Raw genomic sequence first — 71,212 nt, forward strand, 5'->3', positions numbered from 1 at the left:
CGAAATAAAATAAAATAAATAAGAGAGTACTTCGGTTCATGTGGCCCCCAAATCATCGAGCCACTCTCGAGTCTACTTCGCACCAAGGAGTTGTAAAGAGTTCTCAGTACGTGGGGATGTTCGAAAACCCTGGCAGTACGCAGAACAAATCCTAACATCTTCAATGCATTAGCACTGTTAGTAGTTACTGTTGGTTTAACTGATAGTATTATTTTTCAAATGTTATAAATTACTTATGACTTAACTTTACTAACAGTGCGTGTATTTTTTTATGTTTTTTTAACCTCATATATAAAATACACCAAGTGCCGTTTATTTGAATAAAAAAACAATAAATTTATTTTTAAGTAGATGTAGTTATCTTAAGAATGGAATGTCAATATTAGGATTGAACAACTTATAATATCAAACGTAATATTCTACATTTCAGAACAGGCTGAGCCATGTAAGATGTAGACGAACCTAGCCAGAAGACCCCTTTTATTCATGTTTAAATGCTGTAGTTTTTTTTTTATTTTTTATATTTATTTTATTTTATTTCATTGGAAAGCCAACAGATATTTATAAATTTAAAAGAATCAGTTATACCAAAAATACATATCATAAAGTCCAATTAGAGCCTTCCACATAATATTGTTATTGTAAATGTTGTCACATAAAAATTATACATGACATAAAATAACTAATCATACAAAACTTATAATATTACTAGAAATGTAAATGAATATTGGTCACACAGTTGCACAATACAATAAATAATACAACTATAGTTGACCATACAGTGTTCATTTATTATGTGCCTACATACAGAACTGCACATAACCTGGATAATATAGGCTGCGGATTCAAGGCGCAACATCATACTTGAATTATTTTTGGAAATTTCACTTTTAAAAGAAATTAAAGATTCCTTAATAATAAATATGTTTCTATATACAGGTGTTCTTTAAACCCTGTAACACCCGAAACCACGATGATCAGTATGGGCAAGAAGACATATTAGCATGTTTAAAAAAATATTTGTAACAAATATTATTTTTTTTACCAAAATATTTAAAAAAGCAAATGGTCGCTTACTTCTGCAGGGGAGAAGCGAGGGGAGCGTGGCCGGGCGGTCGGCAGTGTGTCGGACTCCTCCCTCCCCCTCCTCGTTTCTCCCCGGCAGAAGTCAGCAACCATTTGTTTTTTTTAATATTTTATTTTTGTAAATTTTATTCGTTCTAAAAATTTATTTTAACGTGACAATATGTCTTCTTGCTCATGCTGATCATCATGGTTTCGGATGTGACAGGATTTAAAGATCTTTCTGTATATGCAATAAATGTGCGAATTAATAAATCAAAATAATAAATAAATGTAAAAACTTGTAAAAAAGATTTTTTCTTGTGTTACTTAATATATTTATCATCATCATCGTTCTCTTTCCTCACCTAATGGTGCAAAGGGCACTGCATTGGTAACCAATCGCAGCATATCTTGATCATTTTTGCTGCATGAAGGTAAGATGATCAGTCTTACACTTCAGGTACCAGTCCAGGAACTATAAAATATTCTAGTGTGAAACACTCTTTTAAATAATAATTTCATATAAACAATATCGGGGATCGAACCTGAGACCTCTCGCATGGTAGGCAAACGCGCTTACTATTACACCACGAAGCCGACAAACTTAGTATTGTCTATATTAGTATTGTCAATTCTTCTTTGGTAAGTAAATCAAATAAAAGACTTGATTCAAACATATTTTGTTTTATTTAAATCATAAATATTTATTACATAATAATGTAACATGTTTAATAATTGTGCCAATTCCATCAGATTAACAATTTAATTCCACTCTTTGAATCAAAATGTCTGCCTTCACATGATTTCGATAAAAATAAATAAAATTCCTCCGTCAAGTTTGACTTTTTAAAATTATTTTGACCAACGAGCGCTTTCGCCCAAGTAAACATCTTCAGGACTGGGATTTTATTGATATTTATCAAAATTGTTACCTATGGAGTTTTATCAAGAAATATCTATATTATCTGTCTTTCTGTTCGTGAGAATTCAACTCTGCGATCTATTCCACTCTCCTGTGGAATCCAATCTTCATTTTTCACCATTTTTTCCATTTATGGTGTAAAATATTTAATTTAAACAACGAAGACATCTTTGTAAGGTCTGTGATCAAAAAGACTTGTAATCAAATGGAAAAGTGTAGATACTATTGCAAAAAATTTTGCACATGTTCCTGGATTTTTCCTTGCACTAGTCTTGCTGTGTCTTCTAGGCATTACATATATATTTTCCATTGTAAACAAGGATTCTAAATACCTAGAAATAAAAAAAAATATATATCGTTAGTTCCCAATAATAAATGTCAACATATAAAAAAACTTTTGTCGTGTCTAAAGTCGATTCTTGTAATGGTATCAACGCAGATCTACCAATGAATAAAATAATTATCCTACAGTCTGTTTTCAACGCCAGAACGAGACATTTTTTGAATATCTTAAGTTGAAGAATGATACTGGTTGTACCACAGAGAGTGGAATACAAACTCTTTATATACAAACTCCTTATTTATACAGAATATATAAGTCACTGAAATACTCTGTTCCGGAATATTTCAAACAATTGCATTTCAGATCAACTAGCTGACAGACATTTTACGCTCAAATCAGCTTTATGAGGACGATAGGAAAATTCATATACTGGTACGCAACCAGCAGGGCACTAAATTTGCTGAACGCGCATTTATGATTGCAGGCCCTATTGCATGGAATGCTCTCCCAGCAGAAGAGCGAAACTGTGACAGTGGAGATTTTTTAGGAAAAAACTTAAAACACTATTTCACACACAGAAATGTATTCCTAAGCCGTCTGGACACGAAAAACATTATCATACGAATATATTGGTAACAATTTCAGTCATTAATATGTTATTATTATTAATATAGCGCCGTTTTCGTGAAATCATCTCAAGGGCGACAAGATTCTTCTTGGAGTAGAAAATACTTTCGAATATGACGTAGTCTTCTGGTAGTGTATCTGGCATCAGGATCAGATATCTTAGGGTAAATCAACCACAAATAACTTGATTCTAGATTACTTTTGATAAAACAGTGATCGTATTTTATTTCGTGTCCATATTCAATTAAATAATTTTAATGATTAAAATTTTAAAATTATTTAATTGATCATGGAAAAAAATATCTTGCAAATGCATAATGTCAGTTTTGTCTGCGTCCATGCGAGGAATACAGTTATATATGTGAAATAGAACCAGAATCCTGGAAGAGTGTTTTCCACTCAACGGCTACTCTTAGTTGAAAATCCTGAAAATGAAAGCAAGAGGAGATCGGCTGGTCTTGCTTAGCTTGTAGTGATTGGCACATACGTCTTCCATGCTTGAGGTTCCAGGCTCGATTCCTGATAGGGTCAACGAGAAATATTTATTTTAATGGTGGTTAAACATTGCAATATTTCAGTTTCGTAATCGAATTTTATTAAATAAATACAGTTTTTGCCACCAATTGTGTTTGCAATATGATCATCAGGAAGAGTGATAATATCCGATGAAGGCGCTCCATGTAATTTGCTAAATTCGCAGTATAAGGGGCAGTGAAAGTAGGAGAGTTAAATTAAATTAAATTAAAATCGTAATTTATGAGATTTAAAAATTTAAAAGAGTAACTCGTATACTGACAAAAAAAAATTGCTTTTTTTATAAGCATGACCGGTGGCCTCTTTCAACGGTGTTTCGGGTATGTGGTGAAGTACTTTCACCGCAATATTTCACTGACCCTGGACAAAGACCCGAAGCGTAAGAATGATAACCTTACCTCCATGTTACATATGATATGTAAAATAAATCACAAAACATAATTAATAACTAATAAAATAAAAAAATAACATTGCAAGAAAATAATTATTCATTTATTTTTCAACTATGCGGTTCATTTAGTTATTTTTTTTATTTAATGCACCAAATACATTTTTTAAAAATTCAGATATTATTTAAAAAGACAAAACAAATAAATATGTAAAAGCTACGACCTCGAGACAAGATCAGGTCTATTTTAGTGATTGTTTAAATCTAGAAAGATTTAGTTACACAAAAAAAGACCAGATTCTCTCTCGAGTTTACAATGCGATACAATTGAGATTATTATTTTCCAATACATATTGTTCCAGTAACAATGATGAATCAACCCATTTCATAAACCAAACATGAATATGGAATATGGATTCAAAATAACCTATTTTCATTTTACACATAATTCTAAAAATATTAGACATTTTTTTAACAGATATGAATCAATTGGGAATCTGGAAGACTTGGCATTTACACAGTTAATGTTATCGGCTGGGTTCAATGATCACTTTACACGTTGCGTAAAATTCCAAATTCTGCCTATAGGCAGTTGACTTCCATATTGATGTATGCCATTTTTCGATTTTGTATATATGTGCGTCTAGATTGACTATAGAGAATGAAAACATGGTGGAAACTAGCGACATCTATTGTTAAAAAAGAGTAGTATGTACTTAAATCATTATTATTGTTTAGTTAAAACAAATCGATATGGGGGTAGGATATATTAGACAGGAGTTATAGTGTTAAAAATAATAAAATGTTTTATTATGAATTATGTTTTTTTATTAATAAGTCATTAATTATTTAATATATGTATTATATATATATGTATAAACATGTTAATTCATGAAAAAATAGTTCATTACTGATAATTGAGTTTTTCTACGGACATTTCTTGGTGGAACTGCATTTAAATTATAATAATAAAAATACTTTATAGTTTTATTCCACTTTTATTTACAATTATTTTATAATTTTTTTACCAGTAACCGGGTTTCGTCGTGACCGACATCGTCAGACTGGTTTATATATATATATTTATAAAATAAGTATAAATAAAAGTGGAATAAAACTTTAAAGTATTTTTATTATTATTAAATTTTACACATGTATAATTTATTTAATTTTTAACATATTACAACAGAGATGGAGAACATTTAAAATAAGTAAATATGGAAGTCTAGGCATTTACAGGGCTTATAATTTGTCATTGGTTGGTTAAAGTCACCACTTTACGCACTGTGTAATATTCACCACTTTACCTATGTCTAAACATCCATATTTCTTCAATTCTTCCATCTGTTGATTTTTTTTTAATTAAAAGAGCTGAAACTGAAATTTATGTGGGTGGGATTTGTCTGACTGATTTATTTCACCAACTAGGCAACGCCTGAAAACATGTTTCAATTTAAATACTCCGCTTTGGACCAGTTAGATTACCATTAAAACAAAGAAAAAAATATTGATGTTTTTTGTTGATATTTCTTGATAAAACTCCATAGTTAATGATTATGATGAAATTATAAATAAACTTATCAATGAAACTTCTTGGTTTAGTGTTACTTTTTATTATTTTGACCAACCAGCGCTTTCGCCTAAGAAGGCATCTTCAAGACTGATGTAAAACGAAATCAAGAAGTTTCATTGATAAGTTTATTTATAATTTTATCATAATCATTAAAGAAAAAAAAAAAAAAAATTCCTAAATGTGTACATCCTATGCGCCATTTATTGTTTTTTCAGGAGAAGCCAAAAACGAAATCAATGACCGAATTTAATTATTAATTTCTTTTGTTTGTAATCTCAAAAAATTAAAGAAATATATTCATATACCTTAAAATGATAATTAATGGATTATTTAGACTGAGAAGTAACTAAATTTGTAATGTAAATAATTGTTATGCCTCCAATAACTGTAATTATAAAAATCAGGTCTTAAACGGTTTCATCACTTTTATGAAACCTAGCACAAATTGTTGCAACCTAGTACACCAGATAGAGAAAAGAAATCTAATTTATGATCTAGCAAAAAGCGATTTGTCGAAAATGGCGCTTAGGATCCTATACCTCTGACGAGCATTACGTTAAGTTATTTAATAAATAAATCCTTGGATAAACGTATACGAAATATTTAATCTGTAATGGAAGAGTTTTTTGTGAATTCAAAGTTGATTATTAAAATTTATTTTTATCATTAAGAGGGTGTCGTTTTCATTTACATATCAAATTTGATTTTTTGTTTTTCAATGAAATCAATCATTTTTATGATTTACCCGAATATTTCAATTCTTGAGGCTATTTTTTACATCTTGTAAATAACTCACTATTAGAACATGGAAATCGAGTTGTGGTCTACCACAGTGGAGCGGGTTTCAAACCTCGGGCCTTCAATCCACGAGTCTGCGAAACTATCCACAGGACTACAACCCGGTTCAATCTTATTATCTATCAAATATCTTAATAAGTCAACATAAGACTTTATTAATTAATTTAGTTTATGTATGTATCAAACAATGAAGCAATAATTAAAATTATGTAACTAAGTAGACTTAAATATTTACAACAATTATGAGAAAGGATTTGGTTTTATTTAGTATTAATTAACTGTTAAATTCAATAAAGTTGTACCTTAAAAAAATCCAAATCGTCACTAAATATTGTATCGTTGTAATAACGCCTCGACTTTAAACTGCCAAATGGCCCGAAATTATCAATAAAAACACATTTTATAGACATCTGATATTGTTTGTATAAATAAAGACGTCATCGTTAACTTTTAAAGACGATCAAGTTTGAAATACGTTTATGTTTTATATTTATATATTTATTTACGCCCTTAGAACTTATGAAACATTCTTATTTATTTAGTTTTCCTCTCCCCGATGGCTTGAAATCATCGCAGCAATTCTAAATTTATTGGTAGCTGCCCTGAACAAGGACGAAGTGCTGAAATGCAACCAGTTACGCAGGTTCTGTAGCCAAGAGATGCGCCTTCTACCTGCACCGCGTCTTCCATCAATTCTTCCCGGTACAATGACTTGCATCGTGGTTTACGCAAATAATATATTCAAGGTTGATTATAATGCTTCAGCTCTAATCTGCTTCGAGTTGACCAGTCCACCTGATGTTAAGTCACAACAGGCTACTGCAAAATACTGCAAGGTGCTGTTTCATCAGGACAATCTTCCAGCATCACAAGGCGTTAGTGTCAATGGCTGCTATTCGCGGATTTGGGTTTGAATCGGTGGAACACCTTCCATATTCACCTAATCTCGCCCACAAAGACTACTGTCAATTCCGTGAAGTAGTAAATTACAAATCTAAATAGTAGACAAACTCAAGAGAACCACGCGCCGACCATGCTCTAGGACCCGTTTCGTCTGCTCTAAGGTCTGAGAGATTGTTGGGACGATTAGGTTCTTTGCATAGGATTGTTTCTACTGCTGGTATTAGGATAATAGTTTTTGCGAGGAATTCGGTACTATGACGAAAAGTAATTTTTCCTGAGTTCGATAGGGATCATGTTAGGATCTGTGTTAGGATTTTGCCAGTCGTGTCTTGATAATTTTTGTTCCTCTGTTATTTGGTATAGAGACGTATTGTTTTTCTTCTGTTGCTTGAGTGCATGTTGTATAAGGCAAATTATTCTAATGTTTCCTATTTGTATTTGGGTTTTGTGTCGTTGTTTGATTTGTTTGTATTACTACGTTCTTCTTCCTTTCCGAAGCGGGATCTGGAGCGTGCGGCCGCGGTCTCAATTTGGAACTAACACTGTATTCCTTCACTGTCATACTGGGAAATTAGAAAAAGGTGATTATGCTGACCATGTGTATTTGATTGATCACAAATTGACAATACTGCAGTGAGTGGTACAATAAAAGCTTTTAAAGTGTATGTTTTGTTATTTTTGCGGTTTGACTGTAAAGAAATATTAAATTGTTGCTTAGTTAGTTTTTGAAAATTGATAGTGAAATGCGAAACTGAAGAAAGACACAAGTCTTTATGAACAGTTTCGGGAAAGAGGTGGATGCTTTCATTGTACTGTCCATTCCTCGAGAAAGAATTGCGTGAAAAGAAATTTTTAGGTCATTTTAGTGAAAACAATGAGGTCATCCCGTAGAAGATTCTGGAAAGACTGCATAAACAGAATGAGGAGCAAAAGACTGGTATCCATAGCAGCCGAAGAATTGCTTTCCAGATAGCGCTCACCCGGAAAACCCCCTAAACGATGGAAGGATAGTTGGGCTCATCTCGGGAGACTGAGTAGCCTTAGTAGAACAGATCGTCAGATCTACAAGAAGTCTAAGAAATATAAGAAGAATGAGGTCATCTGCTGTGTATATGTGTGGTTGGCAGAATTTCGGAGCATATCAGTAACCAGTATGTCAATTATTATAAACAAGGTGACACATTCGTCCTACTACTCATTTAATTTATTCGGTATATTTTGAATTGGGAATCGGGTTGTGGTACCATGACTTTGTAGCGTTGCAGATTTACGGATTAGAAATTCAAGGTTCAAACCCTACTCTACCCTAACTCATTGAAAATTGAAATATTTGGGTAAATTATACGAAAAAAAAATTATGAACGCAAATATTTACTTTATTATTTTTTTAAATGTTAATATTAAAACAGATTTTTTTGTTTTTTTAGTAATAAGAATGTATGCAAGAAAATCATAGTCCCTTGGACTGGTACCGGGAAGCGTAAGACTGATCACCTCACCTTCATGTAAAAAAAGATCAATATAAGCTGCGATTGGTGTACCAATGCAGTGCCCTATGCACCATTAGGTGCGGAAAGGGAATGATGATGATGCAAGAAAAGCGATTTGCTATTTGTTGATAAATCGAAAGTAATGGTTTTTTAAAGGGATAAAAGTATAATTGAATATGATATTATTGTGAACGGAGATATTCTGAATCAGGTAGAAGAATTTGTGTATCTGGAAAGTATGTCTACGAGGGATGCAAAGACTGAGAACGATATTGAAAAGAGGGTGAGTGCCGAAAATACAGTGAACGGTGCATTGAAAAATTGGCAAACAAATTCAGTTACTTGCCAACATATCAAATCCAAAAACAAGATTTAAAGTGACCTGATTACAGTTTTTCTTGAGATTAAATTGTTTTTGCGTGTTCATACTACATGATTATATTCAAGTGTTTGCACGAGATGTAATATTTATACCATATCACTCAACCTTTTCCTGGTTTCCTGCTTTGTATCCCGGAGCCGTGTAAACACGCGATTACATAACCACGCGTTGTGTCCCGGCCCGTGTTTTCACGTGATTTACCAGCGGTCTATAAAGGTGCATTTTATTGACATCTAGTGGCTTTTATTGGTACTTTTTTGCTGCTGGTAAACCGCGTGAAAACGCGGGACCGGGACCCAATGCGTGGTTATTATAATCGCGTGTTTACGCGGCTCCGGGATACAAAGCACAAAAAAGGAGTGAGACCATGTATATGTGCGAACATTGCAATGTGGCTCTCCATAAAGGCCAATGTTGGCAATCTATCATACAAAAATGACGCAGTTAATTGTTTCAAATAAGAATGAGAAGTTTCAATCGAGCATTTTCATAATTACGACACTTTAAGAAACCCTTCACAAAGCTTGAAACTTCACAAAATGGGCCGGGCACAGGGTAAATTCTATATATATTTGGCCGGTGCTTAAAGTGTTTTAACTCTTAAAAGACTGTGGTAAATAATCATTTTGCGCGCGGTGATGTAACATCGTGTTACCACTAGTAAAAGACGGAATATTCTGAAGTTCAGACATTTGAAAAAAATTAAAAACATGGAAACATACTGTTTAATAATTCGTTTTCCATAACGTATGCGAATAAACATATAATTTAGCCCCGTTATAGCAAATAAATTAAAAATCACAAAAATGCCGCTCATGTTACGCGCGTGCGCCCCCTATCATTGTCATTAACCAACTGAAGGCTAAATCTGTTTTAGACGACACCCGCCGCAGAACAGCGTCTCTGTCTTTCCTGTTATGACTTATATCTTCGTGCTCTCTCTTGTATAAGGTATATGTATAGATGTGTTGCTAAATTAGCGGACATTCATTCTTCGCGTAGCAAGGATAAATATTTTTTGAATAAACATTTAGCATAGTTATACAAATTTTACTTTCCAAGTCGGGTGTGAAAATGTCCATTTGAAGATTACAAAAAATACGAATTCATCACTCAAAAAAAAAGGAGAGATATATCAAGTCTTGTGTCCTATGTCGACTTGTGTGACATCACAGCCACACAAGAGTTAATGTTGGTACGAGTACTTTGGTTGCAGTCAGATTTATATATTGGTTCGCCTGAGTTCGATAGGGATCATGTTAGGATCTGTGTTAGGATTTAGCCGGTAGTGTCTTGATGATTTGATGTTCCACTGTGATTTGTTATAGATACGTATTGTTTTTCTTCTGTTGATTGAGTGCATGTTGTATAGGGAAAATTATTCTAATGTTTCCCATATGTATTTGGGTTTCGTGTCGTTTGATTGATTTGTTTGTATTACTACGTTCTTCTTCCTTTCCGATGCGGGATCTGGAGCGTGCGGCCGCGGTCTCAATTTAGAACTAATACTGTATTCCTCCACTGTAATACTGGGAAATTAGAAAAGGGTGATTTTGCTGACCATGTGTATTTGATTGATCACAAACTGACAAAACTGCAGTGAGGGATACAATTAAAGTTTTTAAAGTTTATTTGTTTTGTTATTTTCGCGGTTTGATTGTAAAGAAATATTAAATTTTCGCTTAATTAGTTTTAAACAAAAAAAAATTGATATTGATATGCGAAACTGAAGAATGACTCAAGTCTTTATGAACAGTTTCGGGAAAGGGGTGGATGCTTTCATTGTATGTATTGGTAAAACCTAACTCATTTGAAGCTATTGGTACTATCCTACCATGTTTCCATTTAAAATATATAATCTAAAGATCGATATTTTAAATGTTTATCTAAATATTATAATACTGTTATAAAACATCTTAGTGTTTTGTCTATTTGTTCGATAGGGTTTTGCGAGTTCCCATGATATATTTTATCCATCTTCTCCTCTTTGATTTCCATGAAACACCTCACTCCGCAACGAGGAAGTTTACAGTTTTTTTTTTTGTTTTTTTATTTGTTAATAAACTATTAAACTAAGCCAAAAGTTTTTTTTTTAAATTTTGATATATCATATTATAATCGCTACGATTTTTTTAAGTTTTGTATTTCTGAAATAACTCCTTGTGTTACATCAGAGGTTCTTTCCCGCTTATTATCATTCAGTTCTTCCCATTGGTCCATTCATGGAAAGCAAACCGGAAGTCTTCCATAGCCCTCATATCATAGTTTGATTCATATGAACCAGTGACGTCATTCAAAGTGGTCCGTTTGTATTTAGATGTTTTTTATAATTTTTTTCGTACATTTTCAGGAAACTTAGCCGTACAATTGAATGCTCCAATTTTTACCGCGCGCAAGAAAACATCTATTGTATCCAATTTTCCTTTGTTTGAAAGATTTTTTTGCATGTCCGTAAGATTATTTGGTACTTTTAAATTTTCTATAAAGGAACGCTTAATTCATAAGTAAAAAGCGTGGTTGTTTTTATTATCAAATATAACATTAAATGTTAATTGATGGCATAAAAAAGTGTCACTATGGGAAAAGTTCAAATTACACGCATTACTACTATTCCATGTCCGCTTCCTAGTTGGAGCATATGGTGTCTACAAAGATCCTCAAAGCATCTCTGTCGGCTGCTGTCTAGTGTGCATCCTCCCAAGTCAGGTTCTCGTCCCGTAGTTCTGACACGAACTGCCGACGAACAGTCAACAGTGGACATCCAGAACGTCGAGAACCTGATGCCTTGTCAAGTAGGCAAGCGTGGTTAACGCACGGGAGGCATCCGCAGCACATGACCAAGCCAACCATATCGCCTCCGCTTGATGGCAGAGTTTGCTGCGTCCGTTCTCTTATTACTTCATTCCTCACAAAGTCAAACTACCGCTCACCCAAGATTCTTCTGAGACACCTATTTTCGAAACTCAGCATTTTGCTGCTTTGTGGCCTAGTGAGGTGCCACGATTCGCATCCGTAGAGGAGAATAGGTGATTGAAAATAATTATACGCGTAAGCTGAACATATTTTAGTAGAAAATTATATTAATTAAATTTAGATCAATCTTGAACCCTCTTTATTATTTCTTCATCAAAACAATGAGACTATAATTTATGAGTTGATCTGTTTGATTTTGTTTTCTTTGAGACGCAATTTATGTAATTCTTTTTTTGTATTTGATCAGGTAAAGTGCAAACTTGGTGATCATGTATGAACAGTTCACAGTAAACATTCACTAAACACCTGTTACCTCGTGTTTGCATCGACAATCGATCACAAACAAGATAAATAAATCCAACTTGCAATTATTTAATAGGGCCTCAATTAAAAATCAATTAATATACGATCCCCAGCAAAACGTATTTTTTAATTCACTCCTTAAACCTCTATTTTTATATGTAAGTCAGGCAGATTAATAATACAGATCTGTGTGAAAAAGAACCTTAACCCTGGACGACAAATTTTGACTTGATGGATACGTGGAGAGAATTATATATCGATAAATAGGGATTTGAAAATCATTTTTTTGCCACTATCTTGCAAATGCCTCCCCGATATTATGTGCAAAAGACAACTCGGTAGTCAGATGGCAGAACAGACCATCTGTGATTTTCAAAAATGTTCAGGAGAGCCGAAATAAAACTCAATTTCAGGACTTCAATCCATAAACTCAAATATTTTATTATTACTTTTTAATAATCAATTACAATTTTAAAGGATGCCGTTTTTTTCTATGTGTATTGACTAAAACTGTTGAAAACTAAAAAACTGAAAAAATTACATGTGGTCCCTTCTGCCATCTGACTACCAAACCACACTTTGGACTGATAATGCCTATCTAAAATCGACGTTTCGTTGTCCCGTTTTCCGGGCCCTAAAACTGATCCGATATGGTTGTTTTTTTAAGGAATTTAGAAGCTAATTTATAAATTTACATCGAAGGTGTTACTAAGATGTTTGCGAAAAACTTTGAAAAAATAATTTTTAGATTTCTAATAATTATGCTTCACTAACTCAATCGAGAATGCTTGGTTTGCGTTATCAAGTAATATAATTAAAATCTGGTGTTGCAAGACTTAGAGTATAGTTTATTATGGCAGCAATAAGTAATTTTCCATTTTTGGTGGAGACTTCTTCTAATACTCTCGATTATCAAAACTTTCTGTATCAGTACCTTTTACGCTTTTAAAAATATTTATTATATTTGTATACCGTTCATCCGAAGACGGCAGATAAACTTGGCGCTTTCAAGGGTTTTTGGGTGGTCTTAGCTTCGCTCATGGGAAATGATTTATAATAAAACCAAAACAAAAGGGACACGCCAATCGCGGAAAGAAAAGTCACCCTTGTTGTGAAGTAGTTAACGCGTTAATGTTCGGGTCATAAGTTCAATTTCCTGGGCCATGATTACATGGGAAGTTAACAGAGTTATCTTCGACTGTCTATAAAGAAAAAACAATATTTTTGTACGAAAATGAGTGCATTTGCATGAACATTTAAAGTATCTTCATCAGTAACCTTTAATTAAACATGTTTAGAAGAAAAAAATTATGTGCATATTCTGCTTTTCATCAAAAAACTTAATTTTACTTTGCAGATAAAATTGAAGATAATTGTTAACTTCCCATTGTAGTTGGACCTGTAGCTCAATCACAAATAACAATCGATGTGATAATAGGCGACGTGATAACAACTTCTCACCGTGGTTGTTTATCGTATTCGCCTAATACTTAATGTAAAAATATTTACGTTTTGCGACGTATAATCCTGCTGCGCTTTCACGTATTTAAATTTCTCCAGTGTAAATATGGAAAATATTCCAAAACTGCTATTTTTATTTATTTATTTACTATTTATCAAGCTATTTATTGCATTTACCGGCGGTTGGCAAGCCAAATGTCAAGAAAAGCAGTCGTCATAGTAATTGTAATTTAATATTCACTTTTTGTATTAGTTTCTTAATTTTATTATTTGATATAATAAAAAAGTTACAACATGTTAATAAAAAGAAATACATAAATAAAGAAAAAGTACAGAAACAAAAAAACGAAACGAAATACCACATTAAAAAAAAGCAACCTCTTGTGCTTGCTGTGGGATTTCAATATTAATAATTTAAGTACAAAATATACATATATTTCAAAAAAATAAATGAAGGTATATTAAACAAATGCGCATGCGTGCTCTTTACTATTTCGCAAATGCAATATTTTTCAAATATTTTGTATTATTTTTCAAAAAATCGGCGTTTACTAAAACACCGATTTTTTGCTAATGAACTGTATTTATTTACGAGGAAAACAAAAAACAAACCGACACGAGCGTTGACTAAAAGATTACACACGCGTTGACTTATGACTGCGATAACTTAAGCATGTTCATTATTGTTCATTGTGATCGCTCAAATGCCTAGCATGTTTATAAGCATGTCGATAGTTATTTGTGATTGAGCTACTGGTAAAAAAGACGTGAAGTATTGGTTTCAAAGGTTGTTAAAACTTCAATATTTCATTGTTTCTGAACTTTTTATGAAATACATGTTTGGGACTCTTGTGGTTAGCAGCTTCACATGTACAAAGCTATGATACTCTGAAGTTATGGCAGTTTATTCTCGAAGATAGTTCATTGATTTGGTTTATTACTTTGATGCGTCCAACCACCATTGTTGCAAAATCTAAGAACAATGTCGCGTGATAACTACTTTTGATGACACTGTAAACATCTTTTCATAGTATAGTGTAGATTTATGGTTGATTTTTGCACAAATTTGTACAAAATTATAAGATTTTGTATTAATATATGAACCTATGAAAACGCCTGAAAAGCTCTAATAACGAAATTCTCCAAGCCACTGCAGGGTGGATCCATTCACCGTTGTTCGAGCGACGGCGCGATATGCTAAGACCACCATAAGTGCTGCAAATGTTATTTTATGTTTATATTTATCTTTATTGTTATATTTATGTTTATATTTATAATTATTTTCATGTTTATATGGTAGAATGGGGTCTGCACTATATAGCCATTGTACTGGAAGAAAATAAAATATAAAATAAAAATAGATCTAGAATATGTTCATTTATTTCTTTAGCCGAACGGTTTGGATAAGTCAAAATAAATTAATAAGAATAATAATAATAAGAATCAGGGTTTATTAACAAAAATCACAATTACTTTTTCTACTACATACATACTAGGTACAACCTGTTTTAAGGCAGACATTTTAATGCAAAAAATAATTAATTACATTACTACCTACTTGGTAGTTTACTATACAGTTATACAATATTAATTTATTATTTAGGAATGTATTTTGAGTAAATTTTCCGATTTTTCTCGACCTAAACCCAGTAACCATTTTTTTACAGATTTATTAAATTGAATCCGGGTCATGGTTTGGGTAATCTTTGGGTAAAATATTGAATATTTTGGGGCCCAGAAACCTGAAATTTCCTAAAGGCAATATTTATTTTTACTTATTTAAACAATCAATATACATAAACCTACAGTTTACATACATATCATCAGTGTGGCCATATATAAAACAAAGCGTAGTCACAAGTAAAAAATGAAAATCCTCAAATCAACCACTCTCTAGGGGGAAGAGAAAATTCAGAATAGCACCCCTGGTTTAATTCCTGACAGGATTGACTGAAATATTTAACCCTAGAAAGAAAACCACATAATGAATCGGGTTGTGGTCCCTTGACTAGTGTCTTGGACTCACGGCTCAAAGGGCCGAGGTTCGAATCCCACTCTATCCTAACTTGATTTTCATTTTCTAATAGTGAGTTATTTTACAACTCGTTGAAAATGGCCCTCAAAATGAAATATTTGGGTAAATCATAAAAACGCAAATATTTATTTTAAAAAAAAAGTATATTAAAGACAACCGTACGTCGATTCGACGTGTATATGCTTGAGTACTTACATTTCGGATTGTGTATAATATGCTTGTGTTAGTGGTAATCTATCACTATAAATATCACTGTTTTATTAGTAAATGAAAAACGCTAAGGTTTATTTGCACTTTTAATATGAAATATTTCTTTTATTAATTTGTTGCAACAGAAAAGGAAACATTTTAAGAAGGAAATATGGAATTCTAGGCATTTATAGGGCTTATGACATGTCACCGGCTAGTTTTCCATATCCCTTTCTCATAATTTCTCCCCTCTCTGTTGCAAGAAATTCAGAACTTAATAACTCCCTAAAGAGGAAATCCAGCCTGTCTACAAGCATTTGGACACATTCAAAACATTAATATATTTCATTTCATTTATTCATATTTTTCTTCTTCTAGTGCCTCGCTGGGTCCCTTCGATGTTGGCGATCACTACAGCGAAAGCATATGTATCTGTCCTGAGTTTATTTTACATTTCGCAGCCAGGACGACTGCTTATTGATGCACTCGCCGTAGTGATTCCTGAGAAAATATGACCAAAGTGGTTTCCTGTTGCCTTCTCTGGTGGATTTTCTGTCGGGGTTACCTTCCCTTAGCTGGTTGGTTTTGGTTTTGAAGCGCCAAAAACTCGCCTTTCATCATCTCGTTATCTGCTGCGATCACACCGTTATGAGTGTGATCCCATTGCCCGGGGTTCGCGACGTGGACGCTAACGAGTTGGACTAGTTAGTAGTGTTGCCGGTGGAATGCAACTGGGCGTTCGCAGCATTTTAAAGAATCACATTCTCCAGCAAGATGTGACTCACTGCGACCCTACTGACAGTTTGAACCCCAATTCATATAAAGACACATATTAAAAAAAAAAAAAACGTATCCTAACTCTATGAGGCCAAGAGCCCTGTGTTGTTATGTTTTTCTTTACGGTATATTTTTTTTACTACCTCTAGGTAATACCTAGAACATAATTTATCATGCAACTATGCTTGAGACCTCCATTTGCTATCATCGTCATCATCATGTCACATGTTTTAAAAAAAAAATTGTTCACTCCGCTTTATTTAGAAACCGTTTTACGAAACAGTTTCATTTGTGAGACGGCAACTGTTACTGTTATTCTAAAACCTACAATATAATCGCAAATATTACATACATAATCATTTATTTATGCTTTATTAAGTTAGTTCATAACAACAATGTCTCGAGTATGTCCAAGTGTATGCAGACTGGCTGGATTTCCTCCCTAGGGAGTTATTTAGATCTATATTTGTTGCAACTGAGAGGGAAGATATTTTGAGAAGGCAATATGGAAGTCTAGGGTTGAGGAAATGTGGATGTTTAAACATAGGCATAAAGGTGAATGTTACACGGTGTGTAAAGTGGCCAATTAAAACAGCCTGGGCTATTTGCGTAAATTTAGATTTAAACAATTATTTTCTAGGTTGTACATAAACAAAATCTGTTAGTTAAGGGCTCAATGAGGGAGGGGGGGTGCTGATTTGAAGCCGTATTGGTGGTAATAATCTTTATCAAATTAAAAATAATTAGTTAAATAATAAGATAATACAAATAAAATACTGAATAAGCACATACTACTACAACTACTACCATCACGCCATTTCCCCGTTAGGGTAGGCAGAGAGAATGGACCGCCACACACGTCTATCTTGGAATATATTCCTATCTTCTTCCACATTCATACATCTTGTCATACATGCCCTTCGGTTCGATATGCTTTTGACGTGACCAGACTTAAGATTTTGGTTAATCTGATCATGCCACGTCGTCCTTGGTCGTCCTTGTCTCTCGTTACCGTTTATTTTCGCCAAGTATACTTGTTTTACCATTCTTTTGTCGTCCATTCGTTCTACATGACTAAACCATCTTAGAGACCCTTTCTTATCTTATCAGTTATACTTGACTCAGATTTACGATCTTGCCTAGTTTTGGGACTAAAACTCCGTTGTGCACTATCAGTTTAGCTTCGATTGGCATATTTTTATTAGCGATTACTGTGCTTAATACGTCGTTCATTTTGCTGCCCGCATTCACTCTCCTTTCAACATCTTTTTCTGCTCTTATGCACATATATTATAAAATAACATATATTTATATGTATTTTATAGTTTTTATGCTTTAAAAAGTAAAATAGTACTTAAAAATTGCAACTAAAAAAGTATAATCAATAATATTTGGAATTTGTCTAAATGTTTCATTGCAAAAAACCAAAATTTGTTAAAATTACGACATGTATAAAAACAGATATGGAGATCGGAGAACATTTTAAATAAGAATTAGTAACTATATTTTTAAAAAAGGAATAACCCGCTAAGCCTCTATTTTAGAGGCTTTACATCAGGTGGGAATGTTTCATTTTAACTCTTATATATTATTATAAAATTGATATTGAGAAATGATAATGAAGGTGAGGTGCACACGGATTGATGAGCGGATCAAGCCAAGTAAAAAAGTCGTACCTCAAGTGTAAAACCGTTTTATGAACAAATAGTGCAGTTTAGAGATGTGGGGGTTTGAAGATTTTAATTTGCTTGAAATGTTTTTTTTATGTTTTTTTATGCGTCAATGTTTTAATTTAGACTTAGTTCTATAATTGTTTTGCATTCGAGCCTAAACAATGAGAAATTAGCACTTACTTTCGTTTTACACTTACAAGTGTTTTTATTTGTAAGTGTTATATGATTTTTGTTTAATATATATTTAAGGCAAGTTTCAAAGCGATGTAAAATGTTTCCGTCGAAATGTACAAAAATTGTGAAATACCAATCAAATAATTTGAAATGATTTTTTTTTTTGTGAAAATCACAATATTATATTGTTAGATCAGCGTCAGCACCTTGTACGAGAATAAACTGTTATCTAGATGAATGCCAGCGAAATTCACGGGTATTTATGTCATTGAAACTGCCATTAAATGGCTTTTAAAATCATAGATTACGCTGATTCTGAGCACCAATCTGTAGCCCGGCTCTTCTGACTATCAGTTTATAATACTGCTTTGTTATATCAGAGTTATAATGCTGTAATCGAACCAAAATTGTAGGCTTTGAAGTACAAGGTAACGATCGCTTAATCCTAAAACGCAGGAGCTAACATCAATTTACTCAGAATTATCTCGTTCAATCGTGACGCAATGAAAATCTAAACTAAAATACGTTGGTATTTTTATAAAAGAAAAGAAAAAAAATAAATCTTTTTCCCATCAAAATCTTCACTCCATTTCCTATGAGTTATCATTTAACAAACATATGGTAAACTTATTATTATTCTTAGTGGTGTGGGTCAGTGCTATGCAAGCTCCTGACGTCACTGCAACCTATGAAGATCTATTGTGACGGGTCCCCGTGAATAGTTCTTGCCCTTCAAGCCCAGGTCCATAAAGAGCCTGGCTACTGTGTGGAAGGCACCAGTTTATATTTTGCTTAATCTCCCCCTCCAAGCCCAGATCCGTAAAGTATCGGGCTATTTTGTAGGGTGCGAGCTCTTTAACATCCTCAGGTTAACCAGTGATCCCCGAGGATGAGGCTTCTTTTATAATGTAAAGCATCACATTCACATATAATGTGTGTAAGTGTTTCCTTATCTGCACTGCAGAACCTACATCTGGAAGTTTCGGAAAGGTTCATTCTAGCGAGGTGTTTGTTTAACCTGCAGTGCCCTGGGCGGGCTCTGGTGATAACCCTTTTGATTTTGGCTGAGCCTCGAGAGCCTGATTAAAGGGTACTCAAAAGCAAAACTTTGCGAGTAGCCTTTTATCAGTTCCTTCGCATGGTGCTGACCTGGTACTCTTTGCCAGAGCATGACGCTCTGCTTCCTGGCCCATGACCTAAGCTCATTACGAGGAGCACATTTAAGCAACCCACAGTAGAGTTCAGGGTCTATTGGGTTTGACTCAGATCACATTTTGAAACACTGAAAATATTTTTGATATATTTACGTATACCTTTTTCCACATAAGCATACCTTTTTTTCTAGCAAAAGCTACCTTCGACATCAATTTTCTAATATTACTAGCTTTTATTTTACATTAATATAAGTTAACTTTTGATTGTTAACATATTTTAATTTGTTTATTTAAAAAAAGCTAACTTTTTTACCGATCTAAATATAATTCACTTTATTTTATTTTGCTTAACTTGATTATTAATTATGTTAAATTATATATTTTGCGCTTTAAGTGCTAATATTATGAAACATTGCCAAAAAAAAACATTTTAAATATATTTGAAATGACAAATTTGTTGAAAATCATAACCGAAATTTTATTCAATCTTAACAAAAATACATTTCTTATTGAAGTTTCAAGAATTTTTTTAAAAACCATTACATACGTACATACTTTTAATTTTTTTTTTGAGAAATCTTTAAAAATAAATTGTTTACGTTATTAAAAAACAATTCCCTTTATATGATTGGAAGATTCTAAAAGATTTTCGAATGAATTGCTGTCGAAAGACGATCTCTCGAGCGAATGTGTGAGGAAACTATGTACGATAGGTGCACAAATGTCGAGATCAGCATTATGTAAGGCGAATATAAACACTATCGACAAAATCCACGTTGGTTTGGAAATGTAGATCGAATGGACAACAAAAAAGATTCACAATGCGAATGCTGATGGATGCAGAAAACGAGGAAGACCGTGAAAGACGTGGTATAACCAGCTCCAGCAAACACTAAAAGACATACATGTCAAAAGTCTGAATAATGCGCGTGTGGCCACGAGAAGATGCATGAATGTACAGGAAACGAGGTATGTATTGAAATACAGAGAGATATGGCATTCTATTGTCTCTGTTTATCCCTACGAGAAAAAGACATGACAGTTTGTTTTTTTTTTCTAATCGATTTGTAAATAGAACTAACGGTAGTTTTGTCTTAGTGAATTAAGACAAAGAAGACTAATAAATAAAAAAATATTTAAAATTTCATTGTTTTACACAACAATTAGGTAATTTAAATATTCTTTCAAACGCTCCTCATTTTTCAAAATTAAAATATTTAGAAAATATAAATCTGTATTTATATTGTAAAAGTTTGTGCAAACTAATGAATTGTTTAAAAACGTCTTTTGGTTTTAGCTTAACCTATCCATCTTTTCTAAAAAAAATAATAAGAAATGACATATTTTTAATTTATAATAGTAGGTACCATATAGACAATACGATTCCAAATAGTCAAACTGATTATTTACGCTATAAAATAAAAATATTTTCTTTATTTATATATTCGAAAATTAAATTGAATTTTTGACAAAACCATAAAATAAAGATATAATTAAATTGTGTTTAAAATTTTTCGTCGATGACTGCGCTGAAATTTTTTCAAAATGTCGTTTAGCATATCCATAACCCAATTTTGCATTTAAGTGATTTTTCAACAATGCCACGCCAGCTGTCTATTTATATTTGATTTGCAAATATGATTTAATTAATTAATTAAAATTAATTAATTCAGAAAATGATTAATTGCTTGTTTGTGACAGCCCTGATTCCGCCCGTCAGCAGGTGATAAAAGTGGGAGCGTCAGTGGCGCGCCCCATAAGCCGACACTATCAGCGCTATCATCAGACATGGCGCTCTCTCTACTGATTGTAGCGCTTCTTGCTATCCAGGTCAGTCACCAATGTGTTTAAACTTACCGCCAAGTGTTCGATTCATCAAACTTTGTGACAGTCGCTTAAGAAAGCATATTTTTTGTGACAGTCTATTAAAAAAGCATTATTCTATGTGCCAGCCGTTTATAAAAGTACATTTTTGTGACAGTCGCTTAGAAAAGTATATTTTTTTGTGACAGTCTATTAGAAAAACATCATTTTATGTGACGATCGCTTAGAAACGTACATTTTTGTGTTAGTCGCTTATAAAAGTATTATTTATTGTGACAGTCTATTGAAAAGGCATAATTTTATGTGACGGATGCTTAGAAACGTATATTTTTATATCGGTTGCTTATAAAAGTATTTTTGTATCGGTTGCTTATAAAAGTATTTTTTTTGTGATACACTTAAAGAATTATCATCTTTTGTGACAATCATTCCATGTGATGGTTGCTTAAGAACATTTATTGTTATGTGAAGTCGCTTAGGATTGCATATTTTTGTGAGAGTATCTTAAAAAAGTATTGTTTTTGTGGCAATAGCTTAATATAGTCAAAATTGACGGAGTTTCAAAAGAAAGCATTAATTTGAGTGAGTCAGCCAAAATCTGGTTTAAAAAGGCATCATTTTTAAAGCCGTCCACTTACAAAGAGTCTTTTTGTGAAAATCACTTTTTTTGTAGAAAAATAGAAATATTGGCATTTTTATGATTTACCCTAATATCGATTATGTTTCGGGCCATACTTAACAAGTTGTAAATAACTCACTATTAGAAAAATATCATTCAAGTTTGGGTAGAGTGGGGTTCAAACCTTGAACCTCTGATCCTTGAGTCCTCAACACTAGCCACTGAACCACAAACCGATTTAAAGAACCGCTTCGAAAAGTGTCAACTTTGTGGTAATTTTCAATTTTAGTCGTTGCGTTTTTAATCATTACTTGAGGATATCATTTAAAATTAATTCAATACATACATTCAATTATTTGGTAATACAGTCACTTAAAAATGCATATCAATAATGTTTTTTTTATCAAATTTCAACTAACGGGAACTGTTTCAAAAGATTTCTCTACAATTAAAATTCATATTTCAATGTTTTATACTGTCACAGCTCTCATAAATAACTTAAATCATCCTTCATTTCAAAATCACATTTTTAAGCAGCTTATCAATATTTCATCAATTACTGTGTTATTTTATTATGTGAATATTAGTCTTTAGTATTTAATACTAACCACATTTAAGAAAAAAAAATATGCCATATCTAAACTTTTATATTTTCCTTTGATTTGCATAACTGCGCATTTAATACAAATTAAGAATCAGACCAAAAAACATTTTCTCTTGTAATTTCATCAATAACATTTGTGATAATTGCTTTTGTGAATTATATGCTTTAAAAATGTTATATTGTATTCAAATAAGACGAAATCTAACTTCGTAACCATTCTTTTCAATATCAGTGCTTTTTTTTTTCTTTTGTTTAATATTACTAAATTTAAAACTCAAAATAATAAATTGATTTTCAAACCTATTTAAACCCGAAATTTCAATTCGTATCAATATCGGATACTCATTAATGACATTTTCTAAGTATATTGTCTAATTTTGCTAAAGCCTAGCTTAATTATTAGAAATAATTATAAAAATAACATTTTTATAAAGAAATAATAGTAAAAGTAATTGTAATCCTGATAAACCGTGACAATATCATCTCACAACTATTTTATTATTTATTTTTATCGACAATAACCGATTGTTCAACCCTTAAAAGTCCGTTAATAAATGGACAATACAATGTCGTTTTGTCCCAGGACTCGACCAATGCCCAATAGCCATTTTTAGGACAACATATTGTTCCGAGACATTGCCATTGAGACAGACGGGCAGGCGGATTTACGCGGATCAATTATTATCCCCACAACCGCGTGTGGCCACATTGTCCTTGTGTGAAAACTCCGAGACTGGACTTTATGACAATAGCGATTAGTTAAACGCGTGTACTTCACTGCCGCATATTTCTAAATAATCCTTTTAATTTTTAAGTTCATTCTTTAACAATTCCAATGCACTTTGGTATAAAATAAACAGTATTTTTCGTGAACTCGCTCATAATAAATGCCGCCGCGTTTACATTTTTGCCGTGCTCTCATGTGAACTGCGGTCGATTTTTTTTATTGTCCCAGCGCTCTGTCCTACGCGGTCAGGCTGTTCACTGTTCACGGAGCTGGGACAAGACAATATTGTCATATCTATCGTATTGTCCACATGTAAACGATACTTAACTCTTGCGTGGCTATAATGTCACATAGTCCACATAAATGTAATACAAGACTAAATATATATTTTTATTAAAGTAATTCGACGTTACGCCACCGTTGAAAAATGTTTTTTTAGCAAGGTCTTTAAAAAGTTAAAATAAGAGTTCTAGGTTATTTTTACTAACCCGACTTGACAAAAGTGCTTTTTAAATATTTATTTTAATCATTTAATTTAAATATTGTTTTAAACTTTTAATGGGCACTGGATTGGCTCGGCTTTATCAGGGATGTCACAATTCCTATACATTTTGAAAACGTTTTTAATTTTAACAGTACAAAGGCACAAGGATGAATATGATTCAATTTTAACTATATTTACGAGTATATACTTGATATCAAATTCACCATTAATGTGCTATTTTTAACTTATTCAATGCGGTGAGTCCGAGGTTCTAATTTCAAACCCCGATCTACCACAACTTGTTTCCCATTTTCTTGCAAAGTTATTTATGTCTAAAAGAAATTAAAATATTTTGATAAATAATAAGAACGCAAGTATTTTCTTTTATTGTTTTTTTTTATAAATGTGTATAGAATACATTCTGAGAGCGAAATTAATTTTGATAAAATAATCTTCCTGTGTGTTATCTCATATTAAAATTCAATTATTCACTTATATTATTAACATATTTTTATTGGGTTGAGTGCATTTGGTAAAAAGTTAAATTTTGTCTCCTTTTGACATGACCAGGGATACAATAGCGGGGTAGAAAAGAAATAAATTTGGGGATTTATATTTTTTGCATGCGAGTAAACTTTGCCACATATTATATATGCTCACACTGATGATTTAAAGTCAAATAAATATGAACCCGTGAAATAAAGCGACCTTAAATATTTCTTAAAACTTTAACTAGGTTAAATTGACCAAACCGTTTTCGTTTTTTTCCGTTTTTAAAGAGTTTTTTTATATCATTTGACGCTTAATCATCGGTGTGGCCATATGTGAAGCAAAAATTAGTCGCACGCAAAAAATAAATATACCCAAATTAACACCTCTCTCGGGGGTAGAGAAAATTTATAATACTACCCCAGGTATGATATTTTGATTTCATCATTCGTAACCCTGTCATACATGTGAACGTAATTATGCCATGGAAAAGTGAAACTGAAATAATAGCACTTTTGTGAAAAGAGTAAATTATCAAATCTACACATTAGTTGGAATGTTTTTTACTTTGAAAAATGATAAAAAGAGCATGAATCGTTTTTTTCATAATTAAAAAAAATATTAAATGGCGTATTTGACCAATTTTAATGATTTTTGAAGCCTGGCTGACTACACAAAATAAGATGTGCTTATGCAGAAAACAGCCAGCCCAAATAAAACTCTGTTATATTTTGTGTCATTGTGTATTGATGATTTTATTTCATATATACTTAATTGTAAATAATCACTTCATTCATTTGTGTTAAAGGCGTTTTGGTGATTTTTTAAAGTCTGGCTGACCATACAACCTAAAATATGCATTTTGCTGGAGACAGCCAGATCTAATATGCTTTATTACAACATATTTTTTTGTTAAGGGTATTTTTTAATTAATAATTTAAAAAATTGATACACTTCATTTTTTTAAGCAAACTAGATTTCTGGAGGCATTAATATTCCCATTGGCGTCCATGCCGTAAGATTTTTTCTAGTGCTCTGAGTGTTTTATGTAAATTGAGAAATGCCGTTTTTATGATCAACACTGTTTTCAAAACATGATTATTACAGTTTTTAGTATGAAAGCGGTCTGTCTGTTTGACAATATATTAAAAAGGCATAATTTCATGTGACAGACGCTTAGAAACGTACATTTTTGTATCGGACGCTTATAAATGTATCATTTTTTGTGATAGCCGCTTATTTCTTAAAATTGTCATTTTTTGTGACAGTCTTTTCATTTGATGGAAGTTCAAGAACATTTATTGTTTTGTGAATTTGCTTAGGATTGCATATTTTTGAGACAGTCTCTTGAGAAAGTATTGGTTTTGAGACAATTGTTTGAGAATTTTGAAGCAAGAGTTTCATAAGAAAGCACTTTTTTTAGTGAGTTAGCCAAAAACCTGGTTTAAGAAAGCATTCATGCCATCCACTTAAAAAAGAGTCGTCTCTGAGAAAATCATTTTCCGTGAAAGCGGTCTGGCTGTTTTTAGCAGAACATAAAATTGACCTTACATCACCTATTAACACCAATATTTTTTCTCTTAAATTGTGGACTGGCTGGACGAATTGTGTCTGCATAACTTTTTTGATTTGAACAGAGTTCACTCGGCTTTCATTTTTCCTCTGCAGTTCCATCTTTCACTTTCAAACATAAGTGATGGGGATATCATACGTCATCGCAAGACCGTGTGTTGATTTTATCGTCTGATGACTTATTTTCATAGCTTTGAATTGATTTTAATAAAACAAAAGCTTTTCTCGTTCGGCAAAGAGCAATTTTTCCACTTATGTGGGCCCCGCCAAGGAGACTCGTGTCCTCGTATGCGGTATGCGGCATGTGGTGGGCAAGCTGTTTGAAAAGAATGAATAATATTTTTGCTTGTGTACTTAATTTACACGCTTAAAAATTGCACAGCACCAAATTGCACACCACATCGCCATTTTAACAGCCCGTCGATTTTAACTATCCACTTGTTTAAATATAAATAGATTAATGACTGTTTAATCAACATATTACAAATAACGAAATCAAACTACGAACGTCAATGGTCGTTTGATTTATTGGAGAAAGAAACACCTGTGTCTATAATATTGTTCCACATATTATTGAACGTTCCCATACAAAGACTGCATTTAATCAAACAATGACAGATACTTTTTTATAAAAAATAACGTCAAACCATGTTTATTCGATACAAAACATTTGTGTAAATAAATGTTTTGTGTCAAGTATTTATTTATCTTAATACTCCAACAAAAATAATTCAAGTATATTATATAAAATTACAACATTCACATTTTTGCATGCATTTTCGAAATATTTTATATTATGAATTTTTTATGCATGTGGGCACTCCACTGGACCCATAGGCGCGTTTCGGAGTTTTAAGTCTTAGTGCACTTGAACCAACCAATGACAGGCCAACAAGCCTTGTTAATGCCTTGATCTTTATATTCCCTTATCAAATATGTTCTCTATTTTTGTTGTTATAAGTAGATTTTAAAAAACAAAAAACTAATTTTTAAAATGTATTTTTTAAAGTACCTAATTAGATTTTTTAATCAAATATCAGCAGATTACAACAGATATAGAGAACATATTAGACAAGGAATATGGAAGTCTAGGCATTTACAAGGTTTTTAATGCTCTGCCAAACAATAGGGAAATATTACTTTTATTTTTCATTTTTAAAATTATATTTTTTTGCTGCATAAAAAATATTTTAATATGTGAATTTTGAATTCCTGCAAAAACGGTCGTTGCATTAGCCGCACCCCTAATACGTCATGATCCATGTTAATTTTGAACTATGTTCCTGACCGTTAAAATTTTTATAGAACATCGTTACGAATCTTGACGTCACAATTATCAATGCCAAATATGTCGCGTTTTTGTAGTGACATGTTTTTTATAATTTCTTTTTTTAATTTATGGATGAAAACATTTGTCGACAATATCCATATTGATTTTGAAAATTAATTATTCTAAATTCATTTTGTTTATTTTTATTGACTTTTCACCCTTGCGAATCATCTATGGTCCAGGCAGTTAAATCGCAACTGAAATCCCGCATCTTTTGTTTATCATACCCTCCATTCTTAAATCAAAAAAAATAATATGTAAAGTTACCTTAGTTAGTTAAAGCAAAAAATTGTTTGGCGCTTTTATTGCGGATTGACGTTCTAAAATTTTTGATAATTTTTTTTTTATCAGAAATATAAGCAGAACGAAATAACAATTTGAACATTGCCTTGCTTGTCTATAAGCAATCAAATATGGGAGAAAGCATCATAATGTTCAAACAAACAAAACAAATCATATTTTTTTTGCAAATCGCAAAGGGCACTGAATCGGTACACCAATCGCAGCGTATCCTGATCATTTTTGTGTTACAAGTAAAATGATCAGTCGGGCCCGAGTCCACAAAATCTGACATGAGGCCCACAACATGGTTTATTTATTTATTTATTATGGATAACTTATATAGCGCCATTTTCGTAATAAAATACCTCAAGGGCGCTTTACATGGTGATTCTATTGTTAAGTTAATTTAATTGAAGCTTTTAAATTTGTAATTTAATTAAAATAATTTATTTTGTTGTCACGTGCTACGGATTTATTCAAATGATTTAGAGAACAAGTGGGTTTTAAGTTTTTTCCGAAACATCACTTATTACCAGTGAAATTCCTATTTTAGTAAACAATTTACATAAAAAGGAAAGTCAAAAGACACCCCTTAAAAGTGAAAGAACAGTCGGAAAATATGGTTTATCAAACATTAACTTGAAATTTTTTCAACCTTGTAATGATTAGAAATTAAATTAACATCATCATCAAACCTTTATCCGCATCTGACGGTGCTTATCAACATAAAGGTATTTTTTACTACCATTAAAATCGCATCAAGAAAAATTAAAACATAATTATTCTAATTATAGGTATTAATAATATTACTTTTTATTTTACTCAATTTTCATTTATTTTTTTCACCAGTGCATAAATACAATTGGAATCACACAGAATTTTTATTATCATAACAAAAATGCGCTTTTACCGAGAAACGGCATAGAAAAACTCAAATCTGTTTTTGTCTACCCTATAAATTTAGCAGTACTAAATTAGAGAATTATCAATTCAAAGTATTAAGTCAAATTTCGCTGCTTTACAGTAAAACTTTGATGATGTAAAACAACTTTTGATATAATTTGAATAAATTTGTTCTGATAAGCTACTTGTCTATGACATTTTGTACACAAAGGCAATTTCATTGGACAATTCACAATCACTTTTTTAAAAAATATCTGTGGTGTTATTTGTGTCTGTATAATGAATACCCACCCCGTTATCAACATTTATGTTCCTGTTATCTTTGTTTTAACAAAGATCTTTGATTTAAGAGCTTTTACTTTGCAACAATGAGCCTTCAAATTAAAAAATGTAATAGCCATGAAATGAAACAATTCTTTATAAAAGAAAATTAAGACGTTGTATCTTATTAGGTTAATTATGTCTTATTTGCTTATTTCAAATATTTTTTTTGTTTCTGATTTCAGGGCGCCAACATTGTTGCATCATGTGGCGTGTCACCGTAAGTATTAAAAATATTTTTAAAAAACTATGTCATTGTTATTATTTTCTTACCTGCATACGGTTATACTTTCAATGAATATAACCATATTTCATTTTTCTCATTATTAGTCAAAACGTCATTTTATTTTCTGAAAAAAATTAACAATGCACTTGTTACCTCCCCTCTATTTATTTAATTAATTATTCAAAATTAAAATATAAATAAAAAATAAAAAGAAACTTATGTTTGCAATAGGTTATATTAATTTTTCATTTATTTGTCATACATGAATATGCAGTAATACCAACTTTATTAAAAATAGAAAACGTTTAATGTAAAGGATAAATTTACAAAAACGAGTATTGGGATTTAATAAGGCATCCGAAATAAAATACTATTATTCTACTTCCATTTTTTAAATAAATTCAAGACATTTTTTAAATATGTACAAAAGTATAGAGGTGCAAGATTGTTAGCGTTTTGTCTTGTTACATTATCAAAACTCAATAGTTTTATTATACACTATTGTATATATTTTAAAAATAAAAGTAGAATGTAATCCAATAACAGTTTTCTGTTTGGATATTTCACCGAATTTTAATATGGCGTTTTACCAATTAACTACATTCACAATAAATAAACAAAAGAGGAAATTATTTCATCAGAAAGTATTAATACATGTTAAAATTATTCATACCTTATGCATCAGTGAGAAATATATTATAAGAAAATTATTATCGTAATTTTATAAAATCGAAATATTTTTACGGAAGAGAATACAGTTTTGTGTCTGAAAGCTAACTAGAACCCTGGACGGGTGTATTTGACTCGATGGCTAATATCAGATTAAAATCCTAAAAAAAAAAATCGAGTGGGAAATGTCCGCCTCATGGTGTTTGAGCGTTCGTCTACCGAGCTTGAGGTCCCAGGTTTGATTCCTGGCAGAGTCGAGGTTAAAAATTTGTATTTTAGGTGTTTCTACCCTGCAATGTTTCATTGTCTGTGTAAGTCTGATCACCTTATCTTCAAGTAACCGATCGAGATACGCCGTATTTGTTGTTTCAATGCAGTTCAATGTTGTTTTCAATGCATCAACCGGGATTAACCTTCCTCCTAATCAAAAGTTATATTTTGGTACTATTTTTCATGGTATTGTGCTCGTCATTGATGTTTCTAATCTTGCTGTTTCTTCCGCAGTGATGTTTTGGAAGCCACTTGGGATTTGATCGAAGATGGCGAAGTTGAACCCTATGCTCTTCTCTTGAAGCAGTCCGTCATCAATGAAGGTGGACTCTATGGATTGGCCGCTACCGTTACTGGAGTCGGTGAATTGGCTTGGCCACGACCAGCATCTGGCTGTGGACACTCCAAAGTAAGAACATCACTTTGAACCAAATGTTTAAAGCACACGTTTTAAATTTCGTATGGCTTTAATAAGATCTTAAAAGATAATGATTTTCTTAGAAAGAGAACATTTTACAAGACCAGTGACCGTCAAAAGCTACCGGTTTAAAAGCCATTACTATTAAAAAAACAGCCTTGTAAAAAAACTATTTGTATTCCGATCAATAAGCTAATACTTTTTAAGTTTTTTGTAAATATTTCTTAATCAAATTGCTAATACTTTCAATACTAAGCATTATTCTTGAACTTTGATTATGTTGATATCTCTTGATAGTTCCTAGCAGACATCTTCAAAGAGGGTTGAATGATTTTGTCTAAAAAAAAAACTAGCATCTTGGCATTTCTGCCTAGGAATATCTACAATTATGTACTAAAATTGACTTAACATTCATTGCATAATCATGTTTTTTCCGAAGTCTTTACAAAATTCCAATATTGATTTGAAATTTCTTGGTTTCAGATCATCAACGCCAACGTTGCCTTGAACGCAGGAACCCTCGGCTGGGGACAACTTGAAGACGCAATTGACAGTTACGCAGTTGTTTTGGCTCAGGCCGTCGATAACCTCCGAATCCTTGGTCTCAGTTGCATCATCCCTGCTCCATGGGTAAGTACCAAAACATCCCCAGTCAAAGTTATATTCCAAATTCAGTAGAGGTTATCATTATTAAGTTATCATTACGATACATCCGTTAAAACTAGGATTCTCCGTTAGTTTAAAATGTTTTTTTTTGCCTATTTTCGAAGACAAGCCTTTTGAAAACATACTTGTGTTTTTCAAAATAGTATAAAGAGATGAATTGAATTTTTGCTAAATTTTGAATGGTTTTTTTTACTTCACCATCATATTCAATTTTTTGAGGTGTTACTTTATTCAATTCAAGTTTATGATTTCTATTTGTTTTTATTTGTTACTACAAAGAAAATGCTAGAACCTTATTAAATTATAATGATTATTGCCAATAATAATTATAATTTAATCTAACTGTACCTATTATTGTACTGTACTATTAATCTATCTATTGAAAAAAAAAATACATGTTTTACTTTTTGTGTACTCATATTATATTAATTTTCTCTTGATCTGGGGTTACTTCGTGTGCATCCGCTGAAAAAAGGATTTTTAAGAGCCAAAAAAACATTTTTTTTCATAAGTTCTTTTCATTATTATTGTTATTTTTATTTTTTTTACAAATAGAATTTTGCGTAATGGCATTCCAAGAGTACGCCTTTTTTTATTTATTTTTTTGCATTGCATTTACTTACATTTAGAATACTTTAATTGGTATGTAGTTTTGATTTATTTGTAAATATTGTTTTTTTTTACAATGACTGTTGATTTTTTCAAATAAATAAATTCAAAGAAAAACACATTTAAATCATCTTACTTATTTATATTATTCATGTCATTGATACTGTTGACATAATATTATGCAATAACAGTACTGGACCGAAATAAAAACCTTGCTGAATTCCTCTATGTGAAATTTGTTTGAGAATATTATTTTCTGTACACGAGTTCTTAGGAACATCACAGCGCAAATCCCTTACATGATTGAAACGTAAAATCTTGTTTGAACGCATTGATTATTCGTATTTCAGCCCACCCTAGAAAACTCCTGCTCTGACTACGGACGAATCTACGAGTTTGAAAACAGCTGGGACCTCGCTCCAGTCAGCGGAGGAGTGCGATGTGCCGCCCGTCGTCTATACACCGCCTTCGGATCCCGAGCCAACAATGTTGGTGCTGCAGCTACCAGCGCTTCCACTATTCCAGCTCTCTCCATCTTCGAAGACATCGAAGGAGAACTTTTGGAAGTGAGTGTTATATTTTGAACATATAAAATTACAGTTTTAGTCAAAATTGATGGGAGTGGAAACAATCTTCTGCTCTGAGTAACATTTTTTTTAGATCTATTATTAAATTTATCTATATCCGGGCGGATGAAGAAAACAATTTTGTTAAAAAAATTGCACCGGAATCTTAGAGTTGTATTTTTGACTCGATGACTACTTTCATGTACAAATCCTGAACAATAAAATTGTGTGGAGAAAAGTCTGTCTCGTTGGGTGGTGAGTGGTTGGTGTGTTCGTCTACCATACCTGAGGTTCTCGGTTCGATTCCCGGGAGAGTCAAGATGAAATACATGTTTATTAAATATGCACACTGCAATATTTTACTGTCCCTGTTACTATTTTGTCTTTAATTTACCTACAGAGTCTATTTAATATTTTAAATTTATTATTTCATTTAAATTATTTATATCACATTTAAATGAATTTAAACATACTTTTGATAAAACAAAAACACATAAAAATTTTACATGTAGGACATAAAGGTCAAAAGTTAGACAGATTAGAAATTTTAGAAATAAATAGGATAAAAAATAATAGTGATAGAATTTTAATAAATCAGCAAATAGAATTTAAAAACTCACCCTTAGTTAGACCCTGTACATTGTAATAAAACAATAAATATATTTCAAATAATAGAATATTTTCTTAAAGTACACCGCCGCCAACACATGTTTCAATAATTTGTCTCACTCTGTTCCATTGCAATATTCCGTATTGTATCTTTTTCAACTTATTTTTAAATGTACCTACACTTAGATAATATTTCGTTTTATATAAATTACCCTTACACTGTATAATATTCACCAGTCTGAAGATGCCCATTAGAGGGTGAAAGCGCTAATTGGTCAAAATAAATAAGTTGAAGTGTACCAAGTATTTTTAAATTAATAACTTATATGGAAATATAAGTTATTACATCATTTAAATTTATCGTTGTGTGTTTCCAATTACGTCACCTCAACTAAAAACAATGTTTTATTTTCAGTACTTGGATGTTGTCCTTGATTCAAATACTGGATTAAGCTGCAGATCCCAGCAGAGACAGCTCAGAACACTGGCTGGAAGCCTCAAGGCATCCATCTTCAGCGCTGCTGAGGGAGCCAAGCTCTCACTGAGGTCGCGTTGCCACTAAGAGACATAACATCCCAGCCTCTAGCATAGTTACTTACATTTAAGATGAACCGGTACTTAAGATCACCTTACACAAAAGAAACAATTAAATGTTTTAGAAAAGGATCTAATCCAAAAAAAATCTGGCTCTCTTAAATTCCATCCAATCGGCTTCCGTCTGCGGGAAATGTACGACATCATTACTCTTTTACACCCTGTCCTAGTTTCATTCCTTTTCGTTATGTCTTCCACCAAACGTTAGTCAAGGATTAGCAGAATCACTGAAGTTTGATTAATACCAATTAATCTTAATACTTCAATATGAAGTAGCTTTTAAATTTGAATGCTGGTGCTTGCTTTCGTTTATTCACAACCAATTTTGTTTCAGGAACAACATTAAAATGTTTATAAATAAATAAAAATAGTGAACAGTCAGTTTTATTTATTTGGTTTTAACCCCTTTAAAATGTTGAGATGGAAGTAAATTACCATATTTATTATTTTCATTCGCTAATTACCATTTTTTTAGTAGTTCGTGGTCACTTATTTTTACATACGTCAATCTTGAGTGAAATAATCGTGATTTTCTTATAAATAACATTTTTTTCTTCGCCTTAATAAACTTTTAAAAATTAAAAAGAATACTTTTTTATTGGCTTGTTATGATAAAAAAAAACTCATTTAGTACAGTAAATGCTCTAAAAAAACTAATCAAGTATATTTACTGAATGATATAGCTACTAATGTGTATAAAGCAGAGATGGGCATTTCGGTTATTTAAAAGAAATAGCAGTAACAATTTCCGGTCCACAAATTAATCAGTTATGTGAAACCGTATAACAAATAACAGTTTAGAGCAGCGCCAGCGTGGGCAAACAATCTGATACAACCAGATACTGAAACAGTTTCACAAAAATAAATTAAACTGTTTCTGAAACAAAAAAGCAGTCAAGGTTTAAATTGTGAATTGATAATAGCCTGACTAGTTTTTCCTTACAGCAACAGATTGATTTATTTTCGTAATATTGTTTTAAAATAACTGTTTCATATTTTTTCAACCACCTCTAGTGCAAAGTTCTAGGATCTTTGATGATTTGGTTCAGAATTCGAAAGATTGTTTGAAGGGTTGGTGAGGTACGGAGAAATATAAATGCGCGTGTATTGCGCGCCTTTATTGACTGAATGTGACTCGTTCTCGTTCTGACTTCAGCAGTTATACGCGTACATATCAGGGGCGAATCGTCAAAGTAAGCGATTATGCACAGCTTACCATTATATTTGACTTTAAATAATAATAAATTATAGTTACCATGTTAATGGGAAAAAAAAAAAGCAATTGTCATTTATTATAAATCACCGTTCATATCTTTCTACAAAAATATCTATGAAGCGCGCCCAGCGCCAGCGCCCAGCCCATTCTTACTGAACGATGAAACTAGCCGATTACCTCAGCTTATTCTTCCATACAAAAAAGTACACTGTATTTTTCGTCTTTAACCCAAGTCGGCTTTTTTAGTACTAAAACAAACTTGCAGATTACAAATATTTTTAGAAGATTCTCTATTTGGAAACTAGTATTTCGAACATTATTTCCGAAGGACTATTTTTCTTTGATGGGATACCGTTGACATATTATGTATCACAAAGGACAGGTGGCGTTCGCAGTGGCCGTTTTAGGCATTATTAATTTTAAAATAAATTGGCCAGTGCTCGAGTCTTGACAGTACTGTCAACGACAGATCATAATGGAAATATCTGCGGAATGTCATTGTAGTATTTGTCAATAAACTTTTGTTCAAGTATTGTATTAAAATAGTGTAGAATAAAACTGCGTTTATCGCGTGGTTAATAATAATTGTTGTTTGTTTGATTTTCACAGAATTACAAAAAAACTAGTCATTTATAATTACATTACTTACATGTTATGTAAGTACTTATATGTAGTGCAAATTAATGAACATTTTTAATAGATTACCTATGAAATAAATCACGGCTCGCCACTGGTACATATGTGTAGGCGTGGTAGTCGTATGCATTGACTGAATGTGACTTGTTCTATCTGACTTCAGCAGTTATACGTGTACATATGTGTAAGGGTGATAGGGGGTATCCATTGACTGAATGTGACTCGTTCTATCTGACTTCAGCGGTTATACGCGTACATATGTGTAGGCGTGGTAGGGGTATGCATTGTCTGCAAAATCCCTCCCCCTTGGCGTAAACGTCACAATGATTAATAAAAAACATAGATAATACAATGCAATATTTGTATAACATCAATCAAGAAACAATATAATGTTACTTTAGAATGTGAGGAACAAATCACTGCAATTGTTACTATTGATGAATCACTGTACTGCTAGGTTGTGCTGATGATGAAGTGCCAACAAAGTTACTCTTGAATTTGTTAATGTCAATTTTCGTTCGTACCATGAATGCTGACGAGGCAGTTATTCTAGACGTTGGGCAGTTTTTTAAATTTTTATCAACCATCGCAAAAAATGGGCTTTGGTCTCATTTTTTTTTCATTTTTTCAATTCTTATAAATCTTAACTATATAATATAATATAAATATCGATAATGTTGAGTAATGAGGAAGTTCAGTGGTTTTTTTTCTTTTTATTTGTTAATAGACTATTTCGCTATATAGAAGCCAAGCCAAGAACAAAATTATATTCAATTATTAAATATATCCTATTATCAACAATACGATTGTTTTAAGTTTTGTATTTCTGAAATGACTCCGTGTAACGTCTCAGATGTTTTCCACCGCTTATTCTCGATCATTTCTGCCCTTTGGTCCATTGACGGCCAGCAAACCGAAAATCATCCATAACTCTCTCATCATTGGTTGATTCATATGAACCAGTGACGTCGTTCAAAGTTTGTTTTCATCAATATGTCTTCTTTTTTTCGTACATTTTTAGGAAAATTTGCCTTACAATTTAACGCTCCAATTTAAACCGCGCGCAAGAAAACATTTATTGTATCCAATTTCCCGTGGGCTGAAGTTCCTTATTGTAGATATAGCAGGAAGCCAATAAAACGTCGCAGTTCCTCTAATATTTTTTTTTTTTTTAGAAAATAAATATTTGCGTTTTTATGATATACCCAAATATTTCATTTTGAGGGCCATTTTCAACGAGTTGTAAATAACTCACAATTATAAAATGGAATCAAGTTGGGGTAGAGTGGGATTCGAACCACAGACCTTTGGTCCGTGAGTCCGAGACACTAACCACAGGACCACAACCCGATCTGTTTTAATATGCCAGTCTCAAATCTGACTATTGAGAAAGGTGGTCTATCTATGATAAGATGTCAGTTGATAAAAATAAGACAGAATCTGGTATTTCGAAGAAACACTAGACAAACATAATATTGAATATGATTGGAATAAAAGTAAACAAAGGGATGAATAAAGAAAGATTATTTTATGCAATAAACAAAATTATTTATTTGATATTAATTTTTTTTTAATGCCAAGGTAACTTTTAGTTTTTGCATTTAGTTGCTAGTAAATAGTTTTTCTCATTTTTAGTCTTTAGAGCAATGTCCGCATCGTACAATTTGTACAAATCTGAAATCCTTTTAAGTCGATCGAAGCAACAGAATTGCTTAACTTGTGGACTCAACTGCAGGTTGATGGCCTAAAAAAAATTGGTAATGCATTTTTAAAAACCACTTTTTAATAATTGACAGGAAGTTTTGACTTTGAAAATTTGTAAAAGGGATACGCGCTCTGTCTTTTTTTCATACAAACGATAAATACATAATATTTTAAATATCTGCCTTCTAATAACATACAAAATGATAAATCAAACCGCTCATATACGCGTTTGTGTAATATTCATGTAAAAAAGTGAATTGAACAGGAATGTTGCGTCTCATAAAATGAAATAATACGGACCAAAATGGACACCAAGTCGTTGGAACAATAGGCATAATCCCTCAGTCTACACACGTGCGTTTCCAGAAATTCTCCAGCTGCCAGTGGGCCACATGGTGACGGTATCTCTCTAGATTCTCTTCGGACATCTATCTCCCTTTGTTAACCATGGAGTTGATACAGTGTTTTATTTATTTAGTTTTTTATTGCTTACTTCTTAGCATGAACACTTGACAAACTTACTTCTATGCTCTATTTTTTGTAAATTTATTGATATCATTCTAACTTTGCTAGAATTCCCACTCGTCCATGCGCTTTGTAGCTGCACAATGATTGGTTATCTAGCTTTCATATATCAACTTTAAAATACCTAAATTTTGTAAATGGGGTCTAGAATTTCAATCGTCCATGCGCTTAGTAGCTGCAAGACGTCCTGTAATCTAGCTCCTATCTGTTATATTTTTTTATTGATCTTTATTGAAAACGAGGAACTAGAATCCCAACCGTCCATGCGCTCTGTAGCTGCAAGACGTACTGGGATATTTATTAATTGTACAGCGCCCTTGAGGTGATTTTCACAAAAATGGCACCATATAAATTTTCCAACTATATATAAACGTATTCCCGCATATTTTCTCCCTAGATTACGGCACTAAAGTAGTGATTTTTTTAATACACGTTATGTAGTTATCCAAAAGTGGATAAAGATTTATTTATTTACGGTTCCATGAACCTTTCACATAATTACAATAAAACAAATATTAATATTTACATTTATAAAATAAATGTAAATAAAAGAAAATAGCAGTTTTTAAAAAGAGGAAGAGAAAAAAAAAGGAAGGAAACCGAAAGTGCTTCAAAAGGAAAGTTTTAAAGTTTACTTTATGCTTTATGTAAATATTAATACTAAACAATAATGAATTTAAAAAATAATTAAACACTTAAGAGAAAAGAGTTCAAACAAATCTAAAGAACTTACATTATTTAAACTTTTAATTGTTAATTCTTTTTCAAAACACAGGACTTGATCATCGCGAACATCGAATGTTAAGGATCTGGGCGTTAGATTTGTGAGCACCCTGACATTTCATGAATACATAGAGACAATCAGTGGTAATGCATTGAAGATGTTAGGATTTTTTCTGCGTACTGTCAGGGTTTTCGAAAATACCCGCGCACTAAGAACTCTTTACAACACCTTGGTGCGAAGTAGACTCTAGAGCGGCTCGATGATTTGTGGGCCACATGAACTGAAGTACTCTCTTATGATAGAGAAAATCCAAAAGAAGTTTCTGAGATATCTCTACATGAGAGAGTGCGGGTATTATCCTAGGCTCTACCCCACTGAGTTTCTCCAGGGTATGCTTGGCAACAAAAGTTTTGAGTCTAGAAGGAATGTGTATTTGACAACACATTTTTTTCGATTTATGCGCGGTATGATAATTACCTAAGACAGCGGCAGCATAGATTGTTTCATATTCCGGTATACAGGACCACCCTGCCCGTTGGAAGGGCTACCGCTATGCTGAACAACATTGCTCTGGATATTGATCTGTTCCATGTATCCGAAGCGGTTCTCCGGTTTTTATTCTCCTACTACTTTGACATGAGTCTCTTTCGTGTATTTTTTATATTTTTTATAATATGGACGTATTTAATGTATGTTTGTAATGTATATGTTATTTTTTAATAAATGAATTGAATTGAATACAAAAGAAGATACCAGCGGAATGATCGTATAAGGTTTTCCTGTAATTTGAATTATTTAATACCAAAAACACATACGACTTTCACTCAGGGAAATTTCTCATGTGTCGCCCCAAGAGTGTTCGATGTCTTGGATGAACATATTAAGTTCTTCAAAACAAAAGCCATGTTCAGAAGAAGTGTAAAAGTTTGGATTTTGTCTAAGAGAAGAGACCATTCCAGGATACTGCTGCGAGACATTACATAGATTTATTAAGAACTGTTAAGCGTGTTGTCCAAATGCTTATTTAAATTCATGATTACGTTATAATTTTTATTTGTTATATTATTTAATAATATGCATGCTTCCACTTTCTATTATTTTGTATCCCAAATAAACACAAGGCTCTTGGCGTCATATTTTGTCAGCGCGTTTGCCTACCACGCAAGAGGACTCGAGTTCCATTCCCGACATGGATGACATGAAATATTTATTTGAAAAGTTGTTTTTACACTAAAATATTTCATAATCCCCTGGACTGGCTCCTGACGCGTGGGATTGATCATCTTACCTTCATGTTACAAAAATTATCATTGTACGCTGCGATTTTTGTTGTAATTCAGTGCCCTATGCACCATTCGGTGCGGAAAGGGAATGATGACGATGAATCTGATCAAAATTCCTTGGCATTGTATATCCAGTATGCGCTAAAATTTGGCCATGCTCAATATTGGAATGGATGCTACTACTACTACTACCATCACGCCATTTCCGCACTCCTAGCTTCTTCCACATTCATACATGCCCTTTGGTTCTGCCTGCTTTTGACATGACTAGACTTAAAATTTCGGTTTATCTGATCATGCCACATCTTCCTTGGTCGTCCTCGTCTCACGTTGCCGTTCATTTTCGCCATATATACTTGTTTTACCATTCTTTCGTCGTCCATTCGTTTTACACGACCAAACTATCTCAGAGACCCTTTCTTAATCTTATCAATTATACTTGACTCAGATTTACACTCTCGCCTAATTTCATCATTGGTAACCCTGTCATACATTGATTTACTACACATTCGTCTAAGAGATCGCATTTCAACCACGTTTACTCGGCTTTCATCCTTCCTCTGTCAGTTTCATGTTTCACTTCCATACATAAGTGTTGGGAATAAAACTCCGTTGTACACTGCCAGTTTAGCTTTGATTGACATATTTTTATTAGCAATTACTGTGCTTAGTGCGCCGTTCATTTTGTTACCCGCCTTCTCTCTCCTTTCAACATCTTTTTCTACTCTTTCATCTCTTGAAAACATGCTTCCTAGATACACAAATTCTTCTACTTGTTCAAGACATTCGTTTTTTACATTTATTATGCAGTCAGTAACCATCACTTTTGACTTACTTTCGTTTATCGCCAATTCACTCTCCAGAAATACATCATACATTCTAAAGACTATTTTTTTGCAAATCCTCGTTGCTGCTTGCTAACAGAACTGCATCATCAGCATACAACAAGCAGCCTACTAAAAAATAATCCATTTTTGCTCCAATACCCTTACATTCTATCTCTTTCATACAGTTGTCCATGTATAGATTAAACGACCATGGTGACATTACACATTCCTGTTTCACGCCTTTTGAGATCGCAAACCAAGATGTGAATCCCTCATCAACTCTTACACACCCTAAACTCTCCTCATAGAGAGAGGATACTGCACGTATAAGTTTATTGTTTACTCCATACTTTTCCAAAACGCCCCACAATTTCATTCTACCTACTTTATCATACGCTTTTTGCAAATCAACATATAGTTTTTTACTTTTTGCCAAAAAATGAATCCGTGCATCCGAAATGAATGTCTTTAAAAAAAAAACTTACCTCGATGATCAAGTTCCAATTAGTTTTGGAGTACAGTCTGCTTCCACTGGTGGTCATGGCGTATGAACTCAAAGCTGCCAGGAACTTATCTGAATACACCCGAGACTTGTACAGCTTGGTGACCAAGTTCTTTAGCTCAAACATGAGACCATCAGTATCTGTGACCTCATCCCAGATCCCCTTGAAGTCGTAAACTGTGCCGTTTTTATAACATTTGGCGGATGGAAGCTGAGGAATCAAAAACTTGATCAAAAAAGTGTCTGTTATTGAGAATATTACGGTATTTATTTATTTATTAAACGGCACAAGTGCCATTTACAATGTAAAATAAAAAATTATAATGAGTTCAGTTGTACAAAATAAAAAACAATATTAAAACAGTATGCAAGAAAAGCGATTTGCTTATGAATGTTGATAAATCGAAAGTGATGGTTTTTGAAAGGAATGAAAATATAAATAAATGTGAGATCAGTGTGAACGGAGATATTCTGAATCAGGTAGAAAAATTTGTGTATCTGGGAAGTATGTTAACTAGGGATGGAAAGACTGAGAAAGATATTGAAAGAAGGGTGAGTGCCGAGAACAAGGTAAACGGTGCACTGAAATCTACTTTGGGAAACAAATGTTTAACGCAGAAGGCAAAACTAGCAATTCACAATGGAGTTCTATTGCCAACTGTAATGTACGGGAGCAAAGTATGGATTGGAAAAATAATTATGAAAGTAGGTTAAACGCTATCGAAGTGCGATCCCTCAGGCAAATGTGTGGTTAAACGATGTATGATAGGTGCACAAATGTCGAGATCCGTGAACTGTGTATGGCAGAGACATACATTATCGACAGAATCAAGAAAGGGGTGCTGCGTTGGTTTGGACATGTAGAGCAAATGGACAGCGAAAGAACGGCTAAAAGTATCTACGATGCGAATGTTGATGGATGCAGAAAACGAGGAAGACCGAGAAAGACGTGGCACGATCAAGTCCATCAAATACTTGAAGATGGACATGTCAAGAGTAGGAATAATCGGCTTGCGTGCATGAGAAGATGTATGAATGTAGAGGAAGCGAGGTCTGTATGCAAAGACGATGATGGATATGGCAAAAGTCGGAATAATTGGCGCGCGTGCATGAGAAGATCTATAAATGTAAAGTAAGCGAGATTTTAATGCAAAGATAGAGTGATGTGGCGTTCTATTCTCTCCGATTACCTTTACGGGGAAACGGCGTGATGGTTTGTTTGTTTGTTTTTTAATGGATTTGAATTTACCTGGGGATTGGAGGATTTTTCACACTTGACTCCGTCACATCCAGAAGCAATTCTACTGTAAAATGCAGTAAGAACATTCACAGCCTTCATAATTTCTTCATACAGACTAAGAGCTGATTGCATCTCTGAATCATCTTCCTTGAAGCATTTTGCTGATGCATTTATGAACTGCAAGTAAACATTATTTGAACCAACAATTGAAAGCCTTAGGTCAGAATCACGTCTAGTTGGACGACAATTATTTTTGAGGACCATTTTTTCAAAACTCGACATTCGCTTGAAACGTAATTTTTCCGGAGGGGGCTTTTGTGATTCTCGTCAAATCGCGTGAATAATCTTCGTTTAAAAAATTACACCTCAGAATTAAGCCTGAAGGTGATCTTATTTATAATTTGTTTATAGTTTATAATTTTTATTTTTTTTACTGCATATAAATAACTGAAATTGGTGATCAATATTCAAAATAGAGTACAGTATTAAAAAAACGATAAAACTTTTACATTGTTTTAGCTGATTTTTAGCGTGTTTAGTGAGTTTTTTTCAGGCATTCAATGTGTCTCTATACTGGCTTGAAAAAAAACTCAATTTGCCATGTAGAGCACATACCGTGCGTTGAAAAAACGATCAATTGTACATATAGCTTTCAATTGTACATATATTGTTAGGAAATGTTAATAATTAGTACATATTTGAATGATAATTAGACATAAGTTAAAGAAATACATGTATTATGTTATTTATAATATTATATTTTAGACTTAATAAAAAAATAAAATACAAATGTTAAAAAAATATATATCTCGTATGTGTATCGTTTATCGTTAACTTTTTTTCTTTTGTTTCACTTAAATATTTGTTTAAATCAATAAAAAAAAAAAACTTCAAATAATAAAAATAAAATATGTACTTTTAAAACGAACACTTTTATTTTTAATAATTATAATTTTTATAATAAGAGGAAAATACTCTTGCAATTACAGAGTATCATGCCTTTATAATATTAAAGCATTGCTCAAGGGTTTCTGGTCGCATATGTTGTCCCAGTTTAACGCCTCATACCTAATGTTATTTCGGTCCAATAAAAAATCATTTCAATTTATATTCTGCATTTCTAAATTTCACTCACCTGTGCATAGCCACAAAGATTGGGTTTTTGGTCGATAACTGGCATCAATCGTAAGTATTTAAACGAAGCAACGTTCGCAAAATTAGACTCTCGGGTAGAATCACCAGTTTTACTCATCTCAATCAGAAGATTTCCATACTCCAATCCAAGATCTGTCAGGGCCAAATTTAGTTTAGCCCAAATCTTTGGAACAAGACCGCTGTGACGGAAAATCAGATAAGCTTAAATTTACAAGTAATATTTATTTTTTTAGAAAACGTAACGCACCTGAGCATGGCATATAAATCGTCATTTTTGAGTTAGGTATGCAAAAATGTTCCTGAATGTATCCGCACAACTGGGTAATTAAAAAAATAACTCAGAGAATATTAATATGAGAGAACAAACAATAATTATATATTATTAAATATAAATATTCGATTTACACGAAATAAACCGCAACACAGATTTAATTCCTGAATTTTCATAATCTTATGTATGTTAAAAGCATTAACTTTAGGGTCAAACATTTTAATTAATGTTAATAAATATAAGTACACTCACTACACCAACATGCAAATACTAAAAAATCCAATATCTTTTCAATATAGCCCACTTTTCTATTTAAAAATGAACCAATCGAGTGATGTTCAACCGCTTAGCCCCTCCCTTTTTAACATCTCCCTTTCAAATTTTGCGACATATCGCTAAATATTATTAACCTAATTTTAGTGCATGTTTGGACATGGTGGTGTTTGCATCCCCTTTAACTCTGCATGTAATTTATGTATTTTTTTGTAAATACTATGTATACTACGGTGACGGTAGGTGATAGTGTATTTTAGTCTTTGCATTTTATTTTTTTTAACATTTTTTTTTGCACCACAACAGGCCAGGAGGCCTAATTACAGCGGTGAATTACATCACAGAGCACCCAGGCTTGAGAAAAATCACATTTTAATTTTTGTGTTCTCACCGGGAATCGAACCCGGAACCTTCCGTGCGTGAATCAAGCGTCTTGACCACTACACCACGGAGGCCACCTGTTGCATGTTGGTGTAGTGAATGTCCTGACGATGAGACGGGTACGTCTCGAAACCGGAAGACGTAAAAAGTCGGTAAGTAATATTTACCAACATAAATTAAAATGTTTGCCCACAAAGTTAATACTTTAAATATAATTCATTTTTCCCATTTTATTTTACTTTTATTGGTCATTTTTTAATTTGAAAAAAAAATGGACGCAACTTATGTTAATACCTAATATAAATCTTCTTTTGTTTTTGTAATAAATAACAATGAAACTCCAACAAGAATTTTCAATAACAATCTTGAATATTTTTAATATTTGTTTTACGGGAATTTCCTAAGATATCAATCAAAGAAAATAATTACCTTAAAACAATACTCCTGTTTTCAGCTGTAATGTTTGGGATTGTATAAGAACAATTGCAACATGGTATGCCTGTATTGTACACTTGAGAATCGATTTCCTGAAACTAAAAAAGGTGAAGAAACTTTATTTAAATAAAACATTGATGGGATCGAAAACCCTTTCATCCACCCGCAACTGTTATATCCTGCAGTGAGATTCTGAACGTTCTCTAGAGGGTAGGTGCTCACTCGTTCAAGCGTTACTACTTTTTGTTGTTTTATACATTACGTTGATGTTTCCATGAATGATTTAAACCGTTTGCAACGAATATCTCGAGCAATTAGAATAATTTGTGTATCTGGGAAGCATGTTTTCAAGAGATGGAAGAGTAGAAAAAGATGTTGAAAGAAGAGTGAATGCGGGCAACAAAATGAACAGAGTACTAAGCACAGTAATTTCTAATGAAAATATGTCAATCGAAGCTAAACTGGCAATGCACAACGGAGTTATAGTCCCAACACTTATGTATGGAAGTGAAACATGGAACTGGCAGAGGAAGGATGAAAGCCGAGTGAACGCGGCTGAAATGCGATCTCTTAAAAGAATGTGTGGGAAATTACGAATGATGAAATCAGACGAGTGTAAATCTGAGTCAAGTATAATTGATAAGATTAAGAAAGGGTCTCTGAGATGGTTTGGTCACGTAGAACGAATGGACGACGAAAGAATGGTAAAACAAGTACATATGGCGAAAATGAACGGCAACGTGAGACGAGGACGACTAAGGAAGACGTGGCATGATCAGATAAACCAAAATCTCAAGTCTGGTCATGTCAAAAGCAGACAGAACTGAAGGGCTGTATGAATGTGGAAGAAGCTATGAATGTATACCAGGATAGACGTGTGTGGCGGTTCATTCTCTCTGCCTACCCCTACGGCGAAATGGCGTGATGGTAGTAGTAGTAGTAGTAGTAGTAGTAGTAGTAGTAGTAGTAGTAGTAGTAGTAGTAGTAGTAGTAGTAGTAGTAGCAACTCGATAAATTTGAACGGCTTCAGAATACATGGATAAGGTATATTTCTGGTCTTAGGAAATACGATCACATTTCTGATTATCGTAGGCAACTGAAAAGACTCAAAACAATACAGCGGAGAGACTTTTATTCCATATAACTTCTGTTCACTGTACTTCATGAGTATTGAGATTTGAAGCGATGAAGGATTGAAGGAAAAAAAAGAAAGGTAACCCTCCCTGGAGGGGAAGATTTCCATCGCGATTGCCAAACATCAAGAAGAGGATTTCAGAACATTTTTTTAAATCTGATTGAGACATTCCTTCAGTTGGGAGTAGACGAACGCCACCAATAACAGAGGAACGCTTTCTTTTTGAACGGATGGTCACTTTACTTCAAGATCTAAAGGGGACAAGCTCGTTAGAAGCGGGAGTACATCCGTCGAGCATGTCCTATATGCTCTAGCAAGAGCCAGGAGAGGTTGCCTTTGTCCGCCTCAAATAATTTGCCTTAAATATTGCAACTCACAACCATTACGTCGCAAGTAGGACTCATTAAAAACCGTATTCTTTATTCCAGCGAGACAGAAAATTCAAATCATATCGGTTATAATAAAAGTAATACGCACCACAACACAGAAAAATATCAACACAGCCAGTGCAGTCCAACGGTTAATGTTTTGCAAGATTTCCATATTATAGGTGCTCCTAAAACAAAAAAATGCAATGAGAATTTTCAGATGTTTGTAGTCAAGGACTGGATTCAACTCCCTGGGGAGCTGTTAACATTAACATATTACAACAGAAATGAAGAACATTTTGGAGAAGGTAACATAGAAGTCTAGGCATCTACAGGGCTTATCACCTGTCATTGGCTGGTTTAATTGGCCACTTTACACACTGTGTAACATTCACCATTCTGCACATATTTGAACATCTATATTCCTTCAATTCTTTCATCTGTTGATGTATTTAAAGTTAAAGAGCTGAAACCTTTATTTATGCGAGTGAGATTTATCTGATTGAATTATTTCCCAGGGAGTTGAATCCAGTCCTTGTCTACAAAAATTTGGACAAACTCAAAATATTGTTTTTAAAAATAAGTTAAGTCAGTTCAAATCGCCCAAAATTCTTCGTTTTTATGATTAAATCTCTTTCGAGTTTATTAAAATAAACGTATAGTACAATACGCAATTTAATAAACGGCATAAATTTAATGATTAAATTGGTTTATTTTTAGCACTTCCTTTGGTGGTATTTTTTATCTTCTCTACCCCCTAGAGAGTGATTAATTTGAGCGTTTTTATATTTTAATGCGACGACACTATGCTTCATATAATGGCCACGCTGATGATTAAACGTCAAATGGTGGATAAAACTGCCACAAAAACAGAAATAAAATTAAAACAGTTTGGTCAATTTAACCTAATTAAGTGTTTTGGGTCATGTCAGGTCGCAATAATGTTCTAAATGAAAATCATCATCTTTGATTTCACGTGTTCATATTTTTTGACGTTTAATCATCAGTTTGGTCATATATACGTAAAAATTAGTCGCATGGAAAAAATACATATTCTCAGATTAACCACTCTCTAGGGGATATAGAATATTCATAATTGCACCCCCGGTTTGTTGTTTTATTCCACATATAACTTATATGTAACAGTTTTTCGATGTACGCTTTACGAACGCTTACTTTTTAACTATTGTTGAGGAGTGGACTAGGTGTGAAAAATACCTCGTCCTAGTAGGAGGAAAATTTAGATAGTCGACTGTATCATTGGGGAAGCAAGGTTGCGCAACTCCACTGACCTCTTGATGATGAGGCGTGATGTGTGCTGAAACCTTGGTGAAGCTGGCGGTCGTGAGACGCTGGCACAGCTTGTATGGAGCTGGCGGTCTAAATAGACGCTGGCACAGCTCGCTCGATGAAATATTTGTCAAGCACTTTACTCGGTTGATATTCGATTAGTACTGCCATTTTTATGTCGTTACCGGCACTCACGCGCAGAATTATTGTTACTGGAGGAAAAGGTAAGTAGGTAGTTATAGATACTGGGAAGGGTAAGTAGTTAGTTATAGATAAGTTGAGCGTTGGTCTGAACTACTATAAAAGAATTACAAATATGTATATAAATATAAATAAATATGTATATAAATGAAACACTGTAAAATGAAACATTTGTCAGTGTGTAATAAGTTTATGTTCCTTTAAATATGTTTATTTTATTATGATATCAAAATGTTGAATTGGTCAACTATATTATGAAAATCCCTCTCCTCCACTCTATTTCCTCATCCCTTAACCTTCTTACGAGCTCTTTTTAAAAAAAAAAATCTAAATAATATATTATTTTTCTCCTTACTGTGTAACATGTTCTCTCATTATATTTGTGAAAAACTTTAACTGGATGTATGTACTATTTTTTTATATTTTGTATTCTTATATAAGATTATTATAAAACAACTGTTGTTTTTCCTTAATAAATAAAAAATATTTTTTTAAAATACGAAAGATGTTAGAATTACAGTCAACAAATCACCAAATCAATCTGATTTTTATTTTTTATGTTGGACAATTGAAATACAATAATTTAATATCCAAATTAAATGCAAATTTTGAACACGTTAATAAAAAAATATCAAAAAAAATATTTTTCCTTAGTAGATTGAGAAATAAATTAAATAAAGATGCTGCAGAACTAATTTACAAAACAATCATTCTTCCACGTATAGATTACTGCTCAACAATATTATTTTTAGCAAACGAAGGAAATTTAAATAAACTAGAAATTTTACAAAATAAAGCGATGAGAATAGTTCTTAAGAAAAATAAATATAGCAATGTAAAAAAAATGAGTGAATGAACTAAAATGGTTATCTGTAAGAAGGAGACTTAAATTTAATATGTTGATATTTATACATAAATTTTTTCACGATAAATTACCAAAATATTTTAAGGATAAAGTTGTAAGTAACAAAAATTGTCATGAATATGCTACTAGACAAAAGGATAAAATAAGACTACCATTATTGAAAGGAGCTGAGTCGCAAAATTGTTTGATGTATAAGGGTTTAAAAATGTATGATGAGATGCCTGAATGTATGAAGAATGAAAAGTGTCTGAAAGAATTTTTTTAAAAATGTATAAGTTACTGTAAGGAAATGTAAATATATATAGATGATGTAAATGTACATAATAGTTTATATAAGTTTTAATATAAGCTAACTTAAGAAATAAATAAAAAATTTAAAAAATTTTAAAAAAATTAACAACAATTCAATGTCTCTAATTGTGCTATTTTTTTATAAATGAATAGTAATGTATATTTGGGATACTTCCATAAAAAATGTAAAAAAACTTTTCAAAAGTCTGCTGGTAAAAAATATTTCAAATCAGTGGTGGGTAGAATCGAAAACGCTGCCCGACGTGTGCAGATGCCAATAATGTAACCCGACACATCCTGATCACAGGTTTCGGCTGAGCTGAAATTTCGGCCAATTTTTGACAGAAACCGAAACTTCAGTCGATCACTACAAAACACACTTATTTTTTTAATAAAATCACGTAATTTTTCTGTTCGTTATAATTTTAAAAATATGTAAAAAAAAAAAATAATTTTGAAAATGTTACTTAAAAGATATTACCAGCGCAACGACTATATCGTGTTTATTCACAAAACTGGATAAAAATGTTGTGGTATATTTATACTTTCAAACAAATATACATACCTTACTTATAAAACAGCAACAGCAAGAATGAAATATGTGATGAAATTAAATTTGGTTAAATAGTAACCATTTAAACTATATAAAAGCAGCCCGCAGTTCTGAAATAGTCATTATAATGATTATACACTATGTTTCAGAGCCAGACCGCGAAATCTCAGATGAATATTTCTAACGGTAAAACATTAAAAAAATATATGTTTTAATCAATTAGTGGGGTTCGAAATGTCAATAGGGTCGCAGTGAGTCACATGTTGCTGGAGGGTGTGATTCTATAAAATGGTGCGAACGCCCAGTTGCATTCCACCGGCAACACTACTGACTAGTCCAACTCGTTAGCGTCACGTTACGAATTCTGGGCAATGGGATCACACAATGGGAGGGTGAAAGGCGAGTTTCTGGCGCCTCAAAACCAGAACCAACCAGCTAGGGGGAGGAAACCCCGACAGAAAAATCCGCCAGAGAAGGCGACGGGAAACCACTCTGGTCATCTTTTCCCAGGAATCACTATGGTGAGTACTCCAATAAACAGTTATGTGATATGTTTAGGTAAATTAGATTTTAAATGGAATATTTTATCCAACAGGATCTCTGAAAACGACAAAATATCGAGTGCCATGAGAAAAATAAATATTACATCAATTTGAGAGAGACAGGTGTAATCTAATAAGATCACGTAAGCTAGGGTTTCCTAGGACAGCGGTGCCCGTATTTTGACGGCCGTAGTGAACGGTGATGCGGTGGACAGCCGTCGTAACGGTGACTAGAGAGTGGTTTCCTATGAAAACGGTGTTGATAAATGTTATTTTATGTTAATGTTACGACGACTGTCCACCGCATCACCGTTCACTACGGCCGCTAAGATACGGGCACCACTGTTCTAGGAAAATCTAGCTTAAGCAAGACACATATATACATTTAACAAGATGAAAAGAGACAGTGATTAATAGGCGATCATTTCCTAACCTCAGGGTACCACACAGTGACTCGTGCTAAGAGTAATCACACGCGATTGGCTTATAGAGTCACCTATACGGAGAAAAACTATTACATGATAATTAACCACCATCATTCCCTTTCCGCACCTAATGGCGCACAGGGCATTGCATTGGTAAACCAATCGCTGTGTATCTTGATAAGATGATCAGTCTTACGCTCCAGGTACCAGTCTAGGGACTATGAAATATTTTAGTGTAAAAACACCTCTTTAAATTAATATTTCATGTCAACCATGTCGGGAATCGAACCCGAGACCTGTGCATGGTAGGCATACGCGCTGACCATTACACCACGAGGCCGACCACGAAGTTAGCTACAGTTTACAGCAATACCGCGGGCCGTAGGTACGAGTGCCGAGGGTCGAGAATTGCAAGCACTAACCGAAACTGTCCGTTACTCGTTTGTTGTTAAACTAAAAACCAAACCAAAAGTTTGGAATGCTTTTGTTCTATGCAATAGAACTAAAGGGCTTCTCTAGAGAGTTTTTTCTTACAGTATTTTTAAGGTTAAGGTCGCTCTGCCGCACCGGTTCTGCTCTTAATTATTGACTCGTTAAAATAGAGTAACAATAGTAGTACCCTTATTTATTCAGCTGATTAAATAATTGCTTTTTTGGAAAACAAATTAACATGCGTGTTACTTTTTATTTGAATACCAATTTTCTTCGAATGGAATTTGGTACAATAACAATTTCTTTTACTTTGGATAACCAACTGCCCCGTATTCATCAAAAACTAAGCTTCCGAAAACAATAAAGGAAGTAAATTTAATCAAAGAGTTCCGTAGATAAAAGATTAACTGTTTACAAGAGAGTCAAAAGTGTTTTAAATCAAAAATGATAACAATGTTTTGAGTATGTCCCAATGTTTTTGGACAGGCTGGATTATTTCCTTAAGGCTTCATAAACATCTAAATTGGTTGCAACAGAGGAAAAACGTATTTAAGAAGGGAATATGGAATTCTAGGCATCAACTGGGCCTGTTATGACCTGTCATTGGCCGGTTTAAGGGGCCACTTCATACACGGTGTAACATTTACCATTCTGCTCATGTTGAAACATCCAAATTTCCTCAACTCTTCCAACTGTTGACTTTTGTGAAGTAAAAGAGCTTGAAAACATTGATGATAAAATTGACTGGTATAAGATGTATAAACAATTCAAAAATGGTTATCAGGCGTTGCCTAGTAGGTGAATCATTTCAGGCAAATGAATCTCATCCACACGATAAAGGTTTCAGATTTTTTACTTCACAAAAGTTGACAGATGGAAGAGTTGAGGAAATGGTAAATCTTACACTCTGAGTCATACGCTCTGTAAATGTCTAGACTTATATTCCCTTTTCAAAACTGTTTTCCTTTTCTTGCAACAAATTTAGAAAAGCATGTTATATTATCAATTAATATTTGGAAGGCGTTACTGAGTTAACGTAAATGTTTTAAAAGTGAGAATTGTAAGCAATACAGGGTGTTCTTTAGACTCCGTCACATCCAAAACCACAATGATCAGTATGAGAAAGAAGACATATTGGCACATTAAAATAAACATTTTGAATGTTTTTTTTTAATTATGTAAAAAAAAACCAAACGGTTGCTTACTTTGGCAGGGGTGAAACGGAAAGGGGAGAGGAGGGAGTCTGATACACCGCCAACCACATGGCCGTGCCCCCTCGCTTCTCACTTGCAGAAGTAAGCAACCATTTGTTTTTTTATAAATAAAAAAACATTTGCTCTAAAAAATTATTTAAATGTGCCAATATATCTTCTTGCTCATACTGATTCACGTGGTTTTGGATGTGACAGGGTTTAAAGAACACCATGTATAAGCACTTGGTGTGTTATCGAAATATATGTAACAATATTTTTACTGTATTGATAAAAATATCAAATAATTTTTAGTTTAATTTCATTACAAATTTAACGAAAAAAAGAGTAAAATTATTTTCCTTGAATTTTTTTCTAGTCAACGAATGCTTAATATGAATTCTCAATGAAAGATTGTATTGATTACCAAAAGTACATAAAAAAGGTGTCGGCATCGTGGCGTAGAAGTTAGCGCATTTGCCTACCATGCAATAGGTCACGGGTTTGATTCCCGACATGGTTGATAGGAAATATTTATTCAAAAAGGTGTTTTTACACTGGAATATTCCATATTCCCTGGACTGGTTCCTAAAGCATAAGACTCCTCATCTTACCTTCATGTAACAAAAATGATCAAGATACACGGCGATTGGTGTACCAATGCAGTGCCCAATGCACCATTAGGTGCCAAAAAGGAATGAAAAATATTTATTCGTATCGCATCAGAGGGACCAGAGCGAAATACGATTTTAATTGCATTAGAGTGAGATGGATACGACAAACGCACGAGCTTATGAAATTAAATTGTGACAGAATAAGTTTGCTGAATAGACACGTTTCAAGCGCAAAGAAAATGACGTTTTGATTCATGGGTAATTGCCTTCCTTGCCTTCATTATATCACGTGCTTTCGTCGTGATCAGACATGATGCTGCGAAGAATAATGTTGCTGCGTGTGGTGAGAAAATACTTTAATACTTTATAACATAGAAAACAATAAAGATAGAATGTCGTTCCATTCATATTAATGTAAATTTGATTGTATTAACAACCGGATTATTACCGGATATTTACGGATTAAATAAAAAAATAGTTTATTTATTTAAGGACTTTTGTCTCAATTTAAAAGTACTACATAAAAAAAACACTGACAGCTTCCAGCTCTATGGTAATGAATTAATCGTTTTTCTATCGTATCTATGGTAACGAATCAAACAGAAATAAATAATAAATATGAACTAAGAAATATTTATACATCTCTTTGTTACATGAATGATTGTATGTCAAAATACTTACAAATGATTACTTTTTGGTATCTCTACTGATCATTATTTTTCGTAATTATTGAAGGCAACGCAATATTTGCTCACATTATGCATCTATTATTTAAATAACAAATAACCATATAAATCATTCTATGGAAATAACGTGTCTTTTAACTTTTAACATTATAACTGTATGTTAAAGTGCCAAAAGCGCTTTGAAGTAATCGTTGGTTGTTGTTCCCGAAGCTTTCGTCATCTAGCTGTATATATGTGATGTCATTCAGAGCAATAAAACGGTTTCTTGTTAGTTACACAGCCACGTGACATTTAAGATTTTACGCAAATATACATACTTATGTGGCATTAGTATAATGGACCCTCACCAGAACAAAACAGCAAATATTTTTTTTAATACCACCTTTTCAAACAAATATACCTACTTTTAGAATTTATTTCAAGATCATGGCTTTTATCAAAGTGTAACTCGTAGACAGCAATTGTAGTATGAGATTTGGCAGATCTTTGACTAATTAGTTCGGGGTCTCCACTGAAGCGAGGCAAGGCTGCGTCCTCGCACCGTTCTTATTCATAATATTGATGGTTTTTATCTTGTGTGAATGGCATTGGAATTTTTTTTCATCACTATCTCAACGTGTTCGCTTTCAAATAATCTATAAAAACGTTTATAGGAACAAATCTTATCTACATTGAAACGGTTTTTCCCCAGTATAAATCACCAAATGTGTGTTCAGAGACTTCTTGAGCGAGTAGGTATTTACATGCCAGCACATGTCAAGCAAGACGTAAAAGTGGTTTCTCGCCACTGTGAGTAAACAATATTTTTTGTAGGTACGTATTTTTATAATTATTCTACGATTAAACGTGTAATTACATTGTTAGCATAAAAGCGGTTTCCGATCATGGTTGTACGCGATTTCAAATACTTTTATGTAGACATGTCACGTCTAGGGGAAACTGCTTTTGTGCTCACAATGCAAACACATATTTAAACCTAGAATAATTGTATATTTGCACAGAGAAATTTGATTGAAAATTGACATTTGCGATTTTAAAAAAAAGAAAATTTTAACGAACATCTACATTCACATATAGCGGCATCTCGCTCGTATGCATATGATGTTTCTTTAGATTACCTTTAATTTTGATATTAGGTCTTATATGAATTCACTGAATGGAAGTACGGGTTCTCGTTGGAATGAATTGACATAATATTATGAGATTCGAATAATTATTTGTTTAAATATAATGTATTTGCAGTTTTTATCATAAAATGTTTATGCTATTATTTCCTTTTTGCTACATTGAATTTGAAAGTAAATAAGATCAATCGACATTTGAGTGCTGCGTTCACTTTCTAGGTGAATGATCGCAGACGAACATTTTGTTTTTCGTATTTCTCTCGAAATGTGTATTTACACTCTGAACACGAGAGTGGTTTCAAGTACGCAATTATTATAAAGACATCAGTTGGATACGCTTTCAAACGGTTTCGTATTTTATAAACACATAAGTTGAACATAAAAACACCACTGCCACCATCTGTAAATTTGTCGTCCATAATAAATAAAAAAAATCAAAATAATAATAAAGTTTTATTCATAATTATATTCTATTTATAAGCTACAGATACCTACTACTCAATTGAAAAGTAATGTAGAAACGAGGGATTAATTATCTCGTTTTATTGTTATCCAATGAAAATTAACCAGCTGCCATCTACAATATTTACATAGCATTATGATTTTTATAGATAGGTAAATAATTACATAGTATTTGCGTAAACAAGAATGTTGACAAAATGTTATCAAATAGTTAATTCTCTAATTTTGGGATACGTCGATATTGATATTAGGTCAATGACATTTTGATTTATTTAGAAGGCGAAATACATATACATTTCCAAATTATTTTTTTCTTAACCAAACTTGCAACTTCAAGAAGCTTTTTTTGAGTCGTACTATTAAGTTTTATGCCAATTTCTAAGTTATGAAGGTGGAAAATTATATTTTTTATTATAGTTTAGATTACATTCTAATCATAATATATCATTTGCATGAGATCTTGACAAATTAATACAAATTAAATCCTCCTTCAATTATCTGTATATATATATACAGCAAAGGAATGATTTATCATCAGTATGAAAAACATGTGCTACTTTGAATTATTTCAGAAAATTAAAACAAGTATTTTAACTCTTTATGCGTATGTTCTTTTTATCACCAGAATGTTTTAGCATATGCCTTTTTAAACTTGCTTTTCGAATTGAAGAAAATTTACACATTTGGCAAGAAAAGGGTTCCTCACCAGTGTGAATAAACATGTGAGATTTTAAACTCGTTCTCTGTGAACATGTGTAATTACATTCTGCGCAAGAAAATGGTTTCTGGTTAGAATGAGTCATCATATGGACTTTTAAATCATTTTGTCTTATACTTGTATATTCACACTCAGAGCATGCAAATGGTTTCTCAGTTATGTGCGTTAACATGTGAGATTTTAAGTTTCCTTTCAATGAACATTTATAATCACACTCCGTGCAAGAAAATGGTTTTTCTCTAGTGTGAATAAACATGTGAGACTTTAGACTTCCTTTCTGTGAACATGTAAAAGAACACTTTGAACACGCATACGGTTTTTCGCCGGTGTGAGTAAGCATATGTCTTTTTAAATCCGTTTTCCGAATACATGCGTATTGGCAGGTAGAACACGAAAACGGTCTTTCCCCGGTGTGAGTTAGCATGTGCCTTTTTAAATCCGTTTTTTGAATACACGAATATTTACACTCTGTGCATGAGAACAATTTCTCACCAGTATGAGTGAATATGTGTGATTTCAAACTCCCCCTTTGCGAACATGAATAATTACACATCGTGCAAGAGTATGTTACTTTCTTGGGGGCAGAATAAGTTAATTTATTTATCTTTTCTGAATACGAAGCTTTCATGCTGTTCGAATGTAAACCTGCAAAATATATATGTATTAGTGGCAAGAATTACAGTGAATTAAAAATATATTTATAAATTTTAAAGAGAATGCTCGAGTTTGATGTTTTTGTTCCCGATAAACCATTCCCACTTTTTAATAAAATCAACGATTACCAAAAGTTACATTTTTTTGTTACATTCAGAAAGTTTGAAATATTTCAGTGAAAATCACCCTTTTGAATACATTTTTCATATCGACCTTACCAGGAATTGAACTTGGAATTTCGGATATGGTAGTAAAAGCTCTAATCAACCACGTGGTGGACTAATCTCTACTCGATTTCCTTTTTTAAGGTTTTCGCTTGGAGGCGAAACACTCGTCCAGGGTTTTGGTTATATTTCACGCAAATAACTATATTCTTTATTCATCCGTTAAAATAAAAAAAAGGAATACTACTCACTATATCCAGTTTTGCGAAAGGATTCCAAAAATGCTTTTGTTATTTCAGGATAAGGATTATGAATATTCGGGTAGTTCATTACATCACTTTGCACATTACACTGTGGTTCAGAACTAGTTCCCGGTTCATTTTTAAGTGCAGGAAAATGCGAAGTCTGGTTTGTTTCGGGATCGGACAACTCACTAGTGTCAAAATTATCATCATTTTCGTAAGGTTCGGGCTTTATAATAGGAACTTCTGGGTAAAAGGGTTCCTGTTTTCTAGCGGGAAAAGATAAACCTCCACTCTGATATGGCATATTGCTCAAAACTTTACAGAGAATACTGTTTTGTAGATCAATACTACTTATTCCTGGTTCAGCCTTAACGTTAGCAGCAACACTTGGCTCCTCGCATTTATCGGGAGATGACGCTCCTTCCCCACTATGGTTATCTCCTTTTACATTGCCGATATCGCCAGTCTCTGATTCAGCCTTGATATACACTGAAGCTAGTTCCATCGCTTATTCAATCGTCTACTAGATTTTAGATACAATTTAGTTGATTCTGAAAATAGAGATAATACATACAATAGTCATCCAACGAAAACTTATTTTATGTACCGTATTAACAATGTTAAGTGTAACTATACCTACACATATAATATATTTATGACATTCTCAATTATTTAAATTTATCGTTTTACTACTTTAAGTGCAATGTCTGTTTCCAATATTTACAAGTATTAGTTTTATTTAATTATCATCATCATAATTCCCTTTCCGCAACAATGAGTCATAGGACACTTCGTCGGTACATCAAATGCAGGGTATGTCGATAATTTGTAACGTGAAGGTATCAGTCTTACGATTTGGGTGCCAGCAATAGAAAACGAAATATTACAATGAAAGCGCTCAATTCTTTCCCGAAACTGTTTATAAAGATTTGGATCTTTCTCCAGTTTCGCATAATTACTATCAATTTTTTAAAACTAACTAAGCGAATATTTGATATTTCTTTACAATCAAACCGCGAAAATAACAAAACATAGAAACTTGTAGACAGCAGTGAAATATTGCAATGAACTTTTAAAATAAATAATTCAGAATGAACCCGTGACCTCAAGCATTATTCTACGAGGCAGACTTATCTCCACTCGATTTCCTTTTCAGGATTTTTATCTAAGAGTAATAGTCGAAAACAAGTTCTGGTTTTATTTCACACACAGAGTTACATTTTTCTTCCACCTGGACACGGATAAATTTATTTATATTTACGACCGTTTAAATAAAACAGTAGAAATGTCATTGTTCATGTGGAATAATTATTGAATTGCGATTATTAAATGTAATTTTTTGTAGCCATGCAAAAAGTCTAGGGTTCGATTCCGGACATTGCGTACATCAAATATTTATATTAAAAATGCGTTTTTACAGAAAAATATTTCATAGTCCTTGGACTGGCACCTGAAATGTAAGACTAATTTTCTTACCTGGTTTAGAAATAGAATGATGATAATGATTAATTTTTGGAAGGCATTTCTCTTGGCTTTAACATACAATAAGAATTTACGCACTATCACAGAAGGAAATTTAGTTCATTATATCGATCAATGCCGTGCAATTAAATAGACATGTTAGGGGCCGTTTACATATAGACAATACAATAGATATGACAATATTGCCTTGTTCCAGCTCTCCTCGACCACACAGGACAGAACGCTGGGACAATACAACAATTCGACCGCAATTTACACGTGAGCGCTGCGTAAATGAAAATACGACGGCGTTTGTTACAAGCAAATTTACGAAAAATACTATTAATTTTATATCAAGATGTATTTGAATTGTTAAAAGAAGAACCAAAAAATAAAAAGATTTTTTTATGCCACAATTTTCGGTAGAATTTTTTTTTGAGAACGACACGTTCTCGCCAAGCAAATCACTATTGTCACAAGGTCCTGCCCATACGTGTTCGCGCGAGGGCAATGTGGCCGCTGGTAGCCGCGCGCAGTGGTGGGGGTAATCATAGTTCCGCGGAGATCGCCTACCCGTCTATCTCGGTGACGATATCTCGGGACGTGTACACGTGGACAATGGTCGAGTCCTAGGACAAAACAATATTGTATTGTCTACGTATAAATGGCTTTTTACTATCGCAAAGAAAATGACATTTCAATTCGAGGGTAATTGGCATCCGTGTCTTCATACTCTAAAGGCCTTTATCGTGATCAGGCGTGACGATACTAGAAAAATATAAATAATCGTATGTGATGAAAAAATGTTTTAATTGCACTGTCAAAGTGAAAAACAAAACATATAATCATATAATAAATCGGTTCATTCGTTAATACAATCAAATTTACGGAATAAGTAGATAATTAATTATATTTTAAAATTCATATTCCAAAACCCCGACAGCTGTCAAAATTTTGTATCTATGGTAACGAATTACACAGAAACAAAAAATACGAACTACAACTTTTTTATAACCTAAAATATTTTTATGGCTACATTTTAAACATCGAAATTTATTGATATTCCATGTAAGTATATGGATACATTTCTTTCTCACATAAATAAGTATTCGCATATTTATTGTGTACATTTTTATTTGCTATATTTTTATCTCAAATTGTCGAGGGCAATGCTGAATAGGAATAACAATGACTTATAATTAAATAGACCGAAATAGACGAGTTACTAGCAAAAAGAATATGGCGTTTCAAGCATTGACATTATATGTACACACTAGATGCGGCACTAAATACCCATCTTGTGTTCCATTCAACTGAGGTTCCGGAACTTATCTCGTATTTGGTGGGAAATAGTTTTTTATGCGCAGCAATCAGTAAAAATAAAGCAGCGTAAAAGGGCGCGACATGCAGCTTTAAATTCGCAGTAAACATGCATAGACAGTTAAGCTAGGGTTTCCTAGGACAGCGGTGCCCGTATATTAACGGCCGTAGTGAACGGTGATGCAGTGGACAGCCGTCGTAAAGGTGACTAGAGTGTGGTTTTCTAGGAAAACGGTGTTATCAACACCATTTAACACCGTTTTCCTAGGAAACCACTCTCTAATCACCTTTACGACGGCTGTCCACTGCATCACCGTTCACTACGGCCGTTAAAATACGGGCACCGCTGTCCTAGGAAACCCTAGCTTTAGGCTTTTTTACTCTACTACGCGTCTCGCACGGTAATGTTAATGCGACGTGACAACGCTAATGTTTAAATATAATTTGATGTGAATTTAATATCTTAGATGCTGATTCTATAGGAATAACGTGTCTATTTATTATACGTGATCAGGGAATAACGTGTCTTTTACTATACATCAGTGGTTGCGGTATAATTCAAAAAACGCCATTACAGATTTTGTAAAAAATAATGAAAAATCACGTGTCCACTAAATGTTGAATACCGCGAGAAGTTTTGACAGAAACACGTTACATTTATGTAACTTTTTTATCACTCTGCACTAAATTAGAGTGAAAATATATTTTTTCAATATATAGTGCCCATTTAAACGTAATACAGACATCGCTTTATGCAGCTTTACGACGTATGTCGCAAATAGAAGTCACTTGACAAATAACCTCACATTAATATGTATTGTTGTGTTGTAAAACGACATAAAAACTATATACAATTAGGTACCTTTATTTTTGCGTCCTTTGAAAATGGTAATATTGCTATTTGAATAGTTATAACAAAGGCAAATACTTAATTAAATGTACTAACAATAATACTATCTTTTGACAGCTCGATTTAAGCGGCCATTTCACGAGAAGAACATAGACAAGAGTTACAGCCATAGACAATTTTTATTTTTTACTACACTTTTAGAGTAGGTACCGAGGATATCTGTGGATATTTTTTTTTACTTAGTTTGGCCTGGTCGACAAAAAAAACAAAATAGTTGAAAACTCACATTCTTATGTCATTCGGTAAATATTGAAGAATAAAAAACTGACTCTTTAGTTGAACTGTTTTCTACCATCCAAGTGGTGTAACATTTTGCTATAAAATTTTAACCTCTGGTTTAAATTCTTTGTAGAAATCTTCGAATCGCTTCAAACGGTCCGCACAGCAGCACTGTTGGATTTTCGGACTCAATTGCTAGGTGATTCATTATGATGTTAACAGAATCGTATATTTTTAAAAGAAATACTTTTTATAAAATAATTTATATAAATAGAACGTTGTTTTTTTACATTTGGTTAGTATGGCAAATGTAAAAAAACAATATTTTATGATTTTACAATTCTCGATCCATTGCTTTTTACAATAATAATTCCTATCAAAATATTATATGTCCCGCAAATCATTAAATTTAAAGAGTTAAAGTGAATGTTTTTTTGTTGCGAAGCATATTTACATCATTTTAAAATTTATTCAAAGGTACCATACAGGTATTATGTTTACATTTTCTAAAAAAACCCTTTATGAAATAGGTATATTGAAGGATTCGGGGTTTTAGATATAAGGCAATTATATTTTATAAAATTATAAAGCAAAAGTAAATGATTCTCATAAATCCCAAAAAGAACACTCCCACACTACCAAGAGTCAAACTAAAGAATGATTCGTAAGGTTACAACTAACTCTAAATTTGGGCTAAGAACTTTCAAGTTTTCGGGAGCCAAAATATTCAATATTGCCCAAACATTGTAAAACCATGACCTGGATTTAATAAAATCAATTTGTAAAAAAACAGTTAGCGGGTTTGCATAGAGAGGTCAGAAAAAATACTTAATTTTTATATCCATTGCGAAATGTGTTAGATGTAAAGAACAGTGTTCTTATATATAAAACAATCATATTTCCACACATAAATTACTGTTCTTCCATTCTTTTTTTATGTAATGAAGAAGAAACAAAAAAATTACAAACTCTCTAGGCGATGAGGATTACACTCAAAAGAAATATTTATTTTAATGTAGAAAGAATGCACAAAGAAATTGGCTTGCTCACAGTAGCAATTTATATATAATGTAGCATTTTTTATACTTAAAATAATTAAGGGGATGAATAAAATAAAAACAATAATAAAATTTAACCAACAATGTCATACATATGAAACAAGAGATAAAAAAAAGATAAGATTACCAACGAGGAGAAAAACAGAATCTTAAAACTCATTGCACAAGGGATTGAAGCTGTACAATGAGTTACCTGAAGAAATAAAGGAGATTGAAAAGATTGAAATTTTTCAAATTAATTTTAAAAATTTGTTATTGAGAAATTTTGATAAAAAAATTGTAAAAAAAAAAAGTTTATATTAGTTCTTAAGAACTAACTTAATAAAGCATAAATAAATAAAACATATTGATAAATCATTTTCTCCTTCTTTCTTATTAGTTTTCATCCATGTTTAGGTGGTCTGGGAGAAAATTTATGCCCCTTCTGCAAGTTACGCCGTTTTGATGCACTTCATCTCCGCCATCACAGTTGTTGAGGTCTTCACTCGTAGCCCTGGACAAGGGATTGTGTTATACCTCGCAATACTGGGTCCTCACCCAAAATTAGCCAAGTGTCTACCCTAAGACGATTATACCTTATCAACGGGTCCTACGTATACTAATGGAAGTTGCAAAATATGAAAATACTTCTTATTTTTAACTTCAAAAAGTCTAAATCTTTCTAATTTAGAAAATAAAAACTTGTAAACTGATGCAAGTGACAGCTTTTTTTAGTGGGCAACTGTGTAAACTGGTGTAAGGTGCTTGTATCAGTTTACTTCATCGAGTTTTATTTGGCGCGCAAGCGCAAGTGGACGATACATCAGTATGCTGGGCGCAACAACGAAAAGTGGACCTGTTTTAAGGACGAAGCGTTCATAATTTGAAAACTCCTTATTTTATGTTATTTTTTATAATAAAGCGTTCAAGAGGTCAATTGACTACAAATTGATTGACTTCGTAGAAAACAAGCTTAAAAAGGCAAATAATAATACAGATGATAGATGTCGAGGTAAGTTGTAATAAAACATACCTAGTTGAAATATGTTATTATTACTTCTGAAATTAAAACTGATAGACCTTTATCAAATCTGATAAATTAAAGCAATGTGTTTATTAATACTTATATAAAAACATTAAAAAGTACTGATTCTAATTGTTTACAGAGTCCTCGTCCTTGTTGACATGCAAAAAAATGAAGATTTCAAGAGGTCAATTATTTATCGACATGAAAGAAAACAAACGTAAAAAAACATACTAATTCTTTCCCATTTGTATCATTATTAACTTGAAAAAAAACGTTAACTTGCTATTATTCCATTTATTCATTAAGAAACTTATTTTTATTTCAGTATCACCCATGCCTGCGAGTGCTGAATTGTTAGCTAAAGAAATATCATACCTAAATGGAATTGATTTAAACTATGTAGACCATATTTTTGATGAAACACCCAGCGTTGACAAAATATATCAGGATTTAGAAAACTTTTCATTAGAACCTGATGATTCCACTGAATGTTCAAGTAATCGACAGTTAATAACCGTCGATGTCTACAGAAATTTTAAATACGAACCTGTATATACTTGTCATAATTATATTTTAAAAGTGTTTGTTCCATCACATCAAGATGGGCACATCGGTGATGAAATCGATTGTCTTACAACCAATGCCTTCCCTTTTAGTATCATTATCACTAAACTGCGAACAAATAGCTGAAAATGAACCTGATTCTCTTTCAGATTTGAATTCAAACTTCACCGATACACCCCGCTACGCCTGCAAATGCGAAAATAAATAATCAAAAGGAAAAATATAAAGGTAGATTACAAGAAATATACCAAAGCATGTAGATTGATGAAAAAAGGAAGTTTAATTTAATAGAAGTCAAGAATATGTGAGTTGAACAGGTAAAGTTCATGAACAAAAATATGAACGAGGCCTGTAAATGCCCAAAAAATAGATTTAACACATTTGATTCTTATGTTACCAGTCTGTGATTAAAAATTCAGTATTATTATAGGTATTGATTGTGATTACGGATAGGTTAAAAATATTTAGATAATAATCATTTTAATGTTTTTGTTCTAAAGAAGACATCTTTTGTTATTATATTTTTTCAGCTTGAAAAATTTGTTTATACCTGAAATTGATTCAAGACTGATTATAGAAAGTGCCTAAATATAAAAATCTAGGTTCCTATGCAGTTATTTATATATATATATATATATTAAAAACTATGTGTCCTCCATTTTTTTTAAAAATAAAAATATTATTAAAATTGTAAGTATATTTTATTTTTTATTAAAACATTTAATTATTTAATATGACCATAATCAAACGTTTTCATTAAAATGTAACGACACAAAATGCTTAGATTTGAAATTAAGCTTCAATCATTAACTTTTTTTCAAATTATTCAAAAGGGAGGAAAATGAGCATAAAAATAAAGAATTCATTAAGTTTAGCGAGGGAATGTTTATCTGAGGTGCCACAAGGGTCTATTTTGGGTCCTAAATTGTATATAGGTAATTTATTAAGTGTAATGTATTTACATATATTTAATTTTATACTCTGGTACACATACCCAACTAGTACCCAGTCTACAGTTACAAGTAAAAAAATGACAGATTTTTTGATCTAAATTTTTTTTTATGAAATATGTAGTTCTATAAACCGAAATAAAGATATTAAAAAAATCAAATTTGAACAGAACTTCAATATTCTTAATCAAATAGATACCTTGTAAACGGGTGCAAGTGATATTTGCACCAGTTTACGTGTTACAATGTTAGGTACAAATAAACATATACTTGTACATGTGACGATATCAGAAACTATGATTATTAAAAAAATACATATTATGGGGTCCTTTTTCAATTCAGTTCAAATTGACATATGCCAATTTTGAATAATATTTATTGAATGATTAAAAAGTTACGAGCCTAAGAAGATTTAAAACACTCTCCTGTAAAGTTACGGATTTGCACTTGCATTAGTATACGTAGGACCCGTCATTATATGAAAAATGCACCTTCTCTAGCCGTCTTCAAGAAACGCCTGAAACATTATTAAATCTTTATCCTCAGAATCCTGAGCTCCCTGTATATAACTGTTTTTTTTAAACATATATTTTTATCCCTTTTCTTTTCTTGGTTCGTATTTCTCTCTCCTTCTAAACTCATTATCTGATTCCACATTCCTCATCCTTTAATATGTATAACATAATGTACTTTTTAAAGTAAATGTGTACAAACCTTATCTCCCAATTGAAAAACAGCTGTTATTTTTAATTAATCAGGTTTTTTTAATGTATGTATCTTTTTGATATAAATTTTCATTTTTTGTACAAATTTTCGACCAACTCTTTCTTTGACCCGTCCGTGTTTTGGCTGGTTGGAAGATATTGCTTTTCGCAATAAATCCGCCAAAGTACTTTTTCATTGTACTTGAAGCATTAAATTAATAAATTGTGAAAATTTGTAAAAAATATGAACAATGCTAATTTTCACTGAAATGTTTATTTATATAGACAAAATAAATACTTGCAAAAATAAACAAATATTAAAAAAAGTACAATCAATAAAATCGAATGATTTCGTTGTCATGCCATTAGGCCAATGTGAAAATTGCAAATGAGAAAAAACTTTTAGAGACATTAAGGTTTTGAAACTGCTTTTACTGTTGTCTTCTTCATGAAGTGGTCCGGCAAAAGGTCTCTGATTCCATCAATCTCAATTTTATCTCCCGGTATTTCTTCGACAACTGTATTAACTCGTTTCTTCAATTTCTCACTTTTTTTTGTCGATTCTTCAAATCTCTCCTGGCAGCAGCACTTAGGGATTTTACCGGGACATCCCTTTAGCCTCAGAACCTTTGGAATTTAAGTAATAAAATATGAACATACTCCTTAAATTAAATGATGAATTAAGTGAAGTCAAAAGAATTCAACAAAATATAATCACTCGCACAGCAACACAATTTAACTTTATTGTCCCACTTGTACCTCCTTTGGTAAAAAAAAAACATAATGCAATTGCTCCAAAAATGATTAATGATTTAATGTCAAATATCAGAGGCAGATGAATGCAAATTCAAAAGTCAAATGTTCAACAATAGCCCAAAGAATCTACTTTCTCTAAGTAATTTATAATAATTTAGAACATTAATTTGTATTTTCGGTATCTTAATACATTGGTTCTTTCATTATAAGACTTAGATTTCTTCAAAACCAATAGCCATGATAATAAATTAGATACAAAAGTCAAAATGTCATTTCATCAAATTCTGGATTTGCATCCGTCTGCCTCTGAGGAACAATATAAAGGACTCAAAATGTAAAACATTTTTTTTTTTTTAAATAACTGTATACAAATAGTGTAATGAGAGATTAAAAAATAAAATATGTAGACTTGTAATTAATAACAATGTTTTGCGTATGTCCAAATGTTTGCAGAAAGGCTGAATTTCGCTGAAGTACTCTCTTATAATAGAGAAAATCCAAAATAAGTTTCTGAGATATTTCTACATGAGAGAGTGCGGGTATATTATCCTTGGCTCTACCTGACCGATATTCTCCAGTGTATGCTTGGTTACAACAGTTTGGAGATTAGAAGGAATGTGTATTTGACTACACATTTTTATCGATTGTTGGGCGGTGTGATCGATAATTCTGAGATTATGATGAGCATTGGTTTGTATGTTCCTGATAATTACCTAAGAAAGAGTCGGCATAGATTGTTTCATATTCCGATAAACAGGACCATCCTGCCTATGGTTATGCCTGTTGGAAGGGCTACAGCTATGCTGAACACCATCGCTCTGGATATTGATCTGTTCCATGTATCCTAGGGGTTTTCCGGAGCAGGGTTCTCTTACTACTTTGACATGAGTGTTTTTCATGTATTTTTTTCTTTTTATAATATGTACATATTGAATATATGCTTGTAATGTATATGTTATATTAAAATTAATTAACTGAATTGAAATGTTACATAGTGAGTAAAGTGGCCACTCAAACCAGCCAATGACAGGTTATAAGCCCTGTAAATGCCTAGACTTCCATATTCCCTTCTCATAAATGTTTTCTCTCTGCTGCAACCAATTTAGATCTAATAATAAACGTAGTTTACGTTAAATGATGTATTCTTAGCATATATTTATATACTTTATATTTATACAAAAATTATTACTAAATTCTTATATTTAATTAGCTATGCATTAATAATTAAAAGGTTTTAGTTGTTTTATTCTTGGTATTGTCATATGAGTATAGAATTACTCATACTTCTAAACACAAAAAGCCTTCATCTTAGAACAGGCTGAGTCATGTTAGATGGAGACTATCCTAACCAAAGGATGCCCATTTTCATTTTCTTATTCAGTTGTTTTATATAGATTGATAGATTCCCTTGTATTAAAAATATGTATACTTATTTTTGCAATAAATTTTCCAAAAAAAGTTTTTAAAAATCTATGTGGCTTTGGGCAGTAAAACGATCATGTTGACTCAAAAAAAGGTATTTAAGGATGAAAATTAGATCGCTCAAATGTCTGACAACAGATGGAGAAAGCATATTCTCAAATGGCAGCCGTGGAATACAAATCCTTAATAACGCCCACAAATGAAATGATTGAATAATATTTGGAGGTGTTCTAGTAGATAGTGGATGACGATAGCATATAACTGGAAAGAGTGGAGGAGATAAGGGTTGTCTGTGCCCTGCAGGGGATCAGCATAAGCTGATTATGCGTTATAAATATTAGATATTTACCTCGATTAGTTCCTTGGTTTCCAATAGTTTGGTGAATAAATTCAGGCTAGATTTAGTGATGGAGGCAGCACAAGCGGAAGTAATTGCTATATCGTCATCAACATCAGATTCACTTAACCTAATAATGACGTCCTTCAAACTATCGGGCAATTCAGTGTCGGGTGATTCTAAAATTTTATCTAAGGCTCCACCGAGCTTACACTCTTCAACGTCGGAATAGTCAAACTAAAACAAATCGTAAAAATATTATAAACATCGAGAACAAAATATCCAGAAACAGTCAAAGATTTTCAAATTAGAAATTTGAAAATATACCTTTGACGGCCTTGACCATGTGCACGAAACACAAAATTCTTTAAAAAATGGTAGGATTACATTGTTATGTCATGTTGTGAAGTGGTGTGTTGAGGAGCTATCTGGCGCACATCGCTTCTATGTATTTTTTATGTGGTCAAAATTACGTTGCTCTAGCATGGTATGTCGTGGTGCTCCACGATGTAATTCCGATCCAACGATTTGGACTGGTTATAACTAATCACAACACACCATAAAAATAGTTTCTAGAAACGTATCTTTAAATATAAATGCAGTATAATTCCCTAGCTTAAGTAATCTAAACTTACCTTTCCTTCACAAAAGGCGCATGAATGCGGATCAATTATTTATTTATAACTTACCTAATAATCTGATCGATTGTTCCGATTTGCTAGCTGAAATAAACTTCAATATTCCCCTTTGTCGCACTAGACATACTACGTTACTGAGCCACAGCAAATGCAAGACCTGAGCAGCTCAGAGTTCTCTATTAGAAAAAGCAATTAGTAATTTTTCTAGATTTGAGAAGATGTACGATCTTGACTTATTTATTGATTCAGCTCTCCGCGACAAACGGAAGCTGAGTCTCATTGACAATAATAATATTTAGTAATATTTTGAATTTGTCCAAATTTTTGTAGACAAGGACTGGATTCAACTCCCTGGGGAGCTGTTTATATTCACATATTACAACAGAGATGAAGAACATTTAAGAGAAGGTAATATAGAAGTCTAACCACTTAAACCAGCCATTGACAGGTAGATGCCTAGACTTCTATATTACCTTCTCTTAAATGTCCTTCATCTCTGTTGTAATATGTTAATATTTAGTATTTGATATTTAGCCTTTTTGAAAAAAACAATGATAAAAAACAAAGAAAAAAATACTAAATCTACTATACTTATAAAACAAACACCACATTTACACACATCCCTCCATAAGCCTCACTCCTTATTCACAACAATGAAGATACCAACTCAAATAGAGTCACGTGTAATATATATTCTCATCACATTTAGTTGTCCTGTTCAGAAATCGTATTATATATTGTGTTGTGTATGTAATTAGTGCTATGTTAGGTTTATGTTTTTTGTAATAATATCATTGTATTATATCAACATAGCACGTGTCCACAACAATAAATATAAATACATAAAGAATGAATTAAGTTACTGTTCACAGTTACGCAAGTACATTAAGAGAGCTAAGCATACAAGGTACCTTTAGAGCCTTCACATTTAGAAATATGAAAGTATAACCATTGAGAAATAATATAGAGATGACACTCCATACAAATCCGAGCTAAAAAGACATCCCCAAAGGAAAGGCAATGGCCAGTAGGGGGTGCAAATGTCATTGCGTCATATCACATCGGCTTTGGCAAGCAAAACACTTACACAAACACAGTACAGTAAAAAGAACGGGCTGTTTATATTGGTCTACTGAGAGTTCTATTCAGTATGTTGCTCCCATCCCCGAATCTCTTATTTACGCCCAGCTAGCTGAGAAGGAAAAAGACATGAGACAGCTCATGACTAATAAGTACTGGTAACAGTGGTAACATATAAATAAATCATTTTTTAACCTTAAAATAGCTATTTTAAACAAATATTGATTAAGATAAAAACATTACCTACCGGTGAAAGGTTATACCATCACTTTTTCTATCTTTTCTCGAATGTTTTGTGCAGTATCTTAACGTACATGTTGGCATTTTAATTACTACGAGGATAGATGAAAGATCAAAAGTAGCTGAGGAATGCTCGCAACAGACTGAAGCCCAATCTATCAAATATATCTAATCTATCACTAGTTCGTAGTCAGTTAGAATATAATTCCATTATTTGGTCTCCTCAGTATAAATTACACATTAGGAACATAGAGAGAATTCAAAAAAAGTATTTGAGATTCGTAAATTTTAAATTAAATATTCCCTTAGATAACATAAATTACACGTATTTATTAGACACTTTAAATTTAATTTTATTAGAAGATCGTAGAAAAATAAATGACCTCCTTTTTTTATTTTAAATTTTAAATTCGGAGCTCGATTGTTGTGAACTCCTGAATCTCATTAACTTCAAAATACCTAATCGAGTCACTAGAAGTACGGAGTTGTTTGCAATCACGAGTACATACGTAGCTACTAACTATGCACGACACTCTCCGATTCCGCGTTTACATTCCTTAGCCAACAAATTTACTTGTGAAATAGACATTTTTAATATGACAATTATCCATTTTAAAACGTTCTTAAATGAACTGTTTGAAACTAATTATTAATGTCGTAATAAAACTTTCTTTTTCATACAATTCTTTCTCTGTTTTTGATGTGTATTATTATTATCTTATCTCTTTCTGATATTAATTTATCAAATATTTTTGTGTACCGTATATTATATTATTTTCACATATATACTTACTGTTAACTAATTTTCATTATTTGTTTTTAACAATAATTTGTTGATACCATTTTTTTATACTTATAAGTATATGAAAATGTATTTATTTTTTGTTTGAATTCTTTACAAGTTATTTAGAATTTGCTTTTTAATTAAATTACTTTTCTTATATCCATTTAATTTAATTTTTTTTCTTTTTTGCTATGTAAAGTTTTACTTTTTATTTTGCATGGCAGTATGCTTCTTATTGTTTGTATGTATCCAAAAAAGCGTTGTTTATCTTTTAAATTTTTACGCACTATGTTTGTACTTACCTGTATATTTTTTGTAAATGCCCCTTGGGCGTATTGTAAAATGAAATACAAATATATCAATCAGCCGCAGGTTAAGGGAAATTATTTTGAATGCTGATGTCTACTCTAGTTATATACCTCAATGAGTATAACATATATTTGGTTAAAAAAATGGAAAATTGTTTATTAACACGGGAAGCAAAAAATCAACAATAATTGTAACCTTATTTATGGAATATCCGTTTATATATTATGCTTAAGTACATTCCAAACTTATTTACAAATTTATTGAATACCTAGTGATTTCAAGTTTGCAAGTAAAAATTCTTAATGTAATTGTAATTTATTATATAAATAAAAGACGAGTGATGCACTCACAATAGAATTCTCTATCCTTACTGTTTGGTACAAATACATAGAATTTTAAAGTAAAGATACCAGTCTCGAAGCTGTCGCAAAAGCGATGAAACTGGTCACTGGTTTTCCCAAATTTGTGGATTAAAGTATCGATTGTCGTTCATATCTATAATAAAATATCTAGTATGTTCTTGTAAAAAAAAAAAATACGCTTGTTTTTATTTTTTTTTACTATACAGGCATTGCCCAGGGGCATTTGGCAATTTTTGGACACATTGTGATGTATGCAAACTTGATTCTACGCGCCTTCATAATTCTATGGGATGAACTGTTAATTCTATACAAATAGTGTTGCCGACGTAAAAGTACATGCACCAACTTGGCGGCCCTTCCTGGGGTTTTAATGTAGCATAGGAGGCTTCAGTATGTGTAAGCGATCTACCACCTCCTCAATAAAGACTAGTATTTGTCACTTTCGGGGGTGGTGATCGCCATACTGAAGCCCACA

General features: G+C 32.5%; 2 protein-coding genes and 2 long non-coding RNA genes across 4 annotated transcripts; 1 reads left to right on the forward strand and 3 right to left on the reverse strand.

The window, feature by feature from the left end:
• Positions 1-1,733: 1,733 nt before the first annotated feature.
• On the reverse strand, positions 1,734-6,624 carry LOC148284231 (uncharacterized). Its single transcript, XR_015825380.1, has 2 exons — positions 6,493-6,624; positions 1,734-2,319 (listed from the first exon to the last, which is right to left on the reverse strand). It is a non-coding gene; the product is annotated as an uncharacterized LOC148284231 (long non-coding RNA).
• Positions 6,625-21,460: 14,836 nt separating this feature from the next.
• LOC148284232 (fibroin light chain-like) lies at positions 21,461-33,867 on the forward strand. The gene is made up of 6 exons (XM_088242450.1): positions 21,461-21,534; positions 29,045-29,079; positions 30,259-30,433; positions 30,926-31,072; positions 32,068-32,283; positions 33,308-33,867. The coding sequence occupies exons 1-6, from the start codon at positions 21,493-21,495 to the stop codon at positions 33,452-33,454; spliced, it is 762 nt and encodes a 253-aa protein (XP_088098576.1). The 5' UTR covers positions 21,461-21,492; the 3' UTR covers positions 33,455-33,867.
• A 3,019-nt stretch (positions 33,868-36,886) lies between these two features.
• LOC148284233 (uncharacterized) lies at positions 36,887-47,590 on the reverse strand. Its single transcript, XM_088242451.1, has 7 exons — positions 47,338-47,590; positions 46,271-46,349; positions 44,653-44,756; positions 43,279-43,477; positions 42,153-42,320; positions 40,887-41,114; positions 36,887-37,082 (listed from the first exon to the last, which is right to left on the reverse strand). The coding sequence occupies exons 2-7, from the start codon at positions 46,334-46,336 to the stop codon at positions 36,927-36,929; spliced, it is 921 nt and encodes a 306-aa protein (XP_088098577.1). The 5' UTR covers positions 46,337-46,349; positions 47,338-47,590; the 3' UTR covers positions 36,887-36,926.
• A 7,220-nt stretch (positions 47,591-54,810) lies between these two features.
• Positions 54,811-60,397, reverse strand: LOC148284234 (uncharacterized). The gene is made up of 3 exons (XR_015825381.1): positions 60,261-60,397; positions 56,624-57,168; positions 54,811-56,199 (listed from the first exon to the last, which is right to left on the reverse strand). It is a non-coding gene; the product is annotated as an uncharacterized LOC148284234 (long non-coding RNA).
• Between the last annotated feature and the right edge of the window lie 10,815 nt (positions 60,398-71,212).

Source organism: Micrasema longulum, unplaced genomic scaffold, assembly GCF_059751315.1.
Source record: "Micrasema longulum isolate JH-2025_06_02 unplaced genomic scaffold, ASM5975131v1 h1tg000139l, whole genome shotgun sequence".
Lineage (NCBI taxonomy): Eukaryota > Metazoa > Arthropoda > Insecta > Trichoptera > Brachycentridae > Micrasema > Micrasema longulum.

Coding starts and splice junctions, on each gene's coding strand:
- LOC148284232 (XM_088242450.1), top strand. CDS start 21,493: ATGGCGCTCTCTCTACTGATTGTAGCGCTTCTTGCTATCCAG. Junction 31,073..32,067: donor GCATCATCCCTGCTCCATGG/GTAAGTACCAAA, acceptor TTCGTATTTCAG/CCCACCCTAGAAAACTCCTG. Junction 32,284..33,307: donor TCGAAGGAGAACTTTTGGAA/GTGAGTGTTATA, acceptor TTTTATTTTCAG/TACTTGGATGTTGTCCTTGA.
- LOC148284233 (XM_088242451.1), bottom strand. CDS start 46,336: ATGGAAATCTTGCAAAACATTAACCGTTGGACTGCACTGGCTGTGTTG. Junction 41,115..42,152: donor AAAAATCCTCCAATCCCCAG/GTAAATTCAAAT, acceptor TTGATTCCTCAG/CTTCCATCCGCCAAATGTTA. Junction 37,083..40,886: donor ATTGGAACTTGATCATCGAG/GTAAGTTTTTTT, acceptor AATTTTTTTTAG/GCCATCAACCTGCAGTTGAG.